This window comes from Odocoileus virginianus, chromosome 11 (genome assembly GCF_023699985.2).
Source record: "Odocoileus virginianus isolate 20LAN1187 ecotype Illinois chromosome 11, Ovbor_1.2, whole genome shotgun sequence".
Classification (NCBI taxonomy): domain Eukaryota; kingdom Metazoa; phylum Chordata; class Mammalia; order Artiodactyla; family Cervidae; genus Odocoileus; species Odocoileus virginianus.
The window spans coordinates 22,633,763-22,705,851 of NC_069684.1; the positions used below are offsets into that span (position 1 = coordinate 22,633,763).

General features: G+C 44.2%; 1 long non-coding RNA gene and 1 other non-coding gene across 2 annotated transcripts; both read right to left on the reverse strand.

Annotated features, from left to right (window-relative positions):
- Positions 1-42,025: 42,025 nt before the first annotated feature.
- LOC139037589 (small nucleolar RNA SNORA19) lies at positions 42,026-42,154 on the reverse strand. Its single transcript, XR_011490471.1, has one exon. It is a non-coding gene; the product is annotated as a small nucleolar RNA SNORA19 (small nucleolar RNA).
- Positions 42,155-58,978: 16,824 nt separating this feature from the next.
- Positions 58,979-65,907, reverse strand: LOC110130725 (uncharacterized). Its single transcript, XR_002311940.2, has 4 exons — positions 65,607-65,907; positions 59,938-60,032; positions 59,633-59,839; positions 58,979-59,195 (listed from the first exon to the last, which is right to left on the reverse strand). It is a non-coding gene; the product is annotated as an uncharacterized lncRNA (long non-coding RNA).
- Between the last annotated feature and the right edge of the window lie 6,182 nt (positions 65,908-72,089).

Genomic DNA, 72,089 nt, shown 5'->3' on the forward strand with positions numbered 1-72,089 from the left:
GTTAAACACCAACATGAATCAGCCATGGGTAAACCCTTGTCCCCTCCCTCCTGTCTCCTTCCCCAGCCCACCCCTCTAGGTTGTTACAAAGCCACTATTGGAGTTCTCTCAGTCATACGGAAAATTCCCATTGACTATCTATTTTACACACAGTAATGTAAGTTTCCATGTTACTCTCTCCATATATCTCACCCTCTCCCCCGTCTCTCCTGTGTCCGTAAGTCTGTTTTCTATGTCTGTTTCTCCATTGTTGCCCTGCAAATAAGTTCACTGGTACCATCTTTCTAGATTTCCAAATATATGCATTAGTATATGATATTTCTCTTTCTGACTTACTTCACTCTATAATAGGCTCTAGGTTCATCCACCTCATTGGAACTGACTCAAATGCATTCCTTTTCATGGCTGAGTATTTTCCATTGTGTATATGTACCACTGCTTCTTTATCCAGTCATCTGTCAATGGACATCTACGTTGCTTCCACACTCTAGTTATTGTAAATAGAGCTGCAACGAACATTGGGGTACATGTGTCTTTTTCAATTTTGGTTTCCTCAGGGTATTTGCCTGGGATTGCCGGGTCATATAGTGGTTTTATAACTGATTTTTAAAGGAATCTCCATACTCTCTTCCACAGTGGCTGTTATCAATTTATATTCCTACCAGCAGTGCAAGAGGGTTCCCTTTCCTCCCCACCCTTTGCAACATTTATTGTCTGTAGACTTTTTGATGATGGCCATTCTGGCCAGTGTGGGGTGATGTCTCGTTGTAGTTTTGATCTGCAGTTCTCTAATAATGAGCGATGCTGAGCATCTTCTCATGTGTTTGTTGGCCATCTGTAAGCCCGTGAAATGCTAGTGGAAGTCACGGTGACCAGGTCAAAGCAGAATCCTGGAGAGGCATCGCACACGCCATCAGTGCTGCCTCCTCAGCCCCGTGGGGCTGCTCTGCGTCAGCCCTGGCCCTGGCAGGCACAGGGTGTGGGGCTGAGCTCTGCAGACCCCCAGGAACACGAGCGTGCACGAGAATGGATTCCTGGCTGCTTGAGCCGCTGAGACTTGGGGCCGTTTGTCGCCGTTGCTGGACTTAGCTTAAGTACAATGATTACCTGAGGAAAGGAGGAGGAGGAAAGGGAGGCCAGGGACCTAGGGACTGACTGACTCTGACGTTGCTTGAGAGAACTTGGGAGCCCTGGAGGGAAGGGAAGTGCCTAGGACTTCCTCTGGGATGTAAATGGCTCACTGAGACACTTGAACTCCTACTGACCTTCCAGAACAGGGTGTCCAAAGATTGTGGGGCGGGACACCAGCATCCCAGGATCAATGGAGCAACGTGCTAAGAGGGTGTGAGGTCAGCAAATACAGGAAATAGAGAGGAAATAGATGAGAGAGAGCACTTAGGAGGATGTTGCAAGGTGTTTCTCTTGTTTCTAAGAGGAAACAGTATTTTTAAGGTAGCGGAGACCTTAGCTTGTTTAGGACTGTTCTCTTGTTTGACAGGTGAGAAGACTGAGGACCTTGGGGTCTGGATGGCTTGTCTACTGAGCCCCAGCTCAGGTCACACTGTGTGAGTGGCTATCGGAGCTGGGACTCGGGCTGGAGTCTGATCAGTCTCATTCTGGTTGCATCTTTCTGGTTTCCCTTTAGTGATTAACAGTGAAACTTTTCCAAAGAAAGGAAATCAGTAAGTGTTAGTCACTCAGTCGTGTCCGACTCTTTGCGACCCCATGGACTATAGCCCGCCGGGCTTCTCTGTCCATCGAATTCTCCAGGCAAGAATACTGGAGTGGGTTGCCATTTCCTTCTCCAGGGCATCCTCGCAATCCAGGGATTGAACCCACGTCTCCCTCGTTTCAGGCAGATTCTTTCCAAAGAAAAGGGCAAGTCATTTGATTTGAAGGACAAGGAAGGTGGGAGGTGGGGATTGGGGTCCCCCAGTGCATTGGGAAAGGGAAAGTCTTGGGAGACAGATTAGGGGGATAGGCAACCAGCTCCAGCCTCCAAGTGCATCTAAGGTGCAGTCTCTCCAGGAGGAGAAAGGAGCAACTCAGTGAGCTGGTGTTAAGGGCCTGAAACCCATAGGCCTTGGATCACCCACTTACTGTATTTCATCTCACACAGTCAGAAGATTCCCAATAATTATAGGAGTTATTTGAGGCTCAAGGAAGTTAAGTAATTCACCAGGATCTCAGAGTTCATGAGTGGCAGAGCCGGGATTTGAAACCAGGTCACTATGATCCAAAGATCCTGCTGAAGAAAGGTGGTCAAAGGAGGGTGAGATGAGAGACAGAATGGGAGGAAATGGTTCCTGCTGCCCAGAGCCCCTAGGGCCTGGTAGCCCCAGCTCAGAACGGTTGTCTGAGCTTTCAGCCAGCAGCCTCCAGCTGAAAAACCCTGGAGCTCACCTAGAGGGGCTCAAATTCATGGCTGGAGCAGCCTGGACTCCTGAGTCACATTAGCCTGTGTGGCTTAATCAGAGTCTTCCCTGGCCAGGCCCCCACTTCCCATGCAGCAGCCGAGAATGAACCAAGGTCCTCAGAGTGTTCTTGGCTGTGTGGAGACTGCCCAGGGATCCCTGTGGTCCCTGGGCCACCCACACATGACAGACGACCCCAGCCCATAGATCCACCAGCACAGGAGACCTAGAGGGTAGACACTGGGCCCAGGGAGGGCTTGATGGACTCTGGCTTTGGCCCAAAGGCACGTTTGTGGCTGGACATTTTTTCCCAACTAATAAACAAACAATCATTATTTTTCTCTGGCCAAATGGAAGCTGGCCTTGGCGGGCTCAGCGAGAGAGCAATAATACTGGGTTATCGACAGACCGGGAGCGTTTAATAGGCCACAGACCGATGAGGATCTGAGATGGATGAGGGCTGTGCTATCAATTATCGGGGTCCCTCCGGCCTTCCCAGAGGGGCCCCCCATCCTGTATTCTCTCTCCTGGGTAAGACTCCAAGAGCTCCCCCAAAAGATTTAGCAGGACTGTGGGGAGGGCTGGGCCCTCCTTCACCCACAACCCGCTGAAAAGGAATGTGTGCGCAGTTGTGAGAAACATGTGCGTGACTTCAGCTGCAAATCCGGGACACACCAGACACAGCGCTGGTTTTCCTACAGCAGCACAAAAGAGCAGATCTTTCAGTAAGCTAGAAAATAGCAACCACAGAAGTAATGTCTCTGGCCCATTCTTTTCTCTTAGTAGCAGAGTCAGAGAGACCAAAGGAAACTCCCCTTTGTCTGGCTGAGCCCAGGGTTCTTGTAGCATCTTGTTCCTGGGAGTTGGGGCAGAAGGAGGGAGGGGACCTGTACCTTGTTTGGTCAGAGAGCAGGTGCCTCACACCTGCTGTGGGCGGGTAGGGTCTCTGCAAGGTGGGCCACATGGCCTGCAGGCAGTTCTCCTGGGTGAGAAAACACCCATTGGCTCTGATGTCCCTGAGGAACCTGGTCGCTGTGAAGGGGGACTCACAGGCTGAATTCTAAAATGGCCAGGTTCCTCCTTTGCAGGAAAGCCTTGGGTTGGACAGTGAGTGTGGGAGTCTCTGCTTGCTGAGGAAGACGGGAGCTTCCAGGTGGCATCAACGAGATGAATCGCAGTCTTCCTTCAGGCTCACCTCAGCCAGGTGCCTGCCAGGGACTAGAATCGTGTGTGCGCCTTGCCAATGGGAGATCGGGGCATAGACAGGATGACCTCCCAAGTGTCTGTCAATGCCGGCTGCTGGGCCGAGAGGTCAGGGGCAGCCGCGGGAGGGGCCCCTGGTGACAGACGATGCAGGGACTGCCAGACACCGCAGGGGCGAGCGTGCTGCTGCTGCAGGAGCCAGGAAAGCCAGATGGACAAGCCCAGCAGCTTCTGCGTGGAGGATGAAAGGGAATCCAACCGAGGCGTGAAGCGGCACAACCTATACAAGACTGCCAGCTGACCTGAGTCTGGGAGAGGCGGCCAGGCTGGGCAGGGAGCCGGGAAGGCGCAGGGGTATAGGCATCTGTGGAGGCGGTTAGCCTGGAGCAGGCCTCTGGGTAGCCAAGTAAAGTGGAAGCATGAACCTTAGGAGCAGGGCAGCCTGGGCTCCCACCCCGCCTGGCCCATCACAGTTCTGGGATACTGGGCACGCTATTTCTTGAAACTTGATGTGTGGTTCAAGAAACAAAGAGGCCAGCAAATATTGTTTGATTACACTTCTGTGAGATATCTAGAATAGTCAAATTCCTAGAGTCAGAAAGTACATTGGTAGATGCCAGGGGCCAGGGGGTTGGGATGGAGTAAGAAGGGGAGATGGGAAGTTCGTGTTTAATGGGGACAGAGTTTCAGTTTAGGAAGGTGAGAAATTCGAGAGATGGATGATGGTGAGTTGCACGACCCTGTGAATGTACTCAGGGCCACTGAACTGTACAGTTAAATATGGTTAAAATAGTGTGTTTTATATTAGGTGACTTTTACACAATTTAAAAGACATATTAAAAAAAAAAAGAAAGAAAGAGTCCTGTTAAGGCTTCAGAACCCTTCCTGATGTCCAGCTCCTGCTCCAGGCTCTTGCCCTGATTCCGAGGCTCCGCCCAGATGCTTGCGAGTGACCTGCTCTGATTTGCACCTGGCCTTCCTGGCAGGGGAGCTTAGACAGCCAGCTGCCCCATCAGACCAAGATAGAAGCAAGCTGTACGTCTAAGCTTTGGGGACCACAGTCCAAATAAAAGGATAATTAACACATTTCTAATTGCTCTCCCCGCTATGAGCAACAGGCCCAGGTACCAAGTGCCCGAGTTACACACACACACTTTGCATGAGATACAGCAAACGGGAGTAAGTGGAGCACCCGGATGTGTGTAAGTCAAGTCGAAGAAACTGGAAAGAGCAGTGACCGAATCCAACCCACTTAACATTTCCAGGCATATCTCTCTCTGCGGTTATTGTCTTATCAAAGATTTATATCTGTCTCATCGGTATTTTTAAATCCTTGGTCTCTTGTGAGGCCTAAAGCCAAGAATTGACATTTCTTCAATGTAAATAGGAAATATTACCGAATGAGTTGAGGTCGGTTTTTTAAAAAATTGCTTTCCTGACTTTTAACCCTGCAGTCTTGCTGACAATTGAATTCTACTTGCAGTGGCTCGGGAACAAGCCTGCCACTGCTTCAGCGTGACACAGGGATTTCAAAACAAACCATCTACCTAGCCAAAGAGTGGCTCAGTCTGCTGGTGCCAGTCACAAAATAAACCCAGTTAGAACAGGAAGGTCACCAGCTGTGGGTGTGTGGGCGACCCGGCCCCTACAGGAATCACCTTCATAACCCTCATGTCTATCTGGCACTGGGCACTTGAAAGGCCTTTCCGGGAAAGATGAGTCTGTGATGGAAGCTATGTCCCCATGCCAGTTTCCAGGCGCAAATGAAACCCAGGGTGTCTCCAAGGTTATTCTGTGCAATTGCTTAGCATCCTTTATTGAACGGCTGCCCTGTACCATCAGAACATAGTCCTGAGGCTCACAGTGGTGTGGAGCTGTCTTGTGAGCCCCACTAACAAGGCCAACACTGAGGTCAAGGCAGGCTTAGGCTGAGGCCACATAGTTCTCCATCCACCTGTGACTCCAGTCCTAGGAGTTAGTTCACTGGAGATATAAGACCCCACCTGTGGCCACTGGAGAGACTGGTCCATGTGCTTTTATATTTTTGGTTCTACTTTTTTTTTTTTTAATTGAGGTATAGTTGCTTTTACAATATTGTGTTAGTTTCTGCTGTACAACAAAGCAGATCAACTATATTTATACATATATCCCCTCCCTCTTAGGTCTCCCTTCCCCCACCCCACCCCTCTAGGTCATCACAGAGCACCAAGCTGAGCTCCCTGTGGTGTGCAGCGGCTTCCCACTTGCTATCTGTTTTACACGTGGTAGTGGATACATGAAGGGCGTCCCTGGTGGCTCAGTGGTAAAGAATCTGCCTGCAATGCAGGAGACATGGAATAGATCCCTGGGTCGGAAAGATCCCCTGTTGAAGGGAGTGGCAACCCACCCCACTATCCTTGCCTGGGAAATCCCATGGACAGAGGAGCCTGATGGGCTATGGTCCATGGGGTTGCAAAGAGTCAGACATGACTTTAGCGACTAAACAACAGCAAGTGCACACACGTCAATCCCAGTCTCCCAATTCATCCCACCCCACTCCGTGTCCATACATCTGTTCTCTGCATTGAGTCTCTATTCCTGTTCTGCAACATGGGTCATCTGTACCATTTTTCTAGATTTCCCCACACATGTGTTAATATATGATATTTGTCTTTCTCTTTTTGACTTAACACTGTATGACACTCTCTAGCTCCATCCATATCTCAACAAATGACCCAATTTTGTTTTTACATCTGTGTTGGGGAGCTTGGATTCTGGGATGTGGGGATAGAGAGTAGAGAGTGTGTGTGTGTGTGTGTGAGAGAGAGAGAGCGAGAGAGAGAGAGAGGTGGGGCTCTGGGGTAAAGAGCAGGAAGAGAGGAGAGGGGACTGAGGAAGCAGATGGAAAGGAAGAGAGGTGAGGACCACTTGCCTCCCTCCTTCCCCTTCCATCTCTCTTGGGTCCCAATTCTTGTCTCCTTCTCTCAGACCTCCCTCTCCCCTCCCCTCTCCTTTCCCCCTCACCTCCTCTCCATCCCGAGCTGCTGCCCCCTCCAGGCCCTGCCTGACAGCAGTTAGAAAGGTATGAAGACACACCTCTGTGGCCAGCACACAGTGGGCAGAAGTCACATGGGATGTGCCGAGGAGAGGGGCTCCCTTCTTCAAAGACATCCAAGCCTGGGAAGGCCAACTTAGAAACTCACCGAGAATTTTTCAGGCTGATGAAGCAGGCAAAGTGTGATGCCTCCACGAGTGTGTTTGTGTGCATGTGTGTACAGGGGGCACAATTAGCTCCATCGCAGACAAGTTCTTGTGGGTGACCTTAAATATGGACCCACTGGTGCATTTAAAACAAGACTGAAGCGATTAAATTAAGAAGATATGATATATACATACACAATGGAATATTACTCAGTCTTAAAGAAGAAGGAAATCCTGCCATTTGCAGCAATATGGATGGACTAAGAGAATATTATGCTTAGTGAAATAAGCCAGACAAAGACAAATACTGTATGATATTACTTATATGTGGAATCTAAAAAACAATACAAATGGATGTATATGCATAAAACAGAAACTCACAGACCTAGAAAACAAACTTATGATTACCAAAGGGGAAGAAGAGGAGGGATAAATTAGGAGAATGGAAGTAACAGATACAAACTACTGTATGTAAAGAGAAACAAGGATTTACTGCATAACACAGAAAACTATATGCAGTACCTTCTAATGACTTATAATGGAAAAGGATCTGCAAAAATACCGAATCATTTTGCAGTACCCCTGAAATTAATATTGTAAATCAAATATACTTCAATAATAAATATTTTCAAAATCCACTTCATGCAAATGCTGGACGTTCCGTCTATACACACATATGCAAAGGTCCTCAGAGAGGCATCTACAGGAGGAGACAGCTAAGGAACTACACTGGTTTCTTTGCTTTTCTGTGGATTCCTCCCTACTTATCTTTAAAAAAAAAATTTTTTTTTTTTAGTTTAAAATTTTTATTGAAGTATAGTTGATGGGACTTCATGGTAAAGAATTTGCCTAATGCAAGAGATCTGGTTCCCAGATTCAATGGAGAAAGAGATGGCTACCCACTCCAGTATTCTTATTGCCTGGGAAATCCCATGGATAAAGGAGACTGGCGGGCTACAGTCCATGGGGTTGCAGAGTCAGATATGACTGAGTGACTAACATATCATATTTTTATATATATATATATATACTTGATTTACAATCTTGTGCTAGTTTCAGATGTACAGCAAAGTGAATCAGGTATACATATATCCACTCTTTTTTCTTTTTTAATGTACTTTTATTTATCTGGCTGCACTGGATCTTAGCTACAACTGGATCTATACTGGATCTAGTTCCCGAACCAGGGACTGACCCTGGGAGCCCGGCATGGGGAGCATTTGGAGTCTTGGCCACTGGACCACCAAGAATGTCCCTCCATTCTTATTTAGATTCTTTTCCCATATCGGCCTTTACAAAGTATTAAGTTGAGTCCCTTCTCTCCTTAGGCTTCATTTCCCTGAGGCTTTCAAGTATTCGGTTTCTATTCTTCACTCAAGCAGAGGGTTCTGAGTGGTGGCCTGCTTCCTGTTTCATGGGTTTAGCGGACTCTGAGCTCCCCAAGAGAGGCCTGAGTATGTCCTCTCTGGGTTCTTCCTGGTCTGGTGCCCTGCCCTGCTGAAGCAGAAGCTCAGAACACTCTTCAGGGAGAAGGAGCATCAACCCTCGCTTGGCATCCTCCGCCCTCCCTGCCGTGTGCCCCGCCCCCGCCTTCTTGCCCCCAATCTCAGGGCCAGTCGTCTTATCTTCTGTCTTTGCCTCCTTCCTCCCTGGCCTCGGGAGGTGGGCACCTGGTGGCCCTGCTCCATGTCCAGGCCTGCTCTGGGCTCTGGGCTGCTGACTTCCAGGGCTGCTGCGAGGAGGGCATGTTGCCGGATTGGAGAACAGAGCTTCTGAGCCTGGCTTGGTGGGTATTTATAGAGCCAACCTTGGAGAGCCAGGATGCTCACAGGCCTGGAACCTTCCCCGCCCTGAGGCTTCTAAAGATAGAGCAGTGTGGCACCTGGTAAGAGACAAGGTACACTAATTCCTTGTAAAGCCACCAAGAATTTTCTAATAAATGCTGACCACTTTTCTCAATGCTGCTTTTCCTTTCTCCCTCGCCTCTCAGCCTGGTCCTGCCACTAGTCTCAGTCATCGGTGGATGATGGTCTGCTGTCAGGGAGTCTGAGGGTTGATAGGTGGGAATGCCTTGATTAGGAAAGTGGTGTTAGCTCAGGGCTAAAATCAGCAGTAGGGGATGAAAGGGGAGGGCAACTCACATTTCCTTGTCGTTGTTATTTGCGAGCACTGTGCAGGGTGTGCCAATCTGATCACCGGACCAGTCTTGTCTAACTCAATGAAACTAAACCATGCCGTGTGGGGCCACCCAAGACGATCGGGTCATTGTGGAGAGGTCTGACAGAATGTGGTCCACTTGAGAAGGGAATGGAAAACCACTTCAGTATTCTTGCCTTGAGAACCCCATGAACAGTATGAAAAGGCAAAATGATAGGATACTGAAAGAGGAACTCCCCAGGTCGGTAGGTGCCCAGTATGCTACTGGAGATCAGTGGAGAAATAACTCCAGAAAGAATGAAGGGATGGAGCCAAAGCAAAAACAGTACCCAGTTGTGGGTGGGACTGGTGATAGAAGCAAGGTCCAATGCTGTAAAGAGCAATATTGCATAGGAACCTGGAATGTTAGGTCCATGAATCAAGGCAAATTGGAAGGGGTCAAACAGGAGATGGCAAAGGTGAACATCGACATTCTAGGAATCAGCGAATTAAAATGGACTGGAATGGGTGAATTTAACTCAGATGACCATTATATCTATTACTGTGGGCAGGAATCCCTTAGAAGAAATGGAGTAGCCATCATGGTCAACAAAAGAGTCTGAAGTGCAGTACTTGGATGCAATCTCAAAAACGACAGAATGATCTCTGTTCGCTTCCAAGACAAACCATCCAATATCACGGTAATCCAAGACTATGCTCCAACCAGTAATGCTGAAGAAGCTGAAGTTGAATGGTTCTATGAAGACCTACAAGACCTTTTAGAACTAACACCCAAAAAAGATGTCCTTTTCATTATAGGGGACTGGAATGCAAAAGTAGGAAGTCAAGAAACACCTGGAGTAACAGGCAAATTTGGCCTTGGAGTACAGAATGAAGTAGGGCAAAGGCTAATAGAGTTTTGCCAAGAGAATGCACTGGTCATAGCAAACACCCTCTTCCAACAACACAAGAGAAGACTCTACACATGGACATCACCAGACAGTCAACACCGAAATCAGATTGATTATATTCTTTGCAGCCAAAGATGGAGAAGCTCTATACAGTCAGCAAAAACAAGACCAGGAGCTGACTGTGGCTCAGATCATGAACTCCTTATTGCCAAATTCAGACTTAAACTGAAGAAAGCAGGGAAAACCACTAGACCATTCAGGTATGACCTAAATCAAATCCCTTATAACTATACTGTGGAAGTGAGAAATAGATTTAAGGGACTAGATCTGATAGACAGAGAGCCTGATGAACTATGGACGGAGGTTTGTGACATTGTACAGGAGACAGGGATCAAGACCATCCCCATGGAAAAGAAATGCAAAAGGGTAAAATGGTTGTCTGAGGAGGCCTTACAAATAGCTGTGAAAAGAAGAGAAGCAAAAAACAAAGGAGAAAAGGAAAGATATTCCCATTTGAATGCAGAGTTCCAAAGACTAGCCAGGAGAGATAAGAAAGCCTTCCTCGGTGATCAATGCAAAGAAATAGAGGAAAACAACTGAATGGGAAAGACTAGAAATCTCTTCAAGAAAATTAGAGATATCAAGGGAACATTTCATGCAAAGATGGGTTCTATAAAGGACAGAAATGGTATGGATCTAACAGAAGCAGAAGATATTAAGAAGAGGTGGCAAGAATACACAGAAGAACTGTACAAAAAAAGATCTTCATGAGCCAGATAATCACAATGGTGTGATCACTTACCTAGAGCCAGACATCCTGGAATGTGAAGTCAAGTGGGCCTTAGAAAGCATCACCATGAACAAAGAGAGCGGAGGTGATGGGAATTCCTGTTGAGCTATTTCAAATCCTAAAAGATGATGCTGTGAAAGTGCTGCACTCAATATGCCAACGAATTTGGAAAACTCAGCAGTGGCCACAGGACTGGAAAAGGTCAGTTTTCATTCCAATCCCTAAGAAAGGCAATGCCAAAGAATGCTCAAACTATCACACAATTGCACGCATCTCACATGCTAGCAAAGTAATGCTCAAAATTCTCCAAGCCAGGATTCAGCAATACGTGAATGGTGAACTTCCAGATGTTCAAGCTGATTTTAGAAAAGGCAGAGGAACCAGAGATCAAATCGCCAACATCCGCTGGATCATCGAAAAAGCAAGAAAGTTCCAGAAAAACATCTATTTCTGCTTTATTGACTATGCCAAAGCCTTCGACTATGTGGATCACAATAAACTGTGGAAAATTCTGAAAGAGATGGGAATACGAGGGCACCTGACCTGCCTCTTGAGAAACCTGTATGCAGGTCAGGAAGCAACAGTTAGAACTGGACACAGGACAACAGACTGCTTCCAAATAGGAAAAGGAGTACGTCAAGGCTGTATATTGTCACCCTGCTTATTTAAATTATATGCAGAGTACATCATGAGAAACACTGGGCTGGAAGAAGCACAAGCTGGAATCAAGATTTCCAGGAGAAATATCAATAACCTCAGATATGCAGATGACACCACCCTTATGGCAGAGAGTGAAGATGAACTAAAAAGGCTCTTGATGAAAGAGAAAGAGAGTGAAAAAGTTGGCTTAAAGCTTAACATTCAGAAAACTAAGATCATGGCATCTGATCCTATCACCTCATGGGAAACAGATGGGGAGACAGTGGAAACAGTGTCAGACTTTATTTTTTTGGGCTCCAAGATGTTGATTGCAGCCACAAATTAAAAGATGCTTACTTCTTGGAAGTAAAGTTATGACCAACCTAGATAGCATATTAAAAAGCAGAGACATTACTTTGTCAACAAAGGTCCATCTGGTCAAGGCTATGGTTTTTCCAATGGTCATGTATGGATGTGAGAGAGAGCTAAGCGCCGAAAAATTGATGCTTTTGAACTGTGGTGTTGGAGAATACTCTTGAGATTCCTTGGACTGCAAGGAGATCCAACCAGTCCATCCTAAAGGAGATCAGTCCTGGGTGTTCATTTGGAAGGACTGATGCTGAAGCTGAAACTCCAATACTTTGGCCACCTCATGCAAAGAGTTGACTCATTGGAAAAGACCCTGATGCTGGGAGGGATTGGGGGCAGGAGGAGAAGGGGCTGACAGAGGATGAGATGGCTGGATGGCATCACCGACTCGATGGACATGAGTTTAAGTAAACTCTGGGAGTTGGTGATGGACAGGGAAGCCTGGCATGCTGCGATTCATGGGGTCGCAAAGAGTCAGACACGACTGAGCGACTGAACTGAACTGAACTGTGCAGGGTGTTGCATGCATTGTGACCTCTAATCCTTGCACCATCTCTGTGGAGTAGGTGTTCTAACACCCATTTTACAAGTGGAGAAACTAAGGCTCAAACTAAGGACTGCTTGAAAGTGTTCTGAATTGGTGGAGTTAAGGTGCTATCACCTCACTCAGCCTAGGACCCTGGGGAGGAAGGGAGGAGAATACAATGCCACTTGTCTACATGTTTCAGATGTGCACTTGGAATCCTTATCCCCAAAGCTACTGGGTTTCAAGGCTCTGTTGTCTGACTGCTTCTCTCTCTCTCATCTTTTGCCCTCAAGTGAGGACAAACCAGACCTGGTGGAGCACAGCTTCCAGGGGTGACACACCCTCCCCTTATCCCAGATGGGGCGCTTTCAGGTATATAAAACACCTGCATCCCACTACCTGTCCATCATTGTTGAAAAAAAATGAGGATATAAAACAAATGGATGGATATTTGTTAAGCACCCACTTCCCTGGTGGCTCAGATGGTAAAGAATCTGCCTGCAATGCAGGAGACTGGGGTTCGATTCCTGGATTGGGAAGATCCCTTGGAGAAGGGAATGTCAACCCACTTCAGTATTCTTGCCTGGAGAATTCCATGGACTGAGGAGCCTGGGGGGCCTACAGTCAGTGGGGTTGCAAAGAGTCCGACACAACTGAGTTATTAACACTTTCACTTTTCTTGCCCTGTGTGCTGGACACCATCTCTGTCCCAAGAGAACACATATTGTTCCATCTGCTGCAGTCCTCCTGGCAACCCTGTGGCGTAAGTGTTTTCTCTTTGTAGGTAGATGAAGAAGCTAGGGCTTGGGGAGGTGAGGTCACTTGCTCAGTGTCCCCACAGATGGTAAGAAGCCCAGCCGGGATGCCCACCTGTGGACAATCTGCCCCAATTAGGATCCATTGATTTCCTGGCTCCAGCAGCATGTGGGCACAGCAGTCACATCCAGCAGAGCTGGTTTTCACTGCTTCCTGATCGACCAGTTCCTGCCTGACAGCATCGCCTGCGTAGTGGGTAATGGGATTGGATGGTTAAGGTGACCCCCACTCAACCGAGCTGCAGCCCACTCGTCCCCATCCCAAGCATATGATGCCCTCCAGCTCAGACCTAGGGGGACATCAGACTCCTTGGAGTCTGAATATGCAGCTGAGTGGCCAGGGCTGCTACTGTGGGTGGCTGGAGGCCTGCCCCTCTCCAGGCCTGGGAGCTCCTTTTGAGGCTTTGAGTGCCTGACTTCCATGTGCTGTCTTGGTGCTTCTGGGAAGTCAGGAGCAGGAGGCTAGGGTGGAAGGACCACTCATGAGAAAGGGAATTGGTCCTTCAGCTTCCCTGGTGAGAATATTCTATAATCTATCCTTTCTGAGGACCATACTCCACTTACCTTCAAGGGCCTGTCTGAGGCCCCTACTCCTGGAAAATTCCTCCTTTCTCCCTTTCTCTTTCTCTATGTTGTGTGCACTACACATTCTGGAACTATAAGATCAATGAACTTTGCAGAGCCATGTCCACTCTCCCAGCCAGCTCTGGAAGTCCTTCTCCATCATCCTTCAGAGTCCATCCTTCTATCCTCTGCTTGGTTTCTTACCCCTTGAGGCTGCCCATTCCTTGATGAGACAGCCCTAAACATTTGAATATTTTTCCTCTCTTTGAGTAGAAAAGCATCTCTGGTGTCTGGTACTGACACCTGGCCTCTGGAATTGGGCCCTGGGCAGCCTCTGGGGTCTGGAAGAGAATTCTAAGAGACCCTCCAGGTCTTCTCTTTCCCAAACAAGACCAGGACAACCTTGGCAAAGTGTGATCCAGTAGAAGCAAGAAGGAGGTAAACCTTGATGGTGATGTTGCTTCTTGTACCAACTCCAGCCTGGGCTCTGGAGCTTCTTAAGAGAAGGATCTCTTTGTATTTTTGAAACTGAGCTATCCTTATTTCTAGGGATAGCCCCCATGTCCCCTGCATCTTTTCTGTAGAGGTCTTCCCCAAGTTACAAAGAGAAAATGTTTTCAGAGAAATGAGAAATTGAAGAAACGAAAGAAAACAGCCAAGCAAGAGATAATAATAATAATAATAATGAGTAGCCATAACACAAAGTCAAGGACCTTTAGTTTGTCCTCAAGGGTTCTAGATCATATCCTGACCCATATCCTTGAGTTGTTTTACAGACACTAAAACCCTCACCAGATGGAAGAAGTTAACTGTATGCTGACCACCAGCATGTAGACCCCAGACTGGTTGGAACTGAAAGATTGATGATTGAGATTTCTGAAATATCACTACATTCTCTTAAGTGTTAGTCACTCAGTCATGTCCGACTCTTTGCAGTCTCATGGACTGTAGCCTGCCAGGCTCCTCTGTCCATGGGATTCTCCAGGCAAGAATACTGGAGTGGGTTGCCATGCCCTTCTCCAGGGGATCTTCCCAACCCAGGGATTGAACCCAGGTCTACCGTATTGGAGGTGAATTCTTGACCATCTGAGCCACTAGCGAAGCTGTTACCTTCAGTCAGTCAGTTCAGTCACTCAGTCATGTCTGACTCTTTGCAACTCCATGGACTGCAGCACACCAGCCTTCCCTGTCCATCACCAACTCCTGGAGCCTGCTCAAACTCATGTCCATCGAGTCAGTGATGCCATCCAACCATCTCATCCTGTCGTTCCCTTCTTCTCCTGCCTTCAATCTTTCCCAGCGTCAGGGTCTTTTCCAATGAGTCAGTTCTCTGCATCAGATCGCCAAAGCATTGGAAATTTAGCTTCAGCATCAGTCCTTCCAATGAGTATTCAGGACTAATTTCCTTTAGGATTGACTGGTTTGATCTCCTTGCAGTCCAAGGGACTCTCCACCAACCAATCTGATCCATACCCTACAATCCTCTCCCTTATACTAGAAAACCCAACACTAAAAGCCATTGAAGAGTTTGGGTCTCTTGAGGATGAGGGGCCCATTCTCCTTGAGTGGTGCTCTGGACTTTGCTTCACTACAACCCATGTGAAGGCTCTGTTGCACATTGGGTGAGTGGACCAGGTTTGATTCAATAACATTCTTAGTTTTTGAAACCTCATTCCTGGAAAAGAAGTAGGTGCCCACACAATTCATTCACTAAATCGAAGGTCATTCATTTTATTCACTAGTTTGTGTATGGGAGGCGGTTCCTCAACTTCACAGCCTGTGTTTGGGGACAACTCCATGTCACCAGCATTCAGCAAGCCTCCTTCAAAGAGAGAGACAGGGTGGGCCCAGTCACAGAGGCGACTTGCCTCCTCTGGACCTCGGTTTCCTCTACATAAAATCCTGCAGTTAGACCAGATTCTTGGCAGTTCTCCCAGCTATGACATTCTCCAGTCCAGGGCTGGGACTTGCCTACTGGGCTCCCTGGAACACCGTTGCTGGACTTCCGGAGTGGGACTGGGGCCATTAAAACCCTGCCGCCAGCAGGTGACTCCTAGCACAGCTGGGAGAGTGAGCTGCTTCTTCTGCCCAGACAGCAGGCCTTGGAAATTATTCAGGAATAACAAACAGGCCAGAAACATTTGCATAAGGAATCACGCAGAACAATACATGTTATTTAAACCATCTCTGGTTGGCAACAGAAGCAAAAAGCAGCTGAGACAAATCTGCAATGCAAATCAGCCTTCTCTGGAGCAGAGCCTCAGCCTGTTTTGGGAGGGGATGGTTAGGGGGGTGCTGCCAGAGACAGGGGGAAAAGAAACCTCATTGTTCCCCCCTCACTCACCCCCCCCAAGTCTGCTTTCTCCCCCTGCCTTTCTCCCGCTCACGTACATTTTCTCATTTCTCACTTACCCTCCCTTCTTCAGAGATTAATGGAAACAATTTGTCTTCTAATGTGACTACAGCTTATGAATTCTTTGTCTCACTCTAATCTTTTAAATTATCCACATAATAAAATATGTATCCAGTGATTTCAGGTCATAATTTGATCTTCTAGGGAAAGTGGGGAGGGGGTAGGTGAACTGAAGCGAACGCTTCTCATAGTTTGTTCCTCTCATTTTGTCTTTATTTGTCATCCTTTTTTTTTTCTGCTTACTGCTCTCTGACTCCTACACTTCCTTAGTGTGTCTGGGGTTCCACCCAGGGAGCAAGAAGGGCCACAGCAGAATCCAGGAGGGAGGCGGGAGGCAGTCCCCCCGGGTCTCTCTCTCCTCTTTCCTTCCTGACCTCAAATAGTGGTCCCTCTCTTTACAGCAACATGAAGATTTCTGACTCCTCAGGGGCCAGCCAGTTCTAGAAAACTAGGCTCTGACTACCCAAGGGCCCCAAGGAGTCTTTAAACCCCAGATGTCCCCTGTCCATGGGTTGAAGGGAGTGACAATTAAGAGTTCACTGTTCTGGGTGTTGCCCCTCATCTGCATAACATCAAAGGACACCTCCCTGCAAAATACACCCACTAGTCCTTCTAGGGAGCATCTGGCAAGCTCGCCATCAGTTCACCAGGATCCCCAATGTTGGCTGCCCATCAAGGCTACTGGAGGGAGGACTCCTGCTGTCTAGCTTGAGAGAGGTACCTCTGGAATTGCATTCACTGCTCCCCCCAACCCCCACCCCCAGCCATGTCCTCAGCCTGCCCTCCTCAAAGCCCTACAGTGTTCTAGGTGAAAGTTGAAAAGACCAATCCTTGGGGCTCTTGTGTACAATTATACACCTGGTGACCTGCACGGAGTTGGTTGCTGAGCCAAGGGATGGGCTGGACCGTAAGCCTCTGGTGGTGCCTGTCTAGAGGGGGAACTTTTTATAATTTGCATAAAAGCATCATAAGGGCAGGCTTGGCTCAGAGCATCCACTGGGGAAGTCACTCCTTAGGCACCCACCCTCAGGCTTTGGGCTAAGGCTGCAGACCCTTGCCCACTGAGCAGGCAGTGCCCAGGCAAACACCACCCCAACATCTCCACTCTGTCTCCTTTAGTGTTTTGTCCATCTTAACCAGCACCCCGATTATGCCCTTTGCACCATCAGTATAAACCCCTTGTGCCACAGGACAAGTAATCACCCAGCTTCACCTCAGAGGAACTTGTGAAATAAGAGGCTGCTCTGCTGGTCAGGGAGGCCCATGAGCCTAGGGCTGACCTGGGGAAGAGCAGCCCAGAGGTGAAGGGACTCATGTTCTCAAGGGCAGTCTGGAAGGTCTGGAGCAGATGAGCTGCAGGATGGTGAGGCAGGAGGTAGATGGGCCCAGGATGAACAGCTGGAGTTTGTCCTCTGTGGACAGACTCTCTAAGATGAAGAGGAGGAGGAGCTAAGTCCTGCCTAGGTGAGAGACCACATATTTCTCACTCTTGAGGTCAAGGAGACCTTCCTGGTTGTACATGGGAAGAAAGGCTCCTTCAAGGTCCCAAAGGGAGCAGTGTCAACCTACCTATAGGCCTCTTTGCTAGAATCCATCTTGGCTGAGAGATGTGTGCACCCACATGGGAGGACCCTGAGACAAACCAAACACAGACTCAGAACCAGGCAAAGCAAGATGATTGGCTCAAGGAAAAATGGAAGAAAAGTGAAAGTGATATATAGGCCATGGAATTCTCCAGGCCAGAATACTGGAATGGGTGGCCTTTCCCTTCTCCAGGGGATCTTCCCAACCCAGGGATAGAACCCAGGTCTCTTGCGCTGCAGGCGGATTCTTTACCAACTGAGCTATCAGGGAATTGCCTGTGTGTGTATTCACATGGACACTTTTCCTCTAATAAACACTTTACTTTTTTCACTACTTTCCATCTTTCTGTGAAAGTTCTTTTCTACACAGCTGATGGACCAGAGCCTTGTTACTGACCACTGGCCCCTGATGGTGTAGTGACTAGGATTCCGCGTTCTCACTGCCATGCCCTGACTTCAGTCTCTGGCTGGGGAAGTGAAATTGTTCTTCAAGCCACGGCAGGCTGAGGCCATTGGAGATCCATAAGACCGGGGGGCTACAGGAGACCACCTGGACAAATTAGTGAGGTGGCAATCAGGAGGTGAGCAGGGAACAGCTCAGGTATAAAGTCAGGCTCTCGCTCTCTTATCTACAGAAGCCAGAAAACAGAGGAGTCTTCATGGAACTCATTTGGAGGCAAAAGCTGTCCTGAACAGAAGCTATTTATAGTCTTTTATTTATCCCCGCTTGGCGTGAATATTCATGGGTCTCCCAGCGGAAGTATTAACGAGTCTGATTGCAGAGAGTTGGTCCAGACCTTGCAGGGATGTGAGACACCAGAGCGGATAGGCATCATGTCACCTCCTTAAAATCAGAAACCTGAATTCTGAAGCACATCAGGTCCCTTGGGCTTGGGATGAGGGGTGTGGGCTTGTGATGTATGCGAGAGCACGCTGAGGGCATGAGACGGTGGCATTGGGCACACAGGGACAGGGACGTGCAGGTCAGCATTTTGAAGGAGGCCTGGTTGGCCAGGGAGTGAGAGGATGGGGTGGACCACGTGGGCACATGAGGGGTGGAGAGCAGAGCTCAGTGGATCACCAGAGGGCGGAGGCAGGAGCTCCTTCCTAATTTTTCTTGGGATGGTGATATGAGGTATTTTTCTACCAGAAACTCTTAAGAAGGGGGCTCCCAGGATGGGCTGTCTCCCCTGTGAAAGCAGGATTAGACTGTAGGCGAGGAGGCTTGGGAAGAGCTACAGGGGTCGTGAATGTTGAGCGAGAGCTCGGGGTGGCTGGTCTGCGTCTAGGGTGCCCTGTGCAGGCCTCTTCTTGGTCTCTCTCTGGTGTGATAGGGAAGCTCCCTGCGTGAGGCTGTGAGGAAAACACATCAGAATTAGGACAGAGGAGCCCTCAGGCCCTCCCTCCTCGGGCAGTCACAGAGGCTGGGGCCCCGGGCTTGCGATCAGTGGGTCTCAGTTCGGAGGACTGGGCTTTAGGCAATGGCCTTTCCAGAACCAGGATGAAACCCTTCCTGGAAGCTCCCACCATCTCCCCATCCTACCGGCTCCCTCTTTAGGTGAGTTCCCTCACCTGCAGTCCTAGGAGACATTCCAGCTCACACAGCCTGTGAGGTAGGAGAGCCAGGAAAAGCAGGAAGCACTTCAGTGGCCGCTGTGACACCGAGGTCTGGGACCCTCGGGGCAACGGGGATTCCTCAGGGACCGTCTTTCTCTGCTTCCTCTGAGGGACAGGCCGTACCTGGATGTCAGATGTAAAAGTCTTAATTGTTTTCCAGAGTTGGGCTGACCTCAGAGAACGGTCCGCTCCCCTCCCCCCACTTTACGAGGGAGAAACTGAGGCAGAGCCAGGGGAAAGGGTTCTGGGCCCGACATCCGAGTTCCCTCGGCTCCTGAACCCTGTGCCATGGCCCCTCAGCAGCCCCGCCCCCAGGGCCTCCCCTCCTCATTTCAGACCAAAAAAAACCAAAATTCTCCTTCCTGAGGACTCACACATTCCAAATATTTGGAGAGTGTTGTCTTGTCACCCTGGCTGAAGCTCAGCCCAGCGGTTCAGCAATGTATATTTAAAGACTTGACTTTGGGTCTGACGCAGCATTCTCTCCTGCCTTCTCCCTTCCTCCCTTCCTGTGGCGGCCCAGCTGATCTCAGGCCTCCCGCTCCAGAAGCCTGGGGTGGGGGGGACAGGCGAGAGGATGGGCAGGCCTCTGGAGGAGTGTGTGTGTGTGAGAGAGAAAGTGGGTGGTTCTCCAGGTTGCGAGGAACAGGGGAGAGCCTCTGCCTCTGCCCACCCCCTCCACTGTCAGTCTGGACACCCAGTGTGGGCAGCCCAGGGTTTCCCAGAGACCCTTCAGGTCAGTGAGGAAGTTGAATCCAGAACTAAAGACAGTGGAGTCCAGCTCGTGTGTGATTCTAGGCCAGCTACTCAACCTCTGAGCCTCTGTTTCCTCATCTATAAAATGGAATAACAATAAAGGGAGATCAGGATTAGGATCTCCATGGTCACCCTGACCTTGCTACTGATGGCCTCTTTGGACCCCCAAAGCAGGTCAGGCCTGACAAGACGACTTAGAAAAATAGTGGAGGAGGTGATTTGAAACTGGATTTTCCATGAAGAATCTAGAATGTATAGTTTGGTTATTCTTTCCTTTGGTGAGAATAGGCAATTATATTTATTAATAAATGTAATTACCATTAAATGTGCATGCTTTGTTTTAGTTTATATATTATATTTTTATTTAATTCCCACAAGTATTAGGGCAGGTATTATTATTGAGATTCCCATTTTACAGATGACAAAACTGAGCTCAGAAAGGTCAAGTGACTTTACCAAGGTAATCTAGTGGGCAGAACCAAGGCTAAATCATCAAGGCTTGTCTTCTTGGCTAGTTAAGGCTTATTTCATACCACCCCATTCTAAAACTGGGAAGATAAATTACCTTCATACATACCAAACCCATTCTCTTGTAACAATTTTATGCCTTCCAGAATTGGAGTTAGAAAAGATAGTAAATAGCAGTATATTCACACTATGGAATGCTATGTGCTGTGTGCTTAGTCACTCAGTTGTGTTGGACTCTTTGCGACCCCATGGACTGTAGCCTGCCAGGATCCTTTGTCCATGGGGATTATCCAGGCTAGAATACTGGAGTGGGTTGCCATGCCCTCCTCCAGGGGATCTTCCCAACCCAGGGATCAAACCCAGCTCTCCTGCATTGCAGGTAGATTCTTTTCATCTAAGCCACCAGGGAAGCCAATGGAATACTATATATCAGTACAAATAAGCTACAACTACGTGTATAAACGTGGGTAAGTTTGAGGGAACATATGATGAGAGGAAAGTGAGTCACAGAAAAATAAGCACAAAGTGTGATACCAATGTGTATTTAAAAGAAAGGAGTCAGTTCCACATAATAGTATGTGCTTATCATATAACTCAGCAAGTACAGTCGTAGCCATTTGCATCAGAAGAATGAATACTTAAGTTTACATTAAAGTTTCTACAAAAATGCTCACAGCAGCTTTATTTGTAACATCCCTCGAAGTAACCCAAACCTTCAGTAGGCGAATGGTTAAACACTATGTTATGTCCATTCAATGGGATAGTACTCAGTAATAATAAGGAACAGATTAGTGACAGATGTAACAACCTGGATGGATTTTAAGGGCATTTCATTTAATGAGGAAACAAGGCAATCTTATATATGATTACATACTATATAATTCCATTTATATGATAAATGGTAAAATAATAGAAGTGAGAAGAGATTGATAGTTGCTAGGAGCTAGGGAGGGGAAGAGAGAAGTTGTGTGACAGGTATCCTTGTGATAGAACTATTCTATATCTGACCATGGTTGTGGTCATGTGAATCCTCACAGGAGGGAAAATTGGATAGAACTAAATGCACACACATACACATGTATAACTACACACACATACATACAGGTGTATGTCACACTGATGAAATCTGAATAGGGTCAGTGGGTTGTTTCAATGTCAATTAGCTGGTTGTGATATTGTGCTATAGTTTTTTAAGGTGTCACCACAGTAGGAAATGGGTGAAGAGTATACAGACTCTGTTAACCACTGCATGTGAATCCACAAGTATCTCAAAGTTAAAAAAAACAATGCAATATATAAAGACACAGGGAGATAGTAAAGACCTAATTTAGGACGGTGACAACTGAGCAGGAGGCAAGAAGGTGAGATAGGTTTACATGGGTAGTTTTCAACACATTTATTTCCTTCTTTATGTGGAGTGGTTGCTTATGACATATTTGATATTTTTTCAAGTAAATTATTCCATCATTAAAATAATAATGCAATTTAAAAAATTCTCTGTTTTAAGAACAAGAACTGAAGCAGAGTAAAAAAGGATTCAAATCCGGTTGAACGTCTGTCTGGTCTTGTGTCTTACGTAAAGTCTTTTTTGAGTGAAAAGCTCTGGCATCTGCTGTTTGGCAGACAGTATCTGCAGTAGCCCTGGAACTCTGCAATATTCATATGGTGGATCTGAACATCCCAGCTAGGTCCACGGGTAATGTCATTTCAGCCACTGGATAAAGCTCTTGCAAACAGGTGATGCTCTTATAAGCAGCAATAAATCAGGGCCTGCTGCACTGTCTGGCCACCTTCTCAGGGCTCTTGGAGCTTAACTCGGCTTCCCCTGCTAAAGCAGGGAAGGCGAGGTGGACGGGGAGTGGGCAGGGAGGGGCTGGAGAGCAGGGGACTTCTCAGCTGGGGATTGCTGGCAATCAGTAAGGACCAGCTGAGCAAAGCCTGGGGAAGCAATGGAGTGTTTCCCGGGGGGCCCTGGGCTTGGAGCTCCAAGGTTTTGTTTGGAAATTGCTAGGATTTGGTGTCTGTCAAGGGTCATTAGTGCACTGGGAACCAGGCCGGCCTTGAGAGCCAGGCTCTGTCCTTGCCTGGCTGGTTCACCGGATAAATGACTTGGGGATTGGGACTCAATAACAGTTAAATGGAAATAGCAGCAGCAGCTGCAGCCTCCCAGGTTCCCTGCTTCACGTTTGCTGTAAGTAAAATACCTCATGATCCCCCAACACCCTTTTTCTACTGGATGACGGCTGTAGCCCAGCCAGGCCCCCCTCCCCCAGGACCCAGGCTGGAGAGCCAGGCCTAGGGTCAGGGAACGCAGCACATTTAGTCTCAAAATTCATCCACTGGCCCTAAAAGATAAGAGACTCAAGATCTAGGTAAACCTTGAGAAAAGAAGGAAAGAAACTCAGACTGCCCCCAGCTTTGCCCACACTGCCTTCCTGGTGGCCACACCGCTTTGGTTCTCCATCAGCTGAGGGATTCAAAGTGAAGGAAAGAGCAAGTGGAAGGCTAGGAAGGCCACCGAGAGTCAAAGTCAGCAGGGATGTCCGAGGGGGCTGTGTGTCTGTTCTGAGGAAGGGGTGGGCCCTCAGCAGGCATACCATGCACAGTGGTGCAGGTTGCGCACTGCCCAAATCCAGGAAGGCCTGCACACAGTGTAGTCTACAGGAACGATGTCTCCTGGGGTTGGGCAGCGCACAGCCTGAGTGGTGGTGTGTGAGTGGACTTGGGAGGGGTCCAAAGGCAGTAACATAAAGCTAACACCTGTCAAGCAGCCACCCTGGGTCAGACACCTGTTAAGGGGTTTATGTACATGACTTGATCCTCGTACCAATTGGACAAACGGGCTTTGCTCCCAGTCACAGATGCAGTGGGGAAGATGTTAGGTGTTCACTTCCTATGTGAAGTGGCTCCATTTTCCATTGACTTCATGCACAAGTTTCACACGGTTTTTAAAGCGTATGTCCAGTTTTGAAAGTCTGAATTTGTGGGTATCCATACACATACATGTAGCAGAGAGAGAGGTGAGCAAGCCAAGGGCTTGCTGGATTCACCCCGAGTGCTGGTTATGAGAAGCCTGAGTCCTCACTCTTCCATGGCCTGCGATTCCCTTCCAGCCTCTCTTTCTCTGGACTTGAGTTTCCTGTCCCCTTTCTCTGCTTCCAAAGGGCTGGGAAGCTGGGTGGGGTCATGTCTAATGCTGGTAGCTGTGTTCCTCAGAATCAGGGTGAAAAGCCCACAGATAGTGTCATAATCCTGATGGTCTTCTGCAGGCTCATTTTCTCCCAGGGAGGAGAAATCTTCCAGATGCTTCTGCTCTGACCTTTCTTTGGCAGAGGCTCTGGGACACACCTCGTGGGGGCCACGGGACCGTGTATGCTGGCTCAGCCTCCCCGGCTGCCTATGTCTTCCAGTCCAGCTGTGGTGGTGGAGGGGTGTGGTTTCCTCAGAGACCATTGGCCTTCTCAGGGAGGTGTGATAAATCTCCTAAGTCTCAGAGAGGTTAGGCAGCTTGGCCTAGAACATCTAACTAGTACGGAGCAGTGTGTGTTAGTCACTCAGTCCTGTTTGACTCTTTGTGACCCCAAGGACTGTAGCCCCCCAGGCTCCTCTGTCCATGGTATTTCCCAGGCAAGAATACTGGAGTGGGTTGCCATTCTGTCCTCCAGGGTATCTTCCTGATCCAGGGATTGAACCTGGGTCTCCTGCATTGCAGGCAGATACGTTACCACTTGAGCCACCAGGGAAGCCCAGTACATAGCAGAGTCTGGACCAAACCTGAGTTTGACTCGGGCTAAACCTTGTGTGATGGGTTGCCTCCCTTTGAAGTCTGCAGTTTCCCAAGCTGGAAAGACAGAGGGAACTCTCACTGTGGGTGGTGACCCTATCCCAGGAGCCGCCCTCCGAGGACATTAGAAGCCCTCCTCCCCGGAGCCCTGACCTGCCTGCTCCTGCCCTCCTGTTTGCGTTCTCTGTTGCAGCATTTTGGGGAGGGCCCTGTGCCGTGATATGTTGCTAAGATTTGTTCAGCGGCGATTCTGCATCAGGCCTGGTGTGAGGGTTTGACAGATGGGACTTAACCCTCACAGCAGTTCTGCAGGCAGGGGTTTTGCCAACTGCACAGATGCAGCTGGAAGATGCCAAGAATTCACCTCCCACATGAAGAGTTCATCAAGACTCTCACCGATGCAGCATGTCTGACCACGTGTGAGATGGCAGGAGACAAGAAGAGGATGCTTCTATCGGCTAACAGCTGCAACCTAGGAAGGCTGTGCGTATGTGCTCAGTCCCTAAGTTGTGTCTGACTCTTTGCGACCCTGTGGACTGTAACCTCCCAGGTTCCTCTGTCCTTGAGATTTCCCAGGCACAGGAGTATGGGAGTGGGTTGCCATTTCCTTCTCTAGGGGATCTTCCCAACCCAGGAATGGAACCCGCATCTCCTGCATTGGCAGGCAGATTCTCTACCCGTTGAGCCACCTGGGAAACCCCAGAAGGTCACAGCTTCTTAAAAATCTGCCACCTACTGGTAGCCCTACCTTATTGTCCTAGAATATCATAAAAGCTTGTGAGAAACTTCCAGGTTGCCCCCACACCAGAGGATCCTGGCCCTAGTTAAGAGGCTCCATGCTCTGGTGGAACAAGAAGCAAAGACAGGTCCCTTTCTGCACAGCAGGCCCCTGAGCTAGACAGCACTAATGATTGCCAGCCCTCCGTGACCTCCAGGGTTCATGCTCTGGACTGGCAGGGCTCCTTCTCAGGGTTCTCAAGGAAGCCAAGGCCCTTCCTGCTGACATGCCAGGCAAATCCTGTATTTCAGAGTGTCCCTTTCTTTGCTGGAGGTTCCCAGCCTACACTAGGTCCAGCAGCTGTCTTCTTTAGCTTCTCTGTCCCCATATACTAACATGCATCATTTTTATTTCCCATCTCCTCCATTAGCTGCATCCAAACTTCAGGCTGGTTCATCTTCTCTTGGTCCCAATCCCATGTTATCTTGAATTGAAATTTGCCTAAGGACAAATTTCCTCAGGTGTCTCAGGATGTCTATTTCTTCTTTAAAAAATTATTTATTGAATTGTTGATTGATTTTTGGCTGTGCTGGGTCTTCTTTGCTGCACATGGGCTTTCTCTAGTTGTGGTGAGTGGGGCCTACTGTCCAGTTGTGATGAGCAGGCTTCTCCTTGCGGTGGCTTCTCTTCCTGCATAGGATGGGCTCTAGGGCTCTCGGGCTTCAGTAGTTGAGGCACACAGGCTTCGTTGCTGCATGGCATGTGAGATCCTCCCAGAGACAGAACTTCCCAGAGATGGCACTAGTGTCTCTTGCATTGGCAGACGGGTTCTCTACCACTGAGCCACCAGGGAAGTCCCAGGATGTCTGTTTTTATCATTCTGTTTCCAGTGGGTTAACTTCTTCCTTGTTTTTCACGGTATTCCAGACACTGACTGCACAGCTGCCTCTCATGGTCCCCAGTGGTCCTTTCAAAGAGTTCAAAACAGATAGAAGTCTGATTCCTTACCTCCTCCCTGAGAGCTGGGGAAGGGCAGGGAGGAAGGGAATAGGAAGAATTTCTATTTCACAGCATTGTCTGCCAAAGAATTAATCAGTTATTTGACTCCAGATAACATGGTAATTAATAATGTAATAAGATGCAATTTATAGGCACTCATGCCTGAAGGCCTCTGGTCCCAAGGCCCTTGGTAAAAGGAAAATTAAAAGCATCCATTATCTCAAAGAAGACAATGTGACCAGAGTTCATGGAGGCTGAAGATTACTGGGGTCCTCTGGTGCTCCACACTTAATGGACAGCAGCCCAGGCTCTCAGCTTGCAAGAGAACTGACCCCCATCCTCAGTACCTAGACTCAGCAGAATGGGAGTTCAGTCATGTACACATGGCTGCCAAGCCCCCTCCACAGACTCACAACAGACTCCTAGGATAAACTCTCCTATGGGAAGGGGAGATGCAGGAAAGTCACAGCCAGGCCTCGCTCGGAATCCCAGGTCTATCGTTTAATTTGGCTATTGACCTTGGCGGTCTGTCTGCACCTCAGTTTCCACTTTACAGGCTGCCAAGCCCTTAACTTGAGTTTACAAAGTGCTTGCTTGTGTGCATTATTTCCTGAGCTCTTTAAGACCGCTCTGAGGTTTTACAGCAGAGACTGCCTGCCCGGTATCTCTGCTCATCTACTTCCCCTCCTTTTACTCCTGGGGGCCATGTGTGCAGTTAAAAGACATGGCCCAGCTTTCCTTATAGCTGCGGATGCTTACAATGAGATGTAAGCGAAAGTTGTTGCAGGGGGTGAGGGTCCCGGGAAAATTCTTTAGGGACCAGCTTTGGGGAAGACAGTTTTTCCATGGAATGGGATGGGTGGGGAGATGGTTTCAGGATGATTCAAGTGCTATACATGTATTCTGCACTGTATTTCTGTTGATGTTGCAGCAGCTCCACCTCAGATCATCAGGTATTCCATCCCAGAGGTTGGGGACCCCTGCTTTAGGAGACTGACTCAACTGGGAGAGTGTCCATCCCTTCTTCCCTCTAATTTGTACCTAGATTTCAGACATGATGTATGGTGCCCTGATAGCCTTCTTGGACTATGACGTGAACTTGGAGTTGGAAGCCACATGCCAACTATAGATGGTGATAAAGGAAGACAGAAAGAGCCCGGAGCCTCCAATGACTATGAAACTGCCATTAGACCATGGAATGTCCTCCTCTAGGTTTTGGTCACACGAGAGGATTATAAACCTCTGTCTTGTTTAAATCAATGCAATCCATCTACTCCTGGTAGGTATGCTTATCCTGTCTTTCAAAGGGGGAGACTGCTGCTGAGCAAAGTTAAGAGACTTGCTCAAAGCCACCTCTTTAAGTTGAATGGGCTACAGTCACATATCCTGAAAGAGAACGCTCCCAAATGATTTTCAGTTGGCAAAGATTCACAAACAAAAGTAAAGAATCAGATGATGTTCTTCTTTGCCCTGAAGATTGAAACATCTTGCTGTCTTTTGCAGCTGCCATTTCCGGAGGGCTCTTTTCATCTCCCTGGCTTTCCTTTTTACTTCTCCTTCCTCTTTGCCCTTAGTCCTTCTGCCATTCAACACCTCCCAAAGTCTTTCATTTACTAGTGGGAGACTACTGCTTGGCAACCCTGGGCCCTGGACTGAGCATGTGCAGTAGAGAGCAGTGACAGCCGCGGCCTTCACGTGTCCCTTGTAGGAGGGAGGCAGAGCCAGCGCCTCCTTGGAGCTCCTTCTGGGGTTTCACAGCCCTCCTTCCCCAGTGCTGTGGGCAACAGTAGAGGACTTGGCTTCCTGTCTGCAATCAACTTCTCCCATCTACGTGCATGTAGGAGTCGACATATAGGCATGAACTTCTTGGAAGTCCCTGAGAAGTTGGCAGTAGGATGGCAGGTAGCCTGGCACAGGAAGGTAAGCTGGGGTCAGTCAGGACCCTGGTCCTTTGTGGAAGAAAGAGGAGCAAACTTTCCTGGAAAGATGCACGATTTAAGAAGGAAATGCCAGGTTTCTCTAATATCTCTCAAAATGAAGTTATGAACAGAGTTCCCTGTGCTATACAGTAGATCCTTGTTGCTTATCCATTTTAAATATGGCAGTGCAATGTGTACATGTCCAGGATGGCTGAGTCCCTTCACTGTTCTCCTGAAACTATCACAGCATTGTTTAATAATCAGCTATCAGTTCAGTTCAGTTCAGTTCAGTTCACTCGCTCAGTCGTGTCTGACTCTTTGCGACCCCATGAATTGCAACACACCAGGCCTCCCTGTCCATCACCAACTCCTGGAGTTTACTCAAACTCATGTCCATCGAGTCAGTGATGCCATCCAGCCATCTCATCCTCTGTCAGCCCCTTCTCCTCCTGCCCCCAGTCCCTCCCCAGTATCAGGGTCTTTTCCAATGAGTCAACTCTTCGCATGAGATGGCCAAAGTATTGGAGTTTTAGCTTCAGCATCAGTCATTCCAATGAACACCCAGGACTGATCTCCTTTAGGATGGACTGGTTGGATCTCCTTGCAGTCCAAGGGACTCTCAAGAGTCTTCTCCAACACCACAGTTCAAAAGCATCAATTCATCGGCACTCAGCTTTCTTCACAGTCCAACTCTCACATCCATACATGACTACTGGAAAAACCATAGCCTTGACTAGACGGACCTTTGTTGGTAAAGTAATGTCTCTGCTTTTTAATATGCTATCTAGGTTGGTCATAACTTTCCTTCCAAGGAGTAAGCGTCTTTTAATTTCATGGCTGCAATCACCATCTGCAGTGATTTTGGAGCCCCAAAAATAAAGTCTGACACTGTTTCATTGTTTCCCCATCTATTTCCCATGAGGTGATGGGACCAGATGCCATGATCTTAGTTTTCTGAATGTTGAGCTTTAAGCCAACTTTTCCACTCTCCTCTTTCACTTTCATCAAGAAAGTGAAAATTTCAACTAAACTAATCATTTAGTTCTTCTTCACTTTCTGCCATAAGGGTGGTGTCATCTGCATATCTGAGGTTATTGATATTTCTTCCAGCAATCTTGATTCCAACTTGTGCTTCTTCCAGCCCAGTGTTTCTCATGATGTACTCTGCATATAAGTTAAATAAGCAGGGTGACAGTATACATACTTGATGGACTCCTTTTCCTATTTGGAACCAGTCTGTTGTTCCATGTCCAGTTCTAGCTGTTGCTCCCTGACCTGCATACAGGTTTCTCAAGAGGCAGGTCAGGTGCCCTCGTATTCCCATCTCTTTCAGAATTTTCCACAGTTTATTGTGATCCACACAGTCGAAGGCTTTGGCATAGTCAATAAAGCAGAAATAGATGTTTTTCTGGAACTCTCTTGCTTTTTCGATGATCCAGTGGATGTTGGCAATTTGATCTCTGGTTCCTCTGCCTTTTCTAAAACCAGCCTGAACATCTGGAAGTTCACCATTCACGTACTGCTGAAGCCTGGCTTGGAGAATTTTGAGCATTACTTTACTAGTGTGTGAGATGCGTGCAATTGTGTGATAGTTTGAGCATTCTTTGGCATTGCCTTTCTTTGGGATTGAAATGCAAACTGACCTTTTCCAGTCCTGTGGCCACTGCTGAGTTTTCCAAATTCGCTGACATATTGAGTGCAGTACTTTCACAGCATCATCTTTCAGGATTTGAAGTAGCTCAACTGGAATTCCGTCACCTCCACTAGCTTTGTTCGTAGTGATGTTTTCTAAGGCCCACTTGACTTCACATTCCAGGATGTCTGGCTCTAGGTGAGTGATCACACCATCGTGATTATCTGGGTCGTGAAGATCTTTTTTGTTACTGGTGATAGAAGCAAGGTCCGATACTGTAAAGAGTAATATTGCATAGGAACCTGGAATGTTAGGTCCATGAATCAAGGCAAATTGGAAGTGCTCAAACAGGAGATGGCAAGAGTGAATGTTGACATTCTAGGAATCAGCGAACTAAAATGGACTGGAAGGGGTGAATTTAACTCAAATGACCATTATATCTACTACTGTGAGCAGGAATCCCTTAGAAGAAATGGAGTAGACATTATGGTCAACAAAAGAGTCCAAAATGCAGTACTTGGATGTAATCTCAAAAGTGACAGAATGATCTGTGTTCATTTCCAAGGCAAACCCAGTACAAAATAAAAGTTTAAAAATAACTTAAAAAATGAGGCTTTGAAGTGGATATGTGGTTTTTGACATTTCTGATGCATCCATGGATTTAAAAAAACTTTGCATGTTGGTCTTTGCTTGGGCAAGATGGATTCAAGAGTGCTAAGTCAGACAGGGGCAACCTAAGAGAGCCCCCAGGAGAGGAGCTGGAGTCTACACCATGCTAGGGGCAAGTCCCATTCTTGGACCTGGTCAGGGTTTGAGTTGCCATGTGGCAGGGAAAGAGGGGTGGAGATGTCCTCAAGAATGGGGGACTTTGAATATAATAAAGATATTTCTTTACTTGTATACAAAGATTTCTGAAGGGAGAAAGGAGGTTCCTATCGAGTTTTTCACTCTTCTTTCAACCCCAAACCAGAGAAGCAGGGGAAAATGCTTCTTTTTCCCAGTGATTAACCAGGTAATTAAAGCCAGTAGTAACAATAGCCATCCCTTACAGACCATCTGCTGTGTCAGCTACCAGTGTGTTTCACATGTGTTAACTCATTTAATAACTGTCTGTAGGAGGTTCTGTATACCCGTTTAATAAAAGACAACAGTGAGAAACAGAGAAGTTTAGTAATTTGCCCAAAATCACAGGGAGGAGAACAGTTTGTGTTCTTACCCATGACTGGCACTGCTTCTCAAAAGATGCTGAACTTTGGGGTTCTGGGAAAACAAGGAGGAACAATCACTTTGGTTCAATCCCTCACTTTGTGCCTCACTAGACCGGTTTTATCTTAAGATAATTAAAATGTTAAAATTTATTTCTTATGTAAAATGCCTGACCCCACTTATTCAATGATAATTCATTACTTTTGAATATGGTCTTGCTTTTCTTTTCCAAGCAGGTGTTCATTGCCCCTTCGTTTGACCCTCACAATCTCCAGTGAAAGAGCAAGCTCAGATGCAATTATCCTCACTTTATATGTGAGAGAAATGAGGCCTATCATATTTCCTGAACTACTTTGAGAACATTCTCCAATGTCTCTGTCTTCCCTTTTAAACATCAAATCTTTTAAATGATTTAAACAGTACAGAATCGAGTTGATCAACTTTCCCATACTCTTCCTTGGAATTCATGCCTACTGGTATTTTAGTATCATTTTAGCCTTTTTTCTAAGTGCAGAGCAGACTCATGAATGATTTTTAAGGAATGCACATATGATCATGCTGTAGTCATTGCTTGTCTTGTGCACCTCACAAAATATATCACTGACCAGAATTCTGCTCCATTTTTAAAATGGTTCCATGATATTCTATGTATTATCGCTTATTTATCCCCTCTCCTACTGTCCTAATCTAAACTGGTCATTAGTCCCAATTTTTATGATTATAGTAAATGCTGTAATGATTGTTCTTACTTATACATTTTGGTGTTCTTGTGTTTTTTTTGTTTGTTTGTTTTTTTAGGTCAAGATGAGTTTATAGTCTAAATAGCATAACTTAACTGCATCCAAAACCATTTTTAAATCCATCTTTAAGCTAGTCAAAAAACAGGTTGTTTTAATTTTATATTGGAGTATAATTGCTTTGCAATGTCATGTTAGTTTCTGCTGTAGAATGAGTGAACCAGCTATGTATATATCCCCCCTCCATCTTGAACCTTCCTCCCATCCCACTCCCATCCCACCCATATAGGTCATCACAGAGCAGCCAGCCAAGCACCGTGCTGTAAAATAGGTTCCCACTGGCTAGCTATGTTTCTTGCCTGGAGAATCCCAGGGACGGGGGAGCCTGGTGGGCTGCTGTCTGTGGGGTCGCACAGAGTCAGATACGACTGAAGCGACCTCACAGTCACTTTCCACTTTCATGCATTGGAGAAGGAAATGGCAACCCACTCCAGTGTTCTTGCCTGGAGAATCCCAGGGATGGGGGAGCCTGGTGGGCTGCCGTCTATGGGGTCGCACAGAGTCGGACACGACTGAAGCGACTTAGCAGCAGCAGCAGCTGTTTTACACATGGTAGTGTGGCATGTCAATCCTAATCTCCCAGTTTATCTCACCCTCCTCTTTCCCACTGTGTTCACAAGTCTACTCTTTACATCTACGTCTTTATTCCTGCCCTGAAAATGGGTTCATCTGTACCGTTTTTCTAAATTCCACATACATGAATTAATATATGATATTTGTTCTCCTCTTTCTGACTGCACTCTGTAAGATAGACTCTTGTTATTGTTGTTTAGTCATGTCTGACTCTTTTGTGGCCCATGGACTGTTGCCCACCAGACTCCTCTAATCATGGAATTTTCCAGGAAAGAATACTCGAGTGGGTTGCCCTCTCCTTCTCCAGGGGATCTTCCTGACCCAGGGATCGAACCTGGGTCTCCTGCATTGGCAGGTGGACTCTTTACTGCTGAGCCCCCAGGGAAGTGTGAGAGACTCTAGGTCCATCCAGAAACAGTGATTTTTAAAAATCACTCAACACTGAACATACAGGACCTCTGAGAAGGCAGCTTGACCATACCATGTGGTTTTTGTAAAATGAATTTCTAGAGGGGTAATTCTGGGTCTAATGGAATGAATATTTTAAAAATTTAAGTTCTACCAAATAATTAAATCAAACAAGTTTTGCCAAATGACATGTTCATACAAGGTCCTAGAGTAGTCATTCTTAATACTTTTGTCAAAGCTGAGTATTTTCAATTTTTTAAGTTTTTATTTCTCTAGTGGGTGAAAAATAATACCCTATTGTTTTAAACTGAATTTCCCTGATCACAAGTTTGAATATCCTTTTAATATACTTATTAGCCATTTGTATTTCTTCTTCTATAAAATCTCCTTTGTATTCTCTCTCTCTTCTTCCATTGGATTTTGGCTTTTCTCTGTTTATGCAAAGTAATGCTCTATCTTCTAGACGTTGATTTTTTTTGTTGTTGCACATATTGCAAGCATTTTCCCTCCAGCATCTCTGGCTTGTCTTTTAACTTTTTGATGTCTTTTGACACAAAGATGTTTTAAAATTCTATGTATGTATTGCCTCTCAAGTTTTCTAATTATGAGATGTTCCAAGCTCATAGACAAATATAAAGGACAATCTGTATACTCAACATCAGTTTTGTACTTAGCATCTTGGTACATTTAAATTCCAATCCCAAAGAAGGGCAATGCCAAAAATTGTTCAAACAACCATACAATTGTGCTCATTCCACACAATAGCAAGGTTATGCTGAAAATCCTTTAAGTCAGCTTCAGTAATACATGAACTGAGAACTTCCAGATGTACAAGTTGGAAAAGACAGAGGAACCCAGATCAAATTGCCAAGCTTCCTTGGATCATAGAGGAAGCAAGGGAATTTCAGAAAAACATCTACTTCACTTCATTGACTCTGCCAAACTGAGGAAAATTCTTAAAAAGATGGGAATACCAGACCACCTTACCACCCTCCTGAGAAACGTCATGTATGGTTCAAGAAGCATCTGTTAGAACCGGACATGGAACAGTGGACCTGTTCAAAATTGGGAAAGGAGTACTTGAAGGCTGTATATTGTTACCTGTTTATTTAACTTATATGAGAGTACATCATGTGAAATGCCAGGCTGGATGAATCCCAAGTTGGAAGCAACATTGCTGGGAGCAATATCAATAACTTCAGATATGCAGATGATATCACTCTAATGGCAGAAAGAGAAGAGGAACTAAAAATCATCTTGATAAGAATATAAGAGGAGAGTGAAAAAGCTGACATAAAACTCAACATTCAAAAAACTAAGATGATGGCATTCAGTCCATCGAAGGGGAAAAGTGGAAACAGTGACAGAGTTTATTTTCTTGGGTTCCAAAATCACAGCTAAGCCTCCCTGAGCCCCACTTTTCTCATCTGTAAAGTAGAGCTATGCGTGGCTATCTCATGGTTGCTTTGAGAATTGCCTGCAATAATGTAATCCAGGTGCCCAGCCCCTGGCTAGCCCCTGGTAGCCTAGTTCCATAAGCCATGGTGGTAACCGGCAAAGGTAACACTCAAAAAGCGGTTCTTGGGGTCCCCCATGGACAGTGTCATAAAGGGTGTCACATCCTATTGCTGCCCCAAGTGGCAGGGATGCAGCACGGTTAAGAGCGCAGGAGCTGGAGGCCAGTACAAGGACCAGATATAAGGGTTGGGCACATGGAGACGTGATCAGGGAATAGGAGAGGAGCGGTGGCCTGCAAGCACCCGCAGCAGGCTGGCTAAGGCGGGGATTTGAACTCAGCCTAAGAGATGCTGTGCTGTGTGGTCATTGTCATGATAGTTAGGAAGACTGCAGAAATGTGAGAAAATGGTACTTTATGAAAACAGCAGAATTATAAAGAGGTACACACTCTCTGGTTGCAGCTAAATAAAAATGTTAAGGTTAAAAAAAGCAGTTGTGGAATTAGCACGTGTGAGAGTGAGTCTAGGACTATTCTGAGTTGATACAGCAGATGCTGTGTTTGCCTCCTTTAAGCTGTTTTTCAACCTGTTTTATTTTTTAAAGTTTAACCAAGGGTTGATATGTGCTATCATATGAGGCAATTTTAAAACAGCATGATCATTTCTCAGGCTTCCACAGTGCTGTTGGTATCTTAGGCAACTGATACAGTAGTTGCGGGCTTCCCTGGTAGCTCAGCTGGTAAAGAATCCGCCTGCAATGCCGGAGAACCAGTTCAATTCCTGTGTCGGGAAGATCCGCTGGAGAAGGGATAGGCTACCCACTCTAGTATTCCTGGGCTTCCCTGGTGGCACAGACTGTAAAGAATCCACATTCAATGGGGGACACCTGGGTTTGATCCCTGGGTTGGGAAAATCCCCTGGAGGAGGACATGGTGACCCAACCAAGTATTCTTGCCTGGAGAATCCCTATGGAGTGAGGATCCTGGTGGCCTGTGGAAAATTCTTAAAGAGATGGGAATACCAGACCACCTGACCTGCCACCTGAGAAACCTGTATTCAGGTCAAGAAGCAACAGTTAGAGCCAGTCATGGAACAGCGGACAGGTTTCAAATTGGGAAAGGAATACAACAAGGCTGTATATTGTCACCCTGCTTATTTAACTTATATACAGTGTACATCATGTGAAATGCTGGGCTGGATGAAGCACAAGCTGGAATCAAGATTGCCAGGAGAAACATCAATAACCTCATATACACAGACGACATCACTGTTACGGAGGAAAGCAGAGAAGAACTAAAGAGTCTCTTGATGATAGTGAAAGAGGAGAGTGAAACACTCAACATTCAAAAAATGAAGATCATGGCATCTGGTCCATCACTTTATGGCAAATAGATGGGGAAACAGTGGAAACAGTAAGAGACTTAATTTTGGGGGGCTCCAAAATCACTGTAGATGGTGACTGTAGCCATGACGCTTACTCCTTGGAAGGAAAGTTATGGCCAACCTAGACAGCATATTAAAAAGCAGAGACATTACTTTGCCAACAAAGGTTTATCTAGTCAAGGCTATGGTTTTTCCGGTAGTCATGTATGGACATGAGAGTTGGACTATAAAGAAAGCTGAGTGTTGAAGAATTGATGCTTTTGAACTGTGGTGTTGGCGAAGACTCTTGAGAGTTCCTCAGGACAGCAAGGAGATCCAACCAGTCCATCTAAAGGAAATCAGTTCTGAATGTTCATTGGAAGGACTGATGCTGAAGCTGAAGCTCCAATGCTTTGGCCATCTGATGGGAAGAGCTGACTCATTGGAAAAGACCCCAAAGCTAGGAAAAGATTGAAGACAAAAGGATAAGGGTGTGGCAGAGGATGAGGTGGTTAGATAGCATCACTGACTCAGTGAACATGATTATGAGCAAAATTGAGGAGATAGTGAAGTTCAAGCTGGTTTTAGAAAAGGCAGAGGAACCAGGGATCAAATGGCCAACATCTGCTGGATCATTGAAAAAGCAAGAGGGTTCCAGAAAAACATCTATTTCTGCTTTATTGACTATGCCAAAGCCTTTGACTGTGTGGATCACTATAAACCGGAAAATTCTGAAAGAGATGGGAATACCAGACCACCTGACCTGCCTCTTGAGAAACCTGTATGCAGGTCAGGAAGCAACAGTTAGGACTGGACATGGAACAACAGGCTGGTTCCAAATAGGAAAACGAATACATCAAGGCTGTATATTGTCACCCTGCTTATTTAAATTATATGCAGAGTACATCACGAGAAGCTCTGGGCTGGAAGAAGCACAAGCTGGAATCAAGATTGCTGGAAGAAATATCAATAACCTCAGATATGCAGATGACACCACCCTTATGGCAGAAAGTGAAGAGGAACTAAAAAGCCTCGTAATGAAAGTGAAAGAGGAGAGTGGAAAAGTTGGCTTAAAGCTTAACATTCAGAAAACTAAGATCATGGCATCTGATCCCATCACCTCATGGGAAATAGATAGGGAAACAGTGGAAGCAGTGTCAGACTTTATTTTTTGGGGTCCAAAATCGCTGTAGATGGTGATTGCAGCCATGAAATTAAAAGACGCTTACTCCTTGGAAGGAAAGTTATGACCAACCTAGATAGCATATTCAAAAGCAGAGACGTTACTTTGCCAACAAAGGTCGGTCTAGTCAAGGCTATGGTTTTTCCAGTGGTCATGTATGGATGTGAGAGTTGGACTGTGAAGAAAGCTGAGTGCCAATGAATTGATGCTTTTGAACTGTGGTGTTGGAGAAGACTCTTGAGAGTCCCTTGGACTGCAAGGTGATCCAACCAGTCCATCCTAAAGGAGATCAGTCCTGGGTGTTCATTGGAAGGACTGATGCTGAAGCTGGAACTCCAATACTTTGGCCAGCTCATGTGAAGAATTGACTCATTGGAGAAGATCCTGTTGCTGGGAGGGATTGGGGGCAGGAGGAGAAGGGGACGACAGAGGATGAGATGGCTGGATGGCATCACCGACTCGATGGACATGAGTTTGAGTAAACTCCAGGAGTTGGTGATGGACAGGGAGGCCTGGCATGTTGCAACTCATGGGGTCGCAAAGAGTCGGACACAACTGAGTGACTGAACTGAACTGAACTGAACTGAGTGAAGGGCAGGGAAGCCTGGCAAGCTGCAGTCCATGGAGTTGCAAAGCGTCGGCCATGACTTAGTGATGGAACAACAGCATTTAAATATCCCCAGCATCTTGTAAGTTCATTTGCAGTTTTATCCTTTTTAAAAAAGCAAAAAAAAAAAAAGTATTTATTTTTCCAATATATTGCAATTGCATTTACTGACATATTTTATAAATTTCTGTGCTCCTCATTGCTTCTTGTGGTCCAGATCTTCCCTCTGGGTTTACTTTATTTCTAAATGAAGTACATCGTTGATAGTGCTTTTAGTGAGAGGCTGTGGGTGTTAAGTTCCTTTAGTACTTTTTGTGGTTAGTAATGCATCTTTATTTTGCCTGAACTCCTAAATAGTAGCTGGGGTAGTGACTGCTAGCTGCCCAGCCCACAACTTGTCTTCCTCCTTCCTTGGAAACAGAATTGGGGCACATTTTATTTAGGGCTGCTGTGTGTTCAGCAGAAAGCCTATATTTTCTAGATGCTCATAGCCATGAGAGGCTAATTAGATGTAAGCAGAAAACATTGAGTTGGGGGAGAGTTTCCCAAAGAGAGCTGACTTAGCCAAGTGGAGCACACTTTTATCCTTGTCCTTTTTTTGTGGAACACAGGAGCCTTCCTTGGACAATGAAGAGAGAAGCCGCAAGCTTAGGAAAGTGGAGGAGAAGCATGGGAATGGATTTGGGTTTTGTGACGCTCCAGCCACTCCTGGGCCACCACTTCCATGTTCCTTTGATACGAAACAATGAAGCCTTCATTTAATTTGTGTAAGCCTCTTTTTAGGTCTCTGACGCTAACAGCAAAATTCAATTTTAGGGTGATGTTTGTTTTCCTCTCAACCTTTGAGGGTGATATTTTATTGTACTTAGCAATCTATTATCTCAGATCAGAGATCTGCTGTTAGTCTAATTGTTCTATCTTCTTTTCTGATCATTTTAAAGATTTCCCCATGGCCCTTATTATTTTTTTAAATGCACTTGTGACTGGATTTATTTGTATTTATCTCACTAGATTCTTAGAGTGTGCTTTCTGTTTAATGACTCATGCCTTTATCCAGTTTTGGAAAGATTGTTAATAATTATCTCTTAAAATATTGAGTCCCTGTTATTCTTTTCATTCTCTCTTTTTTCTGGAATTAGATGAATATTAAGACTTCTCTCTCAGTTGTTCCTTCTTATTGCTTAACTGCATTATATTGTATGTGTGTGTGTGTGTTTCTGGGTGAATTCCTCAGTTCCATCATTTAAACTATGAAATTTTTATCATCTATTAAACTTGTAAAATTTACTGACATCTTTCTTTAATTTCAAGGATTTCTAATGAGTTCTCTCTTATTTTACTATCCTCACTTTACTGCTGCCTGGTTTTGTTTAATGATATCTTACTCTTTTCAGTATGGAAGTTACAGTTTCACTTTTCTCTAAGAACATACTAAAGATACTGTAATTAAAAGTCTTTGTCCAATTATACAAAATTAATTTCATCTAAAACACTCAAAGCACAAAAAATTGGAGATGTGGCAGATGCCTCCATCTATCTGAACAATACTTAACCCAGAACATGGATATCAGACCAAATCATACAATTTATATCAACCATATGAATGGCAACATTAAAAAAGAAGCAAATTCAGTATGTAAGAACAGATTGTGATATAATATCTAAAATGCATGGCACTTTTTGCTGACAAAGAAAGGAAAAGGAGATAAAACTGTGGAACAAACGGCAATAATCGTGAACAAAAACACCAAATTAAGCTGAGGAAATGCAATACCAAGTCCACAGGTCCTTGATCACCCTCCAAACTATATTTTATTCCTTAATAATTTACTGGAAGAGATTAGTGAAATGATGTTGGCTATGTTGTTTAATCAGTTTCCTGGTTTCAAAGAAGTATGTTTGGTACCTGGGAGGTATGACATTGCTTTTGTTGAATTTGAAAATGATGGACAGGCTGAAGCTATTGGGGATGCTTTACAGGGACTTAAGATCACACTGTCCTATTCATGAAGATCACCTATGCAAAGAAGTAATATTTAGGATAGCTGTCTTTTAAAAAAAATTTTTTTTTTTCAATTTGGCTGTGTTGGGTCTTAGTTGCCTGTTGCATGTGGGATCATAGTTCCCTGACCAGGGATCGAATCCCCATTCCCTCCGTTGGCAGGCATATTCTTAAACACTGGACCACCAGCTAAAGTCCCTAGGATAACTGTCTTTAAAAGACTTGGTGTTATTTATAGTTTCACTTTAATAACGTTTGGTCAGGCCACTTTAATAGTTGGGGGGGAGAGGAGAAGTGTTTGTGAAATTTTCATGAAGGATTTTAAAAAATTACTTAGTCTGTGTTTGTGAAAGTGAAAGCTGCTCAGTCACATCTGACTCTTTGCAACCCCGTGGACTACACAGTTCATGGAGTTTTCCAGGCCAGAATACTGGAGTGGGTAGCCATTCCCTTCTCCAGGGGATCTTCACAACCCAGGGACTGAACCCAGGTCTCCAGCATTGCACGTGGATTCTTTACCAGCTGAGCTGCCTTAATGAATTATGAACTGTGAAGGCCTTAATTTTGTACAATAAACTTTTATTTGTAAAATATAAAAAATTGTAACCATGTGTGGTGATGGATGTTAATAAGACTTACTGCCATAATAACTTCACAATATCTACATATATCAAATCAACATATTGTACACTTAAAACTAGTACAATGCTATATGTCAATTATATCTCAATTTTTAAAAAGCTGTACCAGGGAAAGAAAACCATAGCTAATAAAATACTATTGGAAAAATACAAATAGAAGGATAATTACTAAATATAAACATCTACTTTTGCTTAAAACTATAGCTTTTTGCTGCACATATGAAAAAATTATACACCTAAGCAATGTTTGCATGAACTGGCCAGTGGTTACTATACAACCGCGTATCTTAGTGATATCCTCTTCACTCTGGGCATACAGGCCCATATTTAGTTCCATAAACACAAGACTTGCCTACCTCAGGGCCTTTGCATGTACCCTTTCTTTCTGCCCAGTGCTTGACAAGACTGGCTTTTTTCATCCTTTATGTTTTAATTAAAAAGACACCAAAGTGAGAGCAGTGATTATCTCAACATGGTAGTATTTGATACAATTTATTTATATTTCCTCTTTATTAAATTTTTTTGGTCTGGATTTTTAAAATTTTACTTCATGTACATTATGTTTTAAAAAGGAAGAAATATACAAATTATTTTAATCTTTAGTATGCTTGAAGTAGACATAGAAAGGAATAAAATATTGATATTACTGTTCTCCCTAATGCTATTTATTTAAAAAATGATAAATTTCATCTACAGTGGATTTGTGCTGCTTATCTGGCTGTCTGCATTAACTTTTTTTCTTTTTAAATTAAAGTGTAGTTGCTGTACATGTATAAGTTTTACTTTCTAAATGTATTTTGGAATTTTGGTTTGAAAGCTCACTTTGAGTGGGAAGGTTTTGGTTTTTTGTTTTTCCTCTCTCCCTCTTAGCCTTCTCTACCCAGATGTTTTATGATTGCCTTTACCTGACTAGAGTTGTCAGGTGAAATACAGGATGTCCCATTAAATTTGAATTTCAGCTAAATAACAAATAGTTTTTTAGGGTAAGGATGTCTCAAATGTTGAATCAAAAGTACTTATAAAATTTTTTGCTTAGCTGAAATTTAAATCTAACTGGGTATGCTGCATTAAAAAAAAAATTTATTTATTTGGCTGCACCAGGTCTTAGTGCAGCATGTGGGATCTAGTTCCCTGACCAGGGATTCAACCCAGGACCCCTGCATTGGGATTGCGGAGTCTTAGCCACAGACCATCAGGAAAGTCTCTATGCTGCTAAACCTGGCAACCTTATTCCTGACATTCTATACCCCTATCCAGAACCAGATTTTACTATGGGGATTTTGGCTACCCCTCCATATGATATTTAGGTCATCAAAAAACAAATTAATAAATAAAATAAAACAAAACAGCTGCCTTTTCAGGACCACAGAGAAAATTCTTGCTACATGAGAAATGAGAATCTGCTCTTCTCTGATGGGAACTTCCTGCTGCTTACAACGTGTAAAAGACCAGTGCTCAAGGCTCAGCCCTTCCTCAGCTCTCCTCCTTCTCTCTGATGTAATCTTGCTCATCACCTGTAAATCCACCCAGTCAATACAACATTGTCTTGTACACAGGTCAAGACAGGTAGATGTTGTGAAACTGTGATTTACAAAGGAAAGAAAAGAGGCTGTTCCTATCCCCAAAGAGTTTATGATCTAGTCTGAAGTCAGAGCAAACACAAGGATAAAAAAAACAGGAGGGAATTTTCAAAGCAGAAGCAAGAGTCAGGGCTGACCAACTAGGCTGAGTCTGATACTGGGGAAAGTGGATTGAGATGGTGTTCCACACAAGAAACCAGTATTTACTGGGCATCCATCATAAGACCTCTTGATGACCTCACTTAATTCTCCTTACCGTTTTATGAGGCAGGACTTGTCATCTTGATTTGGAGGAATGACTGAGGAGGAAATTGAGGCTCAGAATTATTAGATGTCTTGCCCTATATCACAGGATTAATCAATAGTCTTCTAATTCTACACTCCTTTCATTAAACCATAGACCAGTGCTGGTTAGTTAGTGCTGGGAAATGTTGGGGAGGGAGGTCAAATAATACAGGTAATATTTTAAAATGAAATGCAAATTTATAAAAACATTGCAGCAATCTTACTCTAAGAGGACTACACTGCAACATTTTCCATCAGTCTTTTCCTGTACTTTCCAAGGAACAGACTTAGATGGATCAAAAGACATTGACCAAGGTCTTAGAATAGGAAAAGAGTTTGAAACTATAACTGTTGACATTTTTGTTAGTCTGTCTTGATGTCTATCCTTGACTTCCATGAGCTATATCATAGCTAGACTATTTCTGCAGAGCTTATAGTAATTTGAATCACCACACTAAATGCTGTTGTGAAATAAAGTGGATTTTTTATTTGTCTGAAGGAGACTGGCAGCATTTCTATTTAGTTTTACTGCTAATTAACCTTCAATTATTTGTATAGCACGTAAGATTAACACTGCTCACATATACGAGAAAAAGCAGGTCAATGAAATGTGCACTGAAATAAACTGGATTTTGATGAATTCCCTTGGAATGTGAGTTATCATTCTCTGAGAGAGCTGGGTGCTATAAAGTTTATATTCCTGAGTTGGGGATAACTATGTTTCATCTGAGTGGCAGAGATACAGCAACTTATTTCTGTCTCCACAGATATGTGACAATGAAGTTCATGCCATCACACACCACCAACCTATATGCAACCACAGCTCTTTTCTGCTGCCTTCTCAGCCTCTCCCATAGAACAGAGGGCATAAGAGAGAGAGTATTTGCTATAAGTTGTGTTTGCAGGCTGCCCACAAGGAAGATGGAGCTTTCACAATTGTTATTGATGCAGAAGATGATGTATATGTGAGGTTACTCTGAGCACTGAATTGGAGAAAGGCATAAAATGTGATGGAAGCAAGTTGGAAAATCTTGTAACTAAGTTTGTGGGCCTGAACTTATTTCAAATATAGGAGAAATCAGAGAGGCAGAGAATGTGTTCCCAGGAGCCTGCCCCTCCTTCCAAAGAGCCTTGAGAAAAGCAATAGAGGAAATTGAGCCAAGAGAGTACAGACTTAAATTCTCCACCTCACTGCTTCCCAGTATTAGCAAATATGAATAGGAGATACGACTGAAGCTAATCATAGGGCCTGTTTGTGTTTATAATTTTCCATTTCCCTGCACTCTTCCTCTTATGCATTCATTTATTCAGTAAGTGTTTATTGAGTGCCTACTATGTATCAGGCAGGCTACTGAGACTTTGGAGACTATGGCAAGGGAGCTCTGATACTGTCCCCACCCTAACGCAGCTTATAAATCAGTGGATGAGGCAGACGTTAAAGCAGTCAAAAGCCACTATGAAATTACTATCAAGAGTTCATGGTATTGTGGAGGTCTTTTCTATGTGTTGGGAACTGTTCTAAGAGCTGAGAAAATGGCAGTAAACAGGGTAAAATCCTGTCCTCTTTAATTTTAAGTCCTAGTACAGGAGACGACACAAGAGTGGACTCATTGGGAAAGACCTTGATGCCAGGAAAGACTGAAGGTAAAAGGAAAAGAGGGCAGTGGAGGATGAGACAAGACAAGAGTGGACTCCTTGGAAAAGACCTTGATGCTGGGAAAGATTGAAGGCAAAAGGAGAAGAGGGCAGTGGGGGATGAGATGGTTGGGACAGCATCACCGACTCAGTGGACATGAACTTGAGCAAACTCTGGGAGACAGTGAAGGACGGGGAAGCCTGGAGCCCTGCAGTCCATGGGATTGCAAAGAGTCGGACATGACTGAGCGACTGAATAACAACAGGAGACTACTGAACATAAAATGTAAAAATAAACATATAATGGAAGTTTAGTGTGATGACGTGTTAAGTGCCATAATATAAGCAAAGCAGAGGAAGAGGTCAGAGTGTGGCTTTAGGCAGATGGTGCTGAGGAGCCCCTCTGAAAGGATGACTCTTGAGCAGGGAAACAGAAGAGCTGACAAAGACTGCTACAGAGATCTGCAGGAAGATTGCTCCAGGTAGAGAGGCTGGAAGGACATTGGCTGCAAGTGGAAACAGACCGTAGGCAGGCAACAGTGGTGGGGAGGTGGTCAACAGGAGGCTCCTGCAGGAGCCCTGAGGGAAATGATGGTGCTTGGGCTGGATTGGTGGTGGTGGGGGAGGGGGGCAAGATGCTGTGGGTTTAGGAATTTCCTCTATCATAAAGGGATTCCACCTGGTTTGGGAGGTGAAGAAGCAACATTTGTGCTGCATAGACGTAGCTGTGCTGTGCTATGCTGAGTCGCTTCAGTCGTGTCCAACTCTGCAACACTAGAGATGGCAGCCCGCCAGGCTCCTCTGTCTGTGGGATTCTCCGGGCAAGAATACTGGAGTGGATTGCCATTTCCTCAAGTGAAGATAAAAGGACAGAATATTCCAGAACATAAATATGCATACCCTGTGAGGGAGAAAGTCAAGGTTGAGGCATTGAAAGAAGATCTTGCTGCCTAGGCAAAGATGAGAGGGGAGGGGAGGCTGGAAAGATGGGCAGAAAAGACCTCGTGGGACTCTGCAAGCCTCTTGCAGGACCTTGGTCTTTTTTCTAAGGGTTGTAGAATGGAAGGAATTTCAGCAGAAGCAGCCTCGTCAAATGTGTGTCTTGGAAAAGTTTCTAGTTGTAGGATGAAAGAAGCTCAGTTTTCTTACTGACATTCATCCCCTGATGGAGGTTCTCCTATACCCATTTTACAGACAAGAAAACTGAGTCTCAGAGAGCTGATGGCACTTGTTGGGGCCTACAACAAGACGGCTGACTCTGGGGTCCAGAGCTGCAGCCCTTTATACCCATTTGCCTTTACCCCCCCCTCCCCCACCCCTCCACAGCATCACCCCCAGCCTTGGTCCAAGTACTCAGTAGTGACAGTTATGGTTATTTCTGCCTGTTCCTTCTCAGACTGGGCATCACTATCTCCCTTTCTGTCTTTTCAAGGCTTTGACTTCTTTCTCTGTACTGGAAAATTCCAAGGATGCAGGTGTGGTCTTCATCTTCCTGCCCCAATTTGCATTTTGGAATGAAGTTTTTTTTTTTTTTCATGGAGTCCAGCAGGGGTAACATACTGTTACTAACATTCATTCATTCCTGCTAACATCATCTGTCTCGCTTTCCCTTCCTCTCTCCCTCAAACTTTTACTGGACTCTGTCTATGCACCGGGCATCAGGTTTACAGAAATAATTCTTGTCCAGGTTGGAGAAAAAGATATGAAAACCAGGTGACACAGATTAAATTGTTAATGGTGTGTGAATAAGTTGGCCAGGTATTTCTCTTGTCAGAGACCCAAGGGAAGGTAAGAGCTGTGGAGAGAGGCAGGATTGGGCCAAAAGAGGGAAAGGATGCAAGAAGAGCTTCCCAAAAAAGCTTGCAACCCTGTGGTCCAGTGGTTAAGAATCCTTGTTTCCTTGCAGAGGATGTGGGTTTGATCCCTAGTCAGGGAACTAAAATTCCGCATACTACACTGTAAGGCCAAAAAATAAAAGTAAATGAAATAAAAAGAAACTTGCAACCTGGCCAAAGTCTAATCCAATAGGAGATAGTGCATAGGAAAATCCTCTTAAAAAGTGTTCTTGGTCCTTCCGGTAACCCAGATTGTGATAATAAGGAAGATGTGGGCTGACGGAGGATGAAATTTTCAGCAGCTATGGAATAAGAGGCTCAGAAATGGGGGCCAGTGCACCTTGAGGCCATGTAGGGAGAGAGAGCCCGAGAACACCAGATGATGGTGGGGGAGATGGGGATGTGATGCCCTCAGTCTTTCCCGCGCCTGCCCCACCAAGCACAAAGGTCAATTGCTTCTACAGGCAAGGAAGGCTCCTTGGGTGTTATTGTTTCTGGTGGCCATGGGTTGTGTTTATTTATTTACTGATTTATTTTGCCAGTCAAACTCCAGTTTATTGACAGGACTCAGCCAGCCTCTGGTCTCTTCCACCCCGACTGACCGCAACACAGAGAAATAATTAGTTGCTGAGGTGTGGGAAACAGACGTCCAACTGACATCTTCCCTTCACCAGAGTCAAATTCAGCGGTTTCCCTGACTGCTGAAAATTACCAGCTTCATGCTGCCTTCCTCTCCCCGCTGCCTCCCTGGTGGGGCTTTCCTTGCTCATTAAGAGCAGAGCCAACCCCTCGGCCTGACCTTGGCTTATAAGGTGCCCTCCCCACCCTTTTCAGCCTTTTCACCTTATGTATTCCTTTCTGATGGGTGTAGGAGGGGAGAGTGAGGCTTGGGTATGTTCTGATTCCTCCCCACTAAGAAAGGCTGGCCTCTCACTGTTACTCAAAGACCTAGGGCTCTGAGACTACAAGGGCAGGGGTAGGCTCTTAATTGCTTCCTATCGGTGTAGTGACCTTTGTCTCCTTGGGGGTATCCTGAGGCTTTTTTGCACATGCAGTCAAAGCATGCACTTTCAAAAGCCAAGCTTCATTCTGGTTACTTCTGTGTTGCGAAATGGAAAAGGCAGGGTTCTAGAAAAGGCAGGGTGGGATACTGAGGGATAAGTAGGGGAATGACTGGGGCTGGGGAGGTGGTGGTGGTGAAAACTTCAGAACACAGAGATGTGCTAGGCTTGAACTTTAGAGACGTTGTCAGTTGGGGCTGACATAGGGGATTAATAACAGGGTTGGCAGGACATTTGTTTATTCATTCACTCTACTAAGATTGGGCTTCCCTGGTGGCTCAAATGGTAAAGAATCTGTCTGCAATACAGGAGACCCGATTTCGATCCTTGGATTGGGAAGATCCCTTGGAGAAGGCATGGCAACTCACTCCAGCATTTTTGCCTGGATAATTCCACGGACAGAGGAGCCTGATGGGCGATAGTCCATAGGGTTGCAAAGTGTTGGACACGACTGAGCATGCATATATGTATACTAATGTTTGTGGAGCTCTTTCATGTGCCAGACATGGATCTAGGTCCTGGGGACACTGGAATGAGCTGCATGTGGTCCCTACAGCTAGCTGACTGGGAAGCTTGGGGGAGCCATACTAAGGAAGCTGACCTTTATTATGAAGGCACCAGGGAGCTTCTGAACAGTTTTAAGTAGGGGAGTGATGTGATCCAATTTGCATTTTAGAAAGATCACTCTGGAGGCCGGGAGGAGGAGACATTGGGAGTGGGATACCAGAGGACACAAGAGACTTCTTTAGAAAGCGCTGGTAATAGTCTGGTTGAGAGAGGAATAGGGTCCAGCAGGGCTGAGGCATGAGGTATGCAGAGGGCACACGAGGTATGCAGAGGGCACACGAGGTCTGTTCTGAAGCCACAGTCAGTAGGACTTAAAGGCTGGGGATAAAACACGTTTAAGACCCTTGTCTTAAGAGAAAGTTCAAGGATCTATGTCAGGTCCTGCAACCTGTTAGAGTTGGCAGATCAAGATACGACTTCGCTCCTTGACTTTCCTCTGAGGATTCTCTTCACCACTTAGAAGAGGTTTGTCTCTCCTTGCAGAAGAAGACTTGGAGATTGCCTCATGGTACCTAAAACTCACAGAAACTCAGGACTGGAAGGTGGTCTTAAGGGTGGTCTCCTGCAACAGTATACATAATTCCAACCCCATCTGCAGTCTTCTCACTTACCACCTGCTTGGCTGCCCACTCTATCCTTCGAGAGCTTCTTTCTAAAACTACACCCAAATCAGTCTCCAAACAGATTCTGCCCAAATACTGTTAGTTCCAGTTTGGAGGTCACAAAAAGCAAGTAAAACACAACACACAGCAGATTGGAAAGCTCCTAATGGACAGTGAGCTCTCCTCCCAGAACCAGATCTACTTGGGAGAAGAATATGAGTGCAACCATGTGTTAACCATCAAATAACAGATGTTGGGAGGGTGGATGGGTCACTTTCTAACAGCAGTCACTTGACTGAGCCACCCTTATTGCTGGGTGTGGGCACTTGTCATCTGGGGAGTGAAGGAAACACTTTAATGAAACATTGCACACTCTAAACCCCTGGATTTCTGGATTCCACACCCAGTATCTCCCATCCTTTGCTCTCTGTGATGGACAAAACAATCCACCAGGATTTTGGTTGTTCCTGTGAACTGCTCCCTCCTATTGGCGGGTGAGGGGTGAGCCCATGATATCTGAGAGCTGCAGTGCTGTTCTCTGCATTAAAATTCTGCAACCAATCTAATTATCTGATTTGTTGGCTCAGATACAAGCAGCAGGTAGGCTCCAATTCTAACTTTTAATTGGCTGTACAGTAGTGTGAGATCATGACCTCCTACTAAACTCTCCCCATTAAGCTTTCATGTTTACATAGCACCATAAATTCAGCTCATCAGTCTTCCAGAAACTTCTCCAATTTCTGCCCCTTTCTCTGGAGCCAATTATTTTCCTGTTTGTCTTGCAGGTCTATTTGAAGGCTGACTTCCTGAACTACAAGCACAGAGCCTGAGTCTGCTCTTCTCTCTTCCTCTTGCCCAACCTGGAGATGCTCCCAGTCTCCCCTGCGCCCCATCAATTTACTGCTGGAATCATTCCCCTGCTTTCCTCCTCTTCAAGCATCTCTCGGTCAATGAACCTTTCTCCTCCTACGACTCTCATTGCTTGGACCTTCCCTCAGCTGGGCAATGATGTATTTCAACCTTATTCAAAGGACCTTGTGTCCTACTTCCTCCTAAAGTAACCCAAACTTATTTTTTTAAAAATAATGTTAAAAAATTATTTATTTATGTGGCTGTGTCAGGCCCTAGTTTCAGCATGGTGGATCTTTCACTGTGATGCATGGACTCTCTAGTTGTGGTGCCTGGTCTTAACCACTGGACCACCAGGGAAGTCCCACCCAAACTTATTAATACAAGTTTTGCAGCAGAAATAAATAAAGCTGTAAAAACTCAGGAAAAAATATTAATGAAACTAACATGTCCCCAAGCCAGGGATCAGGAAACAGGGAAAATATGCCTAGAAAAAAATATAAAAAAAGAAAATTTAAGGCTTAATATAATAATTATAAATAATTATAATAAATAAATAAATAATATAGTCTCCATCTTGTGTGGAGGAGGAGACTATAGTTTCATAATAGATATCAAGACATTGAATGTTCTTAGAAATGAAAAAAATACTAGAATTGACTCTGGATGACAAAAATGTGAGATACAGGATAAGTTGGAAAATTAAACCAAAAAATAGAATGATGAAATAAATAATTGTAATACATGAAAAAAAATAGGGCTAACTGTATAGGAAGAGCCACTCTATAGATGATAGTAATTAAGAAAGTTTAATAAATAAGGAAACAGTAAATAAAGACATAATAGTAGAAAGTTTCCCAGAGTGTTTCAGTAAGGAATTAGCCTGTACAGAGCCCCTTTGAGGATTAATTACCAGAAAAGATGATCAGAAAATATCATTGTAAAGCTTCAAAGACAACAGATATATCAAGTACAGAAAAAGGAGAGAAACAGAATAGAAAGTCTCTGGGAACTTGCAACCTTAACGATAGAAGACAAGGCAATTAGGAAGGCATCAGTTCAGTTCAGTTGCTCAGTCGTGTCCGACTCTTTGCCACCCCATGGACTGCAGCACTCCAGGACTCCCTGTCCATCACAAACTCCCGGAGGTTACTCAAACTCATGTCCCTTGACTCGGTGAGGCCATCCAAACATCCAAACATCTCATCTTCTTCTGTCCCCTTCTCCTCCCACCTGCAATCTTTCCCAGCATCAGGGTCTTTTCAAATGAGTCAGCTCTTCGCATCAGGTGGCCAAAGTATTGGAGTTCCAGCTTCAGCATCAGTCCTTCCAATGAACACCCAGGACTGATCTCCTTTAGGATGGACTGTTTGGATCTCCTTGCAGTCCAAGTGACTCTCAAGAGTCTTCTCCAACACCACAGTTCAAAAGCATCAATCCTTTGGCACTCAGCTTTCCTTATAGTCCAACTCTCACATCCATACATGACTACTGGAAAAACCATAGCCTTGACTAGACAGACCTTTGTTGGCAAAGTAATGTCTCTGCTTTTTAATATGCTGTCTAGTTTGGTCATAACTTTCCTTCCAAGGAGTAAGTGTCTTTTAATTTCATGGCTGCAATCACCATCTGCAGTGATTTTGGACCCCAAAATATAAAGTCTGCCACTGTTTCATTGTTTCCCCATCTATTTCCCATGAAGTGATGGATGGGACCAGATGCCATGATCTTACTTTTCTAGATGTTGAGCTTTAAGCCAACTTTTTCACTCTCTTCTTTCACTTTCATCAAGAGGCTTTTTAGTTCCTCTTCACTTTCTGCCATAGGGGTGGTGTCATCTGCATACATCTGAGGTTATTGATATTTCTCCTGGCAATCTTGATTCTAGCTTGTGCGTCTTCCAGCCCAGTGTACTCTGCATATTAGTTAAATAAGCAGGATGACAATATACAGCCTTGACATATTCCTTTTCCTATTTGGAACCAGTCTGTTCCATGTCCAGTTCTAACTGTTGCTTCCTGACCTGCATACAGGTTTCTCAAGAGGCAGGTCAGGTGCCCTTGTATTCCCATCTCTTTCAGAATTTTCCAGAGTTTATTGTGATCCACACAGTCAAAGGCTTTGGCATAGTCAATAAAGCAGAAATAGATGTTTTTCTGGAACTCTCTTGCTTTTTCGATGATCCAGCGCATGTTGGCAATTTGATCTCCAGTTCCTCTGCCTTTTCTAAAATCAGCTTGATCATCTGGAAGCTCATGGTTCATATATTCCTGAGGCCTGCCTTGGAGAATGTTAAGCGCTACTTTACTAGTGTGTGAGATGAGTGTAATTGTTGGGTAGTTTGAGCATTCTTTGGCATTGCCTTTCTTAGGGATTGGAATGAAAACTGACCTTTTCCAGTCCTGTGGCCACTGCTGAGTTTTTCAAATTTGCTGGCATATTGAGTGCAGCACTTTCACAGCATCATCTTTCAGGATTTGAAATAGCTCAACTGGAATTCCATCTCCACCACTAGCTTTGTTTGTAGTGATGCTTTCTAAGGTCCACTTGACTTCACATTCTAGGATGTCTGGCTCTAGGTGAGTGATCACACCATCGTGATTATCTGGGTCAAAGATCTTTTTTGTACAGTTCTTCTGTGTATTCTTGCCACCTCTTCTTAATATCTTCTGCTTTTGTTAGGTCCTTTATTGAGCCCATCTTTGCATGAAATGTTCCTTGGTATCTCTGACTTTCTTGAAGAGATATCTAGTATTTCCCGTTCTATTGTTTTCCTCTATTTCTTTGCACTGATCATTAAGGAAGTCTTTCTTATCTCTCCTAGCTATTCTTTGGAACTCTGCAATCAAATGGGTATATCTTTCCTTTTCTCCTTTGCTTTTCACTTCTCTTCTTTTCACAGCTATTTGTAAGGCCTCCTCAGACAGCCATTTTGCTTTTTTGCATTTCTTTTTCTTGGAGGTGGTCTTGATCCCTGTCTCCTGTACAATGTCATGAACCTCCATTCATAGCTCATCAGGAACTCTGTCTATCAGATCTAGTCCCTTAAATCTATTTCTCACTTCCAATGTATAATCATAAGAGATTTGATTAAGGTTGTACCTGAGTGGTCTAGTGATTTCCCCAACTTTCTTCAATTTAAGTCTGAATTTGGCTCCTTATCATGTGGTTCATGATCTGAGCCACAGTCAGCTCCTGGTCTTGTTTTTGCTGACTGATAGAGCTTCTCCACCTTTGGCTACAAAGAGTATAATCAATCTGATTTCAGTGTTGACCATCTGGTGATGTCCATGTGTAGAGTCTTCTCTTGTGTTGTTGGAAGAGGGTGTTTGCTATGACCAGTGTGTTCTCTTGGCAAAACTTTACTAGCCTTTGACCTGCTTCATTCTGTACTCCAAGGCCAAATTTGCCTGTTACTCCAGGTATTTCTTGACTTCCTACTTTTGCATTCCAGTCCCCTATAGTGAAAAGGACATCTTTTTTGGGTGTTAGTTCTAAAAGGTCTTGTAGGTCTTCATAAAACCATTCAACTTCAGCTTCTTCAGCATTGCTGATCAGGGCATAGACTTGGATTACCATGATATTGAATGGTTTGCCTTGGAAATGAACAAAGATCATTCTGTCATCTTTGAGATTGGATCCAAGTACTGCATTTCGGATTTTTTGTTGACTATGAGAGCTACTCCATTTCTTCCAAGGGAATTCTGCCCACAGTAGTAGATATAATGGTCATCTGAGTTAAATTCACCCATTCCAGTCCATTTTAATTCACTGATTCCTAGAATGTCGATGTGCACTCTTGCCATCTCCTGTTTGACTGCTTCCAATTTGCCTTGATTCATGGACCTGACATTCCAGGTTCCTGTGCAATATTGTTCTTACAGCATCGGACCTTGCGTCCATCACCAGTCACATCCACAGCTGGGTGTGGTTTTTGCTTTGGCGCCATCCCTTCATTCTTTCTGGAGTTATTTTTCCACTGACCTCTAGTAGCATATTGGGCATCTACCGATCTGGGGAGTTCTTCTTTCAGTATCATCTCTTTTTGTCTTTTCCTACTGTTCATGGGGTTCTCAAAGCAAGAATACTGAAGTGGTATGCCATTCCCTTCTCCAGTGGACCACATTTTGTCAGAACTCTCCACCATGACCTTGTCTTGGGTGGCCCTACATGGCATGGCTCATAGTTTCATTGAGTTAGACAAGGCTGTGGTCCATGAGATTAGATTGGTTAGTTATCTGTGATTGTGGTTTTCAGTCTGTCTGCCCTCTGAAGGAGAAAGATAAGAGGCTTATGGAAGCTTCCTGATGGGAGAGACTGACTGAGGGGGAAACCTGGTCTTGTTCTGATGGGTGGGGCTGTGCTCAGTAAATCTTTAATCCAATTTTTCTTTGATGGGTGTGTCCAAGGTCAAGAGCAAGGTCAGAGAAACCCTACTAAGACGTAGGCGCTGGAGCAGCTGTGAGGAGATACCCCACGTCCAAGCGCAAAGGAGAAGCCCCAGCAATGGTGAAGGTGAAGTTGTTCAGTCGTGTCCTACTCTTTGCGACCCCATGGACTGTAGCCCACCAGGCTTCTCAGTCCATGGTATTTTCCAGGCAAGAGTACTGGAGTGGGTTGCGATTGCCTTCTCCAGGGGATCTTCCCGACCCAGGGACCGAACCCGGGTCTTCCGCGTTGCGGACAGACGCTTTACCTTCTGAGCCACCAAGGAAGCAAAATGGTAGGAGGGGCGAATTCGCCTTTAGAATCAAACCCCATTCCCGCCAGAGATGCTCAGAGGGCTCAAACAAACTTTGTGTGCACCAGGACCCAGGGACCTCACAGAGACAGAGACAGGACTGTGTTTCAGCATCTCCTGTGGAAGTACGGGTCAGCAGTGGACTGCTGCAAGGACAGGGGCTCTGGGTGCAGCAGACCTGGGTATGGCATAAGCCCTCTTGGAGGAGGTCATCATTAACTCCACTATAGAGCTGGCAGAACTTGCACAGGCCTGGGAAATAGACTCTTGGAGGACATAAACAGAACCTTGTGCATCAGTCAGGAGAAAGGAGCAGTGACCCCACAAGAGACTTACCCAGACTTGCCTGTGAGTGTCCAGAAGTCTCCAGCAGAGGCGTGGGTCAGTGGTGGCCTGCTGCTGGGTTGGGGGCATTGAGTGTAGCAGTATATGCATGAGATCTTTTGAAGGAGGTCACCATTATCTTCATTACCTCCACCATAGTTTGGCCCCAGGTAAATAGCAGGGAGGGAACACAGCTCCACCCATCAATAGAAAATAGGAAGGCAATAAAAAAATCAAGAGAGTTCCAGAAAAACATCTATTTCTGCTTTATTGACTATGCCAAAGCCTTTGACTGTGTGGATCACAATAAACTGTGGAAAATTCTGAAAGAGATGGGAATACCAGACTGCCTGACCTGCCTCTTGAGAAACCTGTGTGCAGGTCAGGAAGCAACAGTTAGGACTGGACATGGAACAACAGACTGGTTCCAAATAGGAAAAGGAGTATATAATATAAAAGGAGTATATATATACAAGGCTGTATGTTGTCACCCTGCTTATTTAACTTATATGCAGAGTACATCATGAGAAACGCTGGGCTGGAAGACGCACAAGCTGGAATCAAGATTGCTGGAAGAAATATCAATAACCTCAGATATGCAGATGACACCACCCTTATGGCAGAAAGTGAAGAGGAACTAAAAAGCCTCGTGATGAAAGTGAAAGAGGAGAGTGAAAAAGTTGGCTTAAAGCTCAACATTCAGAAAAGTAAGATCATGGCATCTGGTCCCATCACCTCATGGGAAATAGATGGGGAAACAGTGGAAGTAGTGTCAGACTTTATTTTTTGGGCTCCAAAATCACTGCAGATGGTGATTGCAGCCATGAAATTAAAAGACGCTTACTCCTTGGAAGGAAAGATATGACCAACCTAGATAGCATATTAAAAAGCAGAGACATTACTTTGCCAACAAAGGTCGTTCTAGTCAAGGCTATGGTTTTTCCAGGAGTCATGTATGGATGTGAGAGTTGGACTGTGAAGAAAGCCGAGCGCTGAGAAATTGATGCTTTTGAACTGTGGTGTTGGAGAAGACTCTTGAGAGTCCCTTGGACTGCAAGGAGATGCAACCAGTCCATCCTAAAGAAGATCAGTCCTGGGTGTTCATTGAAAGGACTGATGCTGAAGCTGAAACTCCAATACTTTGGCCACCTCATGCGAAGAGTTGACTCATTGGAGAATACCCTGATGCTGGGAGGGATTGGGGGCATGAGGAGAAGGGGACGACAGAGGCTGAGATGGCTGGATGGCATCACTGACTCGATGGACATGAGTTTGAGTAAACTCTGAGAGTTGGTGATGGACAGGGAGGCCTGGTGTGCTGTGATTCATGGGGTAGCAAAGTCGGATACAACGGAGTGACTGAATTGAACTGATAAGATTCTTAATTACAATCTCATATAGCTTCACTCAAAGCTACTCTTGAATGACAAGACAAGTACAGTATGACAGTATTCTCCAAGTTAACTTATAGGTTTGATCCTATTAAATAATGAAAATACTTCATAGAAATAAATGGAAGCTACTGCAAATTATGATCATTTAACGAGCTTTACTGTATGTCATGCTCTTTGCTAGAAACTTGCTCTTACAGGTATTTTTTATTTCACAGCAACAATTATTAAGATGCTATAGCACTGACTTAAGAACAGAATATAGGTCACTTCATTGGGCGATAACAGATTCTAGAAATAGACTCTAAAGCGGAAATATTTTAAAAATATGTGACAAGAGAAGTATAAGGAACCATGGGGAAACACATAATTGTATATTTTGTTGGGATCACTAAAAGCAACATGGAGAAAAATCCAGGTCCATAACTCATACCATATAGCTTTTTATGTCTGAGTGGATTAGAGACACAATGCTGAAAAAAAAAAAAAGAGAATAAAAGAGAATCTTACCCTTCCTTACTGTGAAGGGCAGCTGATTTCTTCTTTGCTTGACTCATAATATTTTCATTAATAAGGATGACAGGTTAAGATCCATACAGATTTAAAGCTTCATGAAAAACAATAAAAAACCATATATGAAGGAAATGAATAGGAAATGGGTAAGATAACAATATTAGGAAAAAATCTGTGAAAAAGTCTTACATTCAATGTAAACAAAGAGCCTACACCCATCTACAAGGGATAAAACTGCATGTCTACTGACCCTGTAGCTGGAGAATGTAAACAAATATCAATTGCAGTTAAATGAATTAGCAAGGGAGGTGACTCATCTCGTATGCAAATCATTTTTTAAAAAGAACGATAAAGCAATTGTGAGCAATTGTGAGCTCCCACTTTATTAGGAAAAATAAACTAAAATAATAAAACCCAAGGCTGGTGCAGCTCTCTGCAGACAGCGGTTCTCTCCTGTTACCAGAGTCAATGTTAATATTCTGGAGGACAGACTGTAAGTAACCCATGCATTAGCCCATCTTCAGGCTGCGTTTCACCTGCTGAGAAAGTCAAGCTTGTTATTTATGGGAGCATTGCCTCCCTGTTGGTTCAGACTCTGAGTTGGGAGAGTCGCCCCTGGAGGAGGCATGGCAACCCACTCCAGCACTCTTACCTGGAGAATCCCGTGGACAGGGAAGCCTGGTGGGCTACAGTCCATGGGGTCACAAAAAGTCGGAGACAACTGAGTGACTAACACTTTCACTTTTTTTTCACTGCTTGTAGTAGTGAAGACCAAAATCTTTACAAACTGGCAAGAGGTTAAGTGACTGGAACCTTATCAATTCAAAGAAATATTATGAAACCATTGGCCACAAATTAAAAGTTATTGAGATGCATATGGGAAAAGCATATACAAAAATTTTAAGAGCGAAGTACAGAACATAAGATCCACTGAGCATAACAAATTTGAAATTAGATATATTTACTGAAATCTACGGGAGAGACGCCAAGAAGTGGTGATGGTTGTGATGATAATAAGGACCAGCTTTCATTGACCCTTTATTCCGGCCATGCTTCATCTGCAGTGGGTATGCCTTCCGGAGCCACCGTGCAAGGTTAAGTAACTTGCCCAAGGGGGTGGGATGGGTGTGGGGGTTTCCTCAGCTAAAGGCCTGGAGAATCATCACAGGGAACCTGCTCTTCCAACTCCCCCTCAGCCCTATGGTTCATATATATGGTTTATATATATGGTTTAGACCACATAGAATATCAGCCCTGCCCGCCTCCTTTCATATATACAAGTCCCCATCCCCCTTTCCCTAGAACTGTCTGTTGTCTTTACTTTCCTGTAACCCAATTTTCCAGCAAAGCTATTTCCAAAAGATTGGGCTCCATGGCCTTCTCTTCTAACTCACTTTCACACAACCTCCTCTTTCCTGATATTTAGCACCAACCTTCTTTAAAATGATTCTAAAAGAACTCTTTATAATCAGGCTCTCTGCCTGAACCAAACGTCTCCTGGAAGGTCCTCGGCCTCCCTGCTTGCCTCTTGCATGCTTTAATCACATTCCAACAGGCAGAATAGATGCACTTTTGAACCCATAGACAGGATTCCTCACAGGAATATCATGTTTGAGGTCAGATGGCAAAGGAAGCAAGAACTGGGAGGCAGCTGTCCCACTCCATGGTTTGGGGAGCTCCCGTCCTGCTGTGAAGCACATCTGGGCCTCACATGCAAGTGCGGGAAAAACTCCATCATGAAAGGGTTCAGACGACATCAGGGGTTGAAAAGTGAAGGCCTTCCTCCTGTTTTTATACAATCTGTGAGCTAAGACAGCTTTTATGCTTCTAAATGAAAGTGAAAGTTGCTCAGTTGTGTCCTGCTCTTTGCAACTCCATGGATTACTCAGTCCATGGAATTCTCCAGGCCAGAATACTGGAGTGGGTAGCTGTTCCCTTCTCCAGGGGATCATCCCACCCCAGGGACTGAACCCAGGTTTCCTGCATTGCAGGCAGATTCTTTAGCAGCTGAGCTACCAGGGAAGTCCATGTTTTTAAATAGTTGGGGGAAAAAAGTAAAATGAATATATTTTTGTGTGTGACCTGAAACTAATATGAAATTCAAATTCAGTATCCATAAATAAAGCCTAATTGTGAACATGGCCACACTCTCTCTGGGCCCATATGATCTACATGGCCCTCAAATCTTAGGATGTTTACTCTTTGTCCATTCAGACTTTTGCCAGCTCCCAGTCTATAGGAATGTGTGTTCTTCTTGGAGGCTGCCCCACACCCTGACCTGCCCGCTCAGCTTCTGCCTTTGTAGGGCAGAAGGAGCCCGAGAGCTTGTGCCCCTGGTCTCAGCTCTCCTGTCTAAGTCTCAATGGAAAGCACTCCCATTCTCCTTCTCTGGGACCTTATGATTCAAGAGACTTCCTGTCCACATAGCCATGGAGTTATATATGGCATTTCTTTTTTTTACTTTTAGAATACAAGACAGCCCTTTAGTGCTTTTATTTTTAATATTTATTTATTTATTTGGCTGCCTTGAGTCTTCATTGTGGCATATGGGGCGTCTCTAGTTGTGGTGCATGGGCTTAGTTGCTCCACGGCATGGTGGATTTCAGATTCCCAGCCAGGGATCGAACCCATATCTGTCCCCTGCATTGGAAGTCAGAATCTTAACCAGGGAAATCTTCTATATGGCTTTTTTTTTTTTCCCTGTGACCTCTGTTTTGTTTTTTTTTTTTTTTTAATCCCAGGGCCATGGAATGAGTCCCTGAAGAGGAAAAATAATATCTGTGACCAAACAACCACTTACCCATGGTCGAGAGAGAGAACTTGGGTGGAGAGGTGAAGGCTATCCTCAAAAGAGCTTAGATGTTGCCTTGCTGGTAGAAGTGGAATGATTCAAATGTACCCAGCCCAAGAGACATGAGCTTGGTATCCAGTGGGAGATGAACCATAACCATCAGTGCAAGCCAGCCTGTTTTCTTCATCAGGATGGTGTCCAGATTTCCCCACTGGTCTTGATATCAAAAGCTTCACCTCTGTGCACTGGTGCTGAATTGAATCTCAGAGACAGAGTTTTGGGTGAAATAGAAAAGAATAACATTATAGCTTTGCCAGGCGAAGGGGGACACAGCTGACTTCCACCCTCGAAAACTCTGTGTCCTCACTTGGAAGGATTTGATGAGGGCCTCCCTGGTGGCTGAGATGATAAAGAATTTGCCTGCAGTGCATGAGACCTGAGTTCAATCCCTGGGTGGGGAGGATCTCCTGGAGAAGGGAATGGCTACCCACTCCAGTATTCTTTCCTGATTCCAGGGACAGAGGAACCTGGTGGGCTACAGTCCATGGGGTCACAAAGAGCCTTACATGATTGAGTGACTGACACTTTCACTAAGTTTATTTTTATAGCAATAGTTTGGGGGGGGTTGCTGACAAGATTAGGATGTGTTCAGAGCACACTCAATCTCCTTTCCTGATCTTGATGATCTTCCCTGGTCCCTTAAAATCTTGGGGTTTCTTGGCTGCTCCTTCCTTGACTAGGAACTATTCAAATCTGCCCTTTGGAAGTCAGGGAAGGTCATGGACGCTGGAGTCTTGCCTATAAGATATGGGGGACAAAATGGCTTTTGTGCCCAGTAGCCCACACTAGAGGGGTGTCACCCGCACTAGAGGGCATTTTTTTTCTTAAATTGAATCTCCTGTCTCCCAACCTTTTCCTTAGAACTCTCAACTTTGTCACTTAAAAAACAAAACAAAAAAACCCTTGCTTGCAGTCCAGAGAGTTTATCTTACAAGGATGTCTCAGCAAGAGAATAGAGAAGCACCATGACTCATTGTAATAAAGTAGATATTGTGACAAGAAAGATGTTAACATCTTAATGAAAGCCCTGAGGGGAAATTTGCATAAAACAGTCTCTTTGTTGCTTAAAAAGAGCCACTGATGCCTTATTAAAAAAAATCAAAACCCAATTTTGTTAAATATTCAGTCTGGGAATGATTTGGAGTATTTTCCTTATCTCTTGGGTGACTTTTTTTTTTTCTTGACAGATTCACAGATGCTTAAGAGGCCCCAGTCTTTCCTCAGTTCATCTTCTTTCAGGGCCCTGTCATGGGCACGCTGTCTTACTCCTTCTGGAACCCCATGCTTTCTGAAAGTTGGGAAGAACCAGAAGACAGAGATTTGGAACTCTGAAAAAATAACAAGAAATCCCTGTGCTCAAGTCTCCCTCCACTTCCACACTTATCCATCCATTCCTTCAACTCCATTAAAAAAAAAAATCTCAGTTGGATTTAGAGTCTCCTCAAATTTATTTTTCATTTTGAAATTTGCCTGATATTTTAGAAAGGCTGTTTCTTGAACACCCCCAATGATGGAGCTTGCCATGTCTTGAGGCAGGATAGGCTACTTTGGGCTAAAATCTGCCTCCCACTAACCTCTCCCAAGGTCTTAGCCCTTCCTGTGAGATTAATGAATAGCCTAATTGCCTCTTCTTTGTGGCAGATCTTTGCATGTTTCTACAGCGATGTTCTGGTTTTTTCCCCCCAATCATACAGTAACATTAAATAGTTCCACTGAGTCCCATACCTCCAGCTGGTTTCTGGTGGCATCACAGTGTCAATAGATGATCCACAAGAGAACATCTCCATTCCTGAAAACCAGGTGGTTTTCTTTCTTAAGCAGATACTCCTCCAAAGTATCTTTTTCCAAAAGGAAAGACAGAAGGAAAAGCAGGGACCAGAAGAGAATTGTCTTAGAGTTTGAGGGAAGTCATCCCAGGGCAAAAGACTTCAGCTGCAATGGGATTTAAAAGAAGAGCTGAATTTACACTCTGCACCTTAACTGTTCAGAGATATGGCAAGTTCTTGGGGGACTAGACTCTATAGCTCTACCTGGTGTCAGGCATGATGGGAAGTTAGGGGGAGATGCTTGTATCCTCCTGGGATTTTGCTGAATACCAGAAGATGAGGAGAGTAGAGCGTCCTTGCTATGGGACAGAGACATTTCGTCAGTGAGGGATCATTGGAAAGGAAGAGGAGGGGGGAGGGTCCTGATCAAACCAAGTCAAGGTTACTAGCATTTCCCAAGCTCAGAAGTGGGTGGTGGGTGAGCAGAGGTCTCCTTCCTCATTCATTCACCCGGCCACACCTACCTCCCTGATCCACATAAGTCCACTGATCAGCCCCACACGCCCAGAGCGTGTCTTTTAGCAGCGCACGAGCAGCACCGTTGGCAGCCTGACCACCTGTGGGCGCCAGGAATCCTTGCTGCGTTACCTGCCTCCCCACACTGTCCCAGCCCCTGCCCTGGCCTATGGCGACAGTCATTATTCTTTTCAGAGATGCTAGTGGGGACAAGAAACAAGCAAAAACGAATGGCCAGCCCTCCTGTGGCCCAGTTTCTGAGGCAGAATATCTATACATAGCCCTTCCAGAGCAGGTTTGCTGCAGGAGCAGTCGGAGGCCCTGGCCAATCCAGACCACAGAGGAGAGATGAACTCTCAGCGGAATATCCTGGACTCCAGTTTATTTCAAACCGACAGCCCAATCTCAATGTGACTTTATGAATCAGGGAAAAACCCTGTAAAATCATCCCTATGTTTTTCTCCCACTTCAGAGGCTTACCTCTCTCCTTGCTCACTGTGTTGTAAAGAGAATACCAGTGTGATGGCCAGAATTTATCCTTTGCATTTCCTTTCCTGCTTCCTCCTTTTTACTAAATGATCATCCAGGGACACTGACAGATACACTTTGACAACTGTGGGTCTAGTGGCCTAAAGGACTTCGAGACCTAGAAGGAACTTAGTGATCATTTATTCAACCTCTGTGCTTTCTCAAATGGAACAAGAATGGAGGGTATTGAGAGCAGAGCCTCTCAGATGTTAAGAAAGACCTAAGGCTCTTCGATTTTTCGAGGCTCCTTTTATGTTAAAGTAAAAGAAACAAAAGCAAAAGTTGTAAAAATTGTAGACTACCTCAACTGCTTATTACATTTTATAAATTAGAGCTCTTTATAGAAAAAATCAATGCAATATAATTTAATAGTCAAAAAACCTAGAAAAATATGAATTCACAGTCAACCTGCACTACAAGCAGTGTTATATGGTCACAAAAGCAAGTCTAAGGTTGAATGGTGAACTTCTTCTTCCTTCAGTTCCATCAGTGTATCTTTAGGACTGTGTGCAGAACTTTGAGAGAAGGTCAAAAGTCTAACATTAGGGCACGGTCAATGTAGAGGTCAACTAGCTCTCCTGCCCTCTTGTCTCTTCTGAGTTCTTCTGGAAACTACCTGGCTGATCTTGACTACCTCTTCTTCATCAGGTTAGGAGACTCAACTCTGTGGTTTTGGCTTTCTTTGATTAAATATATTACTAAAGGTCTGCCTGTTTAAAACACATAAAAATTTAAAAAACCTTTTATTTCATCCTAGAGCCATCAGTGAAGCAAACCTAGGGGCCAGAGTAAAGATCCTGGCCACAGCAACCTACTGGTTGGTGGTAGTCACCTCCAAGATGGTCCCCAATGATCCTCACCTCCTACTGACCCTCCTACTTTGAGTAGGACAGACTGTGCTAACAATGGGTACTACAGAAAGGAGGAAGTATGACTGCCAAAGCTGGGTTGGTGAGACATTGTGACTTCTGTCTTGCTTGCTCTTGGAGTCTTCACTCTGATTGAAGCCAGCCCCTGTATTCCAAGAACACTCAAGCAGCCCATGGAAATGGAAGCTCAATGGGGGATGATCTGAGGCCTCCTACCAATAACGAGCATGATGTGAGTACACCAATTTGGAAGGGGATTCTCCAGCCCCAGTCAAGCCTTCAGCTGACTGTAGCTCCACCTAACAGTTTTACAGCAACCTTGCAGGGCCTCCTGAGCAAAAACCATCAAGTAAAGCCACTTCCAGATTCCTGACATTAAAAAATTGTGTTTGAAAGTAAATATTTACTGTTGTTGTAAGTTGCCAAGTTTGGAAGCAATTTGTTATGCAGCAATAAATGACCAATATCATCACTTTACATACCACACATAATAAATGACTATTGGGTCACCCAGGTTACTGCCTACAGTTATTCAACACCTTCTACTTGTCTGGTGTCATGTCTGAAATTCTTGCACTTGAAAGTCATTCTCTTCTGGACATCAATTTTCAGGAGTGTCATCTTAAAAGGCAAACACATGCACCCAACCTGGGCTGGTGATCTGTTTCACCCTAGATAATATACATGTTTCGATGCTGTTCTCTTGAAACATCCCACCCTCGCCTTCTCCCAGAGTCCACAAGTCTGTTCTATACATCTGAGTCTCTTTTTCTGTTTTGCATATAGGGTTATCATTACCATCTTTCTAAATTCCATATATATGTGTTAGTATACTGTAATGGTCTTTATCTTTCTGGCTTACTTCGCTCTGTATAATGGGCTCCAGTTTCATCCATCTCAGTAGAACTGATTCAAATGAATTCTTTTTAATGGCTGAGTAATATTCCATGGTGTATATGTACCACAGCTTCCTCATCCATTCGTCTGCTGATGGGCATCTAGGTTGCTTCCATATCCTGGCTATTATAAACAGTCCTGCGATGAACATTGGGGTGCACGTGTCTCTTTCAGATCTGGTTTCCTTGGTGTGTATGCCCAGAAGTGGGATTGCTGGGTCATATGGCAGTTCTATTTCCAGCTTTTTAAGAAATCTCCACACTGTTTTCCATAGTGGCTGTACTAATTTGCATTCCCACCAACAGTGTAAGAGGGTTCCCTTTTCTCCACACCCTCTCCAGCATTTATTGCTTATAGACTTTTGGATAGCAGCCATCCTGACTGGCGTATAATGGTACCTCATTGTGGTTTTGATTTGCATTTCTCTGATAATGAGTGATGTTGAGCATCTTTTCATGTGTTTGTTAGCCATCTGTATGTCTTCCTTGGAGAAATGTCTGTTTAGTTCTTTGGCCCATTTTTTGATTGGGTCATTTATTTTTCTGGAGTTGAGCTGGAGGAGTTGCTTGTATATTTTTGAGATTAATCCTTTGTCTGTTGCTTCGTTTGCTATTATTTTCTCCCAATCTGAGGGCTGTCTTTTCACCTTGCTTATAGTTTCCTTTGTTGTGCAAAAGCTTTTAAGTTTCATTAGGTCCCATTTGTTTATTTTTGCTTTTATTTCTAAAATTCTGGGATGTGGGTCATAGAGGATCCTGCTGTGATTTATGTCGGAGAGTGTTTTGCCTATGTTCTCCTCTAGGAGTTTTATAGTTTCTGGTCTTACATTTAGATCTTTAATCCATTTTGAGTTTATTTTTGTGTATGGTGTTAGAAAGTGTTCTAGTTTCATTCTTTTACAGGTGGTTGACCAGTTTTCCCAGCACCACTTGTTAAAGAGGTTGTCTTTTTTCCATTGTATATCCTTGCCTCCTTTGTCGAAGATAAGGTGACCGTAGGTTCGTGGATTTATCTCTGGGCTTTCTCTTCTGTTCCATTGATCTATATTTCTGTCTTTGTGCCAGTACCATACTGTCTTGATGACTGTGGCTTTGTAGTATAGTCTGAAGTCAGGCAGATTGATTCCTCCAGTTCCATTCTTCTTTCTCAGGGTTACTTTGGCTATTCGAGGTTTTTTGTATTTCCATACAAATTGTGAAATTATTTGTTCTAGTCGAACATGTTTTTATCTTAACCCTTAAACTGCATTAAGCTAACCTCTGAATGAAGATTAATTTGTAGTTTGAGAGGAAGGTGCTCCAGGGAGACAGGACTTGTGGGTAAGAGATGGGAACAAACTTTTGCTGTTGATTAGAAAATAACTGACTATAGACTCAAAGTCAGACAAACTGCTTGAGTTCTTGCTTCATATAGAAGCTGTGTGGTCACAGGCAAGCTATGTGACCTCATGGGCCTTAGTTTTCCCATCTGTCCAGTGGGAATGATACAAGTATTTAATTCATAGTTTGCCCTGCCCCCATCCTTAATGAGGGCAAGCATTAATAAGACATCGAAAACATTTTATAATTCAGAAAGTTTATGTGAAAGTTAGCTTATTGAAGTATACTTTCTAAACAGAAAAGTCAGCTTCCCAAGATGGGCTCTTTTCCTGTTTGTTAAGTGCCTTTTTGGTGCCATAAATTATTAGGAGTGGGGACATACAAATGAATAAAATAAGTTTCTTGTCCTCAAGGGGTTCATAGTACTTGGAGCTATAAATAAGAAAACAGACAATAGCTGTAGAGTGTAAAAAGTGCTAAGCACAGGGTAATTGATTCCTTTCTTCATCAAACATTTATTGAGTGCCTTTCCCCACAAGGAGATGTGCTAGATGCTATTGGTACAGGAACAGTGATTAGGAAGCCCACTGAGAAGACTGCCAGGAGGCAGTGTCATTGAGCTTGATCGTAAAGTTTGAGGAGGAGCCAGTCCAGGGAAATTTAAGGTTAGGGTACTACTGGTGGGGTGCATCAAGGCATGGAGGTGAGCACCCACATGGGGACTTGGGGCCACTTCTCACTTCTCAGCACCCTGTGTCATGTCAACACCATTGTGAGAAATCACCCTGAAGGATGACTAGAAAGCTTGGGGAGCCTGGCTGACCCAGAACACTGTATAACTGGTTCACACTGGGTCAACAGTGTGCCTGATATCCCCAGGGGGAGTGCCTGTCAATTTCCAATTACCCAACAGTGTTGTCTCAACCCAGTCCTCCTGGTTCTGCATGGTTATGCACCCTTGTGCACTGTGAATGACTTTTAGAATACCAACTAGTTTAAATATTAGCTCAACCAATAATTAGGTTAATTAAGATAATAATTAAAAAGATGGATATATTGTGCAGGAAGTCATTTATGATATGCCAAGACCAATTAAAATTAAAGTTAACTGCCATTTGGGGCTCCCTGTATCCCTGACCTCACTGTTGGCTCAGACTGTCTTTGACTGTGCGTCTTAAGGAAGCCCCCTTCCTTCATGCTCACGCCTGCTGCTCAGAGCTTACAGCCGCCAAGGCAAAGTAAAGAGAACAAGTGTCCTGCAGGGTTACAAGCCCATTGTCTGCTGCAGAGAAATGTCTCATTGCCTTCAAGAAGCAAAGGAAAAGATCATCTGACTTCATTTCCTCATCAAGATGGATGATATCCAAGTGTTGAAACTGAACTAGATGCTTAAACCCATTTCCTTCCAAGGCCAGGCCCTGGCAGCATTGTTTCCCTGGGCTGATGTACCTGACCCTCAGCGACAAGCTAGATGAGCTCAATATGAAAGGGCATTTAATTTGATTTCCAGGATGATGTATCCCCCAAAGGTACAGAATCCCCTAAGGAGATAAGATGGTCTTATTATTCACTGGGTAGAGTTATCCAGACATCTCTGAGTGCAAGAAGGAGCAGAAACAAGTCATATAAATGGGTACTGGAGTCTGACATCTTTGCCCAAGTAAGACTCATTTTTTTGAAGGATTGCCCTTCTGGGCAAGGTAGCTGAGGATTCTGTGTCACTCCTACTTGTATCTTACATACCAGCCTCTTCCAGCTATCACATCCTGGCTGACATGCTGTGCTCTAAGTCATTTCTACTTACGATAATAAAAGTGATGACTCTTCATGCTGATGGGGAAGAAAGAATGTTAGCTTGTCTCTTTAGGTTGGTTCTTGTTGTAAGCTGCATATGGCCCTTGCTGAACTCAGCCCAGCTCTGGGTCTCCATCTTAGGCTCAGACCAACTTGTCTCATACTTTTCTCTTTGTCAAAGTTCCCAGGAACTCAGCTTTCTACCATTAGCCACTCTGCTCCTGGGGTTCTTCCCCTGCTGAGGTTCATTGTGAAGGGTATCTCGGCTTTCTCCCTCCTTTTTGCCTCCAGAATGACAAATACCCAGGTCCCCTTTGCCCCAAACCATTTACTACAAACCCAGAGCTTTGGCCTTTGGTTTCCATTCTTGAGTGTATGACTCAACAAACCCCAGGGTGGCTGACTCTGTCACTACTAAATGATTCAGTCACAAACAGCAGCCCCACAGCCTGTGAGGTTGAGATTTGTGCCTCTGCAAAATCACACATTTCCACATGTCAAAGATCCTTGGGTCTGCTGGTAAATGGTAGGTGATAATGTTAGCTTCTTGGATACCAAGGATCTACTGAATTAGTGTCATTGAGTCCCAAAGTGTACATGGGAAATAAGAATTTAATTGGGAATGGCTACCATTACTGTTTGCCAGTGCAAAAGATAACTAGAATAAAGAGATATCAGTCCGGGGAACTTTTCCAAGTGCATTCTATGGCCTAGAAGTAATGCTTCAATCTTCTTTGGCACCAGCAGTGCTTTAAGTCTTCTTGTTTCTGTTTCCAGACTCTCATTACATTGCACTGCCTGGGGTACATAGTTGTCATGTGGCTATTTTCTTTTATGGTGACTTTGAATGTGGAGTTGGAGCTACTTGGGCTTCCCTGGTGGCTGAGATGGTAAAGAATATGCCTGCAATAAGGGAGACCTCGGTTCAATCCCTGTGTCAGAAAGATCCCCTGGAAGAGGGCATGGCAACCCACTTCAGTATTCTTGCCTGGAGAATACCATGAACAGAGGAATCTGGCAGGCTATGGTCCATAGGATCATAAAGAGTTGGACATGACTGAGTGATTAACAATAGCAACACTGGTGCTACTTACTTGGGAGAACCAATCTCTGGTCTATAGGAAGAAGAAGGAAATGATAATTACCAACTGAGAGATTTCTGTCCAGAAACTGACTATGTTAGACCAAATACAGGGAGATAAGACAAAATGCTATCATAAAACCATAGGAGATACAGGGAAGGCTTGAAACAGGGGTGTAGTAGTGGGGTTGGAGAGGAGGAGATGGTTCAGAAAGGTGCTTAGTAAGTCAAGTAATCAGAGCCTGTGACTAGTAAACTGGAAGAAGTAATTTAAGGAGATTTCAAAGTTTCTGAGGCAATTAAGTAAATATAGGAGACACAGAAGTGATGTTGGAGAAGACTCTTGAGAGTCCCTTGGACTGCAAGGTGATCCAACCAGTCCATCCTAAAGAAGATCAGTCCTGGGTGTTCATTGGAAGGACTGATGCTGAAGCTGAAACTCCAATACTTTGGCCACCTCATGCCAAGAGTTGACTCATTAGAAAAGACCCTGATGCTGGGAGGGATTGGGGGCAGGAGGAGGAGGGGATGACAGAGGATGAGATGGCTGGATGGCATTACCGACTCGATGGACATGAGTTTGAGTCAACTCCGGGAGTTGGTGATGGACAGGGAGGCCTGGCGTGCTGCAATTCATGGGGTCGCAAAGAGTCAGACACGACTGAACAACTGAACTGAACTAAACTGACTGAGGAGACACAGGAGCTATAAGAAGAATGAAGGTGTGGTAGGGAAGTTTTAAGAAGTTTGTATCATCAAGACAGTATGGTACTGGCACAAAGACAGAAATATAGATCAATGGAACAGAATAGAAAGCCCAGAGATAAATCCACGAACCTACGGTCACCTTATCTTCGACAAAGGAGGCAAGGATATACAATGGAAAAAAGACAACCTCTTTAACAAGTGGTGCTGGGAAAACTGGTCAACCACCTGTAAAAGAATGAAACTAGAACACTTTCTAACACCATACACAAAAATAAACTCAAAATGGATTAAAGATCTAAGTGTAAGACCAGAAACTATAAAACTCCTAGAGGAGAACATAGGCAAAACACTCTCCGACATAAATCACAGCAGGATCCTCTATGACCCACATCCCAGAATTTTAGAAATAAAAGCAAAAATAAACAAATGGGACCTAATGAAACTTAAAAGCTTTTGCACAACAAAGGAAACTATAAGCAAGGTGAAAAGACAGCCCTCAGATTGGGAGAAAATAATAGCAAACGAAGCAACAGACAAAGGATTAATCTCAAAAATATACAAGCAACTCCTCCAGCTCAACTCCAGAAAAATAAATGACCCAATCAAAAAATTGGCCAAAGAACTAAGCAGACATTTCTCCAAGGAAGACATACAGATGGCTAACAAACACATGAAAAGATACTCAACATCACTCATTATCAGAGAAATGCAAATCAAAACCACAATGAGGTACCATGATATGCCAGTCAGGATGGCTGCTATCCAAAAGTCTACAAGCAATAAATGCTGGAGAGGGTGTGGAGAAAAGGGAACCCTCTTCCACTGTTGGTGGGAATGCAAATTAGTACAGCCACTATGGAAAACAGTGTGGAGATTTCTTAAAAAGCTGGAAATAGAACTGCCATATGACCCAGTAATCCCACTTCTGGGCATACACACAGAGGAAACCAGATCTGAAAGAGACACGTGCACCCCAATGTTCATCGCAGCACTGTTTATAATAGGCAGGACATGGAAGCAACCTAGATGCCCATCAGCAGACGAATGGATGAGGAAGCTGTGGTACATATACACCAGGAATATTACTCAGCCATTAAAAAGAATTCATTTGAATCAGTTCTACTGAGATGGATGAAACTGGAGCCCATTATACAGAGCGAAGTAAGCCAGAAAGATAAAGACCATTACAGTATACTAACACATATATATGGAATTTAGAAAGATGGTAATGATAACCCTATATGCAAAACAGAAAAAGAGACTCAGATGTATAGAACAGACTTGTGAACTCTGGGAGAAGCCGAGGGTGGGATGTTTCAAGAGAATAGCATCGAAACATGTATACTATCTAGGGTGAAACAGATCACCAGCCCAGGTTGGGTGCATGAGACAAGTGCTCGGGCCTGGTGCACTGGGAAGACCCAGAGGGATCGGGTGGAGAGGGAGGTGGGAGGGGGGACCGGGATGGAGAATACATGTAAATCCATGGCTAATTCATTTCAATGTATGACAAAAATCACTGCAATGATGTAAAGTAATTAGCCTCCAACTAATAAAAATAAATGGAAAAAAAAAAAAAGAAGTTTGTAGATATGGTAGGAATTGGAAGTTGAAAGAGTTCTGATTAATACTCTTTAGTTTTTGATATAAGTTTTATCTGGCCAATTTACTGAATTTCTTTTTTACTAGCTATAAAACTTTTCAGTTAATTCCTCTGGATTTTTTAGATAAAGAATCATGTTACCCTTGGGTAATTAAAATTTAGTGTCAGGTTAGTCAGCATTTATACTCAAATCTTTTTCTTACTGCACTGACAAGGATGTAAGAATGGAAGTTATTCTTATCAATCAGGTATTGAATAAGAACATTACTAATGAGACTCATATTGTTCTTGACTTGAGTGGGAAATCTTCAAAGATTTACCAGTAAGTTTGATGTTTGGGTAGATTTCTGGTAGATATACTTCATATAACAAAGAAGTTTACTTACATTTCCACTTTTCAAAGAATACTTACATTAAAAAATGAGTGTGGAATATTATTTATGCCTTTTACTATCAGAATGACATGTGCTACTCTTTATTAATGCAATAATTTGCATTACTAAATTTCCAGTTTCAGCCATCTTTGTGATTTCAAATAAAGCCAACATAATCATAGTTGGCATTGTGTATAAATATAATGGGTTAAATATTTTATTATTTTATTTCATTAAAATTCTGTTAAAAGTCATATTTATTTATAGTTTAAGATTTCTCTTTTTTTGCTACCATGTCTGCCTTTAGTATCATAACTATACTTGCTTTATGAAGTGAACTGGATGGCATCATATCTCTTCACAGCCCTTAAAGCATTCAAATATTAAAGAAACTGTCTTCAGATTTTGTAGAATTCATCTTTAAATTGATCTTATTGTATTGATTTTCTCAGAAGGGAGATTTTTTTTCAACAATATTTTTCTGTTTCTTCCGTGACTGTTGATCTAATCTGGGTTTACACTCTCTAAAAAAGTTTTTTTAGTAGTTTATATATTTTCTTAGCAAATAATATTTTGACCTAGGCTTTCAAATTTAGTGGTAAATGTTGTACATAATAAACCGTTGTAATCTTCAAAATTTCCTAAATAGCTGCAGTCATATACTTAACCTTATTTACATTTTCTTTTCTTTCTTGACCATTATGTCAAAAGTTGTCTTTTTTTAAGGAACCAGAATTTATTAGGTCTATTTTAAATAATTCATTATTTTTTAATTATCTTTATTAACTCCTTCCTTCTATTAAAAATTATTTTGCTCTTTTTGAGCTTCTAGCTCCCTCATTATTTAATTTGAATTAGATTTTTCATTTAACTTTTAGCTTTAGTTCAGCAGCCTATATTTAATTTTTAAATTTCTTTTTATGTTTTATTAACTCAAGCAAAATGTACATACACAGAAATTAAAAGATCTTTAGGGTACACTTTGATAGGTTTTGATAAATGCCTACAGACATGTATATATAGGAAATTTCCAGCCTTCCAGTCAATTTCCACCATCCATTCCACCATTCACAACTACTGTTCTAATTTCTATTGCTTTATAATAACTTTTTCTGTTCTTAAACTTCATTTAGTCAGCCAAGAGAATGTTTAAGTTCCTTGATCAGTACTCAGTCCTACTCATTCTGAAACTTATTCTCTGTGGTTCACAGATTTTCTTTCTGGGCCTTTGTTATAAACAGTAGCAAGTGTGTCTAGCTAAGTAGTTATCTTAGCCTGCTTCCTTTAAGTAGAATTTTAAGAATCTAAAGATCCCTCTTTTCATTTGGTATTTTCTCTTTCTCCTTGAAGCTGGTAGTGTTTTTTTGTTGGTATAATTCTTTAGAAAGCTTTGTACACCTCCTGGGAATCTTATGGAGGCCAACTCCATTAGACAAAAGCTACTCCCATAAAAATTTTTTGAGATACACCCTTGTCTATCTTAGGAATTTGCTAAGGAACAACACCTTTAGTTTTCCTAGAAGCCCTATTACCCCTTTGGAGGATCTGTTAGGTATACTATTGAAATTTTTGAAGAATCTTTTGAAACAGGGGTCCCCAACCTCTGGGCCATGGACTGACATCTCCTGTCAGATCAGTGGCAGCTTTAGATTAGAAATAAAGTACACAAAAATTTAAAGTGCTTGAATCATCCTGAAACCATCCCCTCTAACCCTAGGCCGTTGAAAACTTGTCTTCCACAAAATCAGTCCCTGGTGCCAAAAAGGTTGGGGACTGCTGTTTTAAAAAATGGAATGCTATGCTGAGGTAACATCTTTGATATTTCTGAAGCTTTAACAAAGAATATTATAGCCATGCCCTCAGCTTATCTTTAGATTCCTGGTAATGCCCTGAATTTGATCTGTGCTTAGGATCCATTTCTTACTTTTGACATCATTTGTTGTCTAGAGAGGCTGAGAATTTTCAAAACCATAAATGCCCAGTTCCTTCATGTATAACAGTCTTTTCTTTAGTATATCTTTCAGTTTTTACATTTCCTATCAACACTATAGACATTTTGCCTGTAAACATCTCCAGCTAAATTATCCAATTCATTGGGTATATATTTTTTTATTGTCCACATTACTGGAAATTACTAAACTTTCTATCATAACAGAGGTCCCCTTTCCTCCAGTTTCCAAAACTCAATGAACTATGTGAAATTGCCATGTTTATAGGTCAAAAAAAAAAAAAAAGAGAGAAAGGTTCAATGTTGGAAATTTCATATAGTTGATCTAATATTTACCTCACTTCAGTTAGATTTTCAAGTGGGAGGGGTTACTGACAGTTAGCTGCTATTTAGCATGGTCGCAACCTTGCCTGCAAACTGGAGCCACCTTGGTGAGATTTGAAAAAATCATGACACTCAGGTTGCTCCTTAGAACAATTAGATGAGACCCAGTGGAAGTTTAACTCAGGTTTCAAAAGTGCCACTGATGATTCCAATTTGTGGCCAAGTTTGAGGACCATGGCTTTAGGGTATGAATGTAGCTAATTTTCTGGGAGAAGACTATCTAAATGTCACCGTAGCCTTAAATTATCTGGGAGAGTACCCCAGCACTCCAGCCCTACTGGAAGATAAAATTTTAATGTTAGAACTCCCATTTTAGAGAGCAGTATTTAAAAATCAACTGAGATAAACTCCAGAATAAGTTGTTCTGAAAGTGAGAAATTAGAACAGCTGTTCCA